The following is a 72,089-nucleotide window of genomic DNA, read 5'->3' on the forward strand; positions in this document are numbered from 1 at the left end:
AGCCTCTCCCCCTGCAGATCCAGCAGCTTGCTTGTTCTTCTTCTTCTGCGGACAATTTGTGGCATAGTGTCCATGCTGGTGACAGTGAAAACACTTCACTTTGGACATATCCTACTCCTTGCCTTTCGCACCAGACTGAGAAGCTTTCTTGCTCTTCCCTTTCTTTGCTTTGGCAGCCAAAGCACAATTCTCTTCATCAGCTCCCTTTGACGAAGATCCGTCCCTGGTACTCCACCTGATCTCCTCCTGCACAAGATCTGACCATAGTCTTTCCCATCCTGGCAACTTCTCCCGACCATTGACAGAGTCCTGATAGGAATGCCAACTCTTCGGAAGACCAAGGAGAGCCAAGCTCACCAAGTCCTCATCATCGACAGTAACCCCCACACTTCCCAACTCATCTCGACACTGAGTGAACTTCGTGAGATACTTGGGAATACTGTCTCCCTTCTCACATTTGATGTTTCTGAGTTTATCTTTGAGCGCCAGCTTCCTCTGATCACTCTTGCTTTGGAATAATTCTGTTAATGATTTCCACATCAAATATGGAGTAGCCTTTCCATGGAGGCTGGACACAATGTGATCCTTCACGCCCTCCAACAGAATTCTTCGACATTTTGCGATCTTCTTTTGCCAAGCATCAGCTTGAGTAGCATCAGTAGGCTTTGGGATATCCGTATCTATGAATTCCTTCAGCCCGTTATCATCCAATACTGCCTCCATCCTGTCCTTCCATGCAATATAGTTTGAGCTGCCCTCAAGAGCATACTCCAATCGCAATCCATTGAAAGACATTGTTGCGTTGTCACCAAGAAAACACTGCTGCAAATTCGAATTCCACCAGCAACCAACTCAACTGCTTCCAATCAACCCTCGCTTGATATCTTGTAAAAATCTCTTCTACAAATCAAGCTGCTCCGATACCATGTAGAAATTTTTTCTACAAATCATCTAGCTCTGATACCATGTAGAAATTTTGAATAATTTAACACATATTCAATGGAGATTATCCTGATCATGTACTAATGCGGAAAACATACACAATACATAAGCTCCTCTACGTTGATCAAGAATATAGCAGCATCAATAACAATAAAACATCAAGAGCATTCACACATTAACACAGTATGTATCACGGGGAAAGCATCTCGCTAAAAACCCCACACTATCTGTATATTAATGATTGAGTCATGTAACATTACACAGCATAATACTTCTCACAAGTATCTCCACCTCTGTTACACACAATACAGCTCAGATCTGATCTCCAAATCTCTTCCACTGCTTGCCTGCCTCCACTGCTCAATACCTGCTCAAGAACTGATGAGAATAGCTTCCCAAACTCGATTTTCACCTGCAAAATAGTCACTCACTCTTTGTGGACGTGAGCAAAGGCTAAAATGTGGGCCAAATATGTGAGCAAACTCATTGGCATACTCAATCCCTTGATTGTGCAAGATCTGGTGCACAACTATAGTCACAACTGATAGCAATCTGATTCTCTACCACCTGTCCCTGTTGAACTGAACATGCACTGACATGCAACTGAGTTAACTGATGTATTCTTTAGTTGTATTATGAGTTAATAATTAGTTTAACAACTCATCATTAGTCTATCTGCAGTTAGACTAACTACAACCAGTTTAACTAAGTTAAACTGAACACAACTCCATCAACTATACCTCCAGTCCACTAAACTCAACTCACTTGAGTTCTAACTGAAGTCATGCATGCAACAACTCAACTGACTCATAAGAAAAACGAATTTCCTTCTGACAGCTGCATGTGCCACTTCCGTAGCTCAAACTGAAGTGCTCCAAGAGAATAAGATTAAGTTTATAGTCCAAATATTATTGTGAGATAATAATATTTGACTTTTCTATTTTGACAGCCAGTCTAAAAATAGACTTGATCACTCACACTGTGATCACTCACACTTTCATCAAAAATAGAAGTCCATCTATTTTTCCCAACTTGATCAATCATCCATAAACATAGACATGATCCATATGTCTAAAAATAGACATAGTCTAAAAATAGACTTGCGCCAAAAATAGCCTGCGGGCCCACTTAGTGAAGGCGACTCTTTTCACTAAGCTCCATCATCTTGTTGCAATCTCAACATTTTCTAGGTATAACCATGCTAGGCCACCTAGGGAATCACTTTCCCAATAAATTAGCCATAGAAAAAGTTTGATCTCTTAGCCTCTACTGTGCTGGTGTGTCCTCAACGTCTCCTCCAAATTTGAAGAAATTTTGATGGTGGGATTGTAAGATATCCCAAGACCTAGCTCTGTGATTAAACTCTGTCCTGGTGTTCCCTAGGCTAGTACTTCATAGGATCAATTTGAGACCTTTAAGCATAAATTCTTGTTTTGATCCTTTCCCCTTCCTTTTTTAAGTTAATTTTGTCATCAGTTGCTAAACTCCCTCCCCTTAACCTAACCTGGGTCCACTTGTTTCTGTGTGGTCCCATACCTTTGAAAAGTCAATTCTTTAAGAACCACTTGGGAAATCAAGTTCAATAAGGATTTTAGGGATTGGGAAACTCCTTTACAAGGAATATTCCTTAAAATTAGCCCTTAAATCCTCACCTCCTTCTCCTAGAAAGCTTTGTACCTTGCTTGAAGTGTAAGAAAACTTTATTCTTAACCTCCTTCTAGGAAAGGGATCATTAAGGCTACTTCACATCCATTTGTTGATTCATCCTTCACAAGTGACTTTCTATATACCATGTCGCCTCCCATTTGTGAAAGTCCTTAAAGAGTAGGGAGTCATTTTTGAGGTGAAAATGGGCAAAGTATCCATTGTTCCCTTAATCTAGCAGCTGTCCGTTTAGGAGTCCCTTTTAGGCCCCCTGCTAGTTTGAGCAGTAACAGTCATCAATGTTAACTACTTGCCAAAATCACCATTCAAAAATCTTAGAATCAAAGGCATTGTTGGCATTTACACCTCCTAATGTCATCATCAAATTGGCCCAGTGGGCCATTCAAGTCTCTTGAACATTTTCTACGATGAGTGATACCTATGGTCATTGGCTAGAATTAACTTGAAGAAGAAATGACATATGTGTAATGCCACCTCCCACATTTACCCTCTTTTACCCACTTTTACCATCCTTTCGAGGTAAACATGAGTGGAGGGCTACTATGACATGCCTCAAATACCTAAGTATAGTTAAAGAAGTGTAATCGACCAATCAAAACTTTACTGACATTCCTCTGGAGCTATAGGACCCTCAGGAGCTGATACACCCCTCCAGGTGCCCAAACCCTGAGTCAAATTGACTTTTTAGTGACCTAGACTCCTAGTTGCTTGCATTAAAAGGCAAGATAGTGACTGTAAGCTTCAAGTCACATGGATAAGCCTGCCTCCCAACAACTGTAGTCGAAATTACCCAGTTATTTGCATGCAACCCCGAGATCTGAGCCATTTTTCAGGGCTATGACCCATACCTCTGCCCAAAACTTGATAGAAATTTTAGAAATGATAAATGACACAAGGAAAAATCCCTTAACATAAAAACTAGACAAGGACTTGAACTAACCAGGTCTAACCATGATCATCATTCCGTTGAACACATAGTGAACATGAAATATACAGGTCATGAATTCATATATAAAGAAAGAGATCTGAAACTTATCTAAGAATCATCAAGAAGGTGTAACACCTGGTGGGCTCCAGTATTGTAGCAATAATGCTACAACTCCTAGAGCTTCCTTCTTTAGTTTTATCAACCCGGTAGTTCGTAACAAACTTGGAAGTGACGGTGTTGTATGCACAAGTACTAGCTCTTGCCGCAACTATCACCTGGTCAGCTGGCACAAGTCTACTAGGGGCTCAAGCCAACTTCTATGAGCTTTCAGAAGAAGCTTTTTAACTGATGGACGAAAGCTAACTCAAAGGAAGCTAATCTATTTGCAGAAAGGAACTAAAGGCCAACAAGAAACACAAACCCTAGCAAACCCTAATTCTACCAGCTAGTCTTACTGATGTAGAGATGGGAATGCAAACTACTGAAAGGGATGCCATTACTTCTATGAGGGTGAAGTGCATGTGTCTAGACTATCTCTATCTGAAGAAAACATCTTTTGTATTTTTGTTTCAATTATTAGAATTATCATGCATGTGCTTTTAACTAGCTTTTTACTGTGCAGAGGTGGGTCAAGGAGGAGGAAGGCTTGAAAAAGGTTGGGAAAGTTTAGAGAGGGTCTAAGGGGTCCCTAACACCCTTCCAGAGAGTTTCACAAAGTTTGGCTACCAAGAGGCCGCGTTTATGAGCTTCTACAGGAAGTCTGCAGGGGTTCTACAGGATGTTTCAGAACTTCTACAGGATGTTCAGTAATTCCTACAGGATGTTCTACAATCGGATTTTTGGGTGATGGGTGAGTGGAAGAGGCTGCATGGGTGGATAGGGAGGTAGGAGAGGGGTTTGTAATGACGTAGTGACAGAGAGATGAGATGATGAGGGGGTGTGCTAAGCTGGGTTGTCTAAAGGAGGGTAGAGGGAATGGAAGGCCGAAAAGGTGGGATAACGTGGGTGGTAGAGTAGCTGAGAGACAAGGGGTCTAATTGGAAGATGAGTAGTTGGCCTGGGCACGGCTTAGAAGGATGAGAGAGTGAGGGAGTAGCACTGCACAGTGCAAACCAAATCAAATTATTCCACGTCCTGCATATAATCAAAACATTCTTAACTGTTTAATGGAACCAATGAACAGCAACGTTATTCTTAAGGAAAAACATGTATGGTACTGAAGCAAGGAAATATTCCAAGAGGTCTGAACGCATGGACAACTTCTACAAACAAAAATATTGCACCACAGATTGCATGTATTCGTAAGCCAATGTTTTTGGTGGGTAGCACTGTCTGCAATTCCAGTCCCTAGACAAAGGTGAAAATGAGTGTGCAAGCATCCCTTTTCTGGAACTTTTATCAACTCCAATCTCTTCAATTTATTCTAAATAGCTGAAGCAACTCTATCTTCTAACAATGACCTACTTGACCACACCAAGAAATCTAATTCAACAAACTGCGTTTCAAATGCATGTAAATAAAAATCATAGTGCTGAAAGAAAAGATAACAATACAGAAGAAGGAGGCCTTAGGCTCTCAGGCTGGGCCCAACCTCGAGAGCTATGGCTCCTTTAAAAGCTCAGAACTGAGATCAAATCCGACTGCTTTCCATTAAAAAATAATAATCATAAGTCAAATAGCATGCCAATAAGGGCTACAAAAGAGCAACACTAAGCTAGCAGCTCGTAATGCAGGATGTGCAACAATGTTTCAAAAGTCCTTTTCGAAAGCTAAAGCCCTATCATTTATACATCTTGAGGCCCCAAGCTGGCCTCCTAAATCAGTGGGGCTTGGCTGACCAAACTAGGAGTGAACTGCTGCTTCCTCAAAATCCATTTGGCTATCTTTTAATCCGGTTGTGGTGGCTACTAGAGCTCGGAGTTGGGGGTGAAGATCCCGAGGAAGGCCATTTAATGCTGTGGACAACCCTCCTACGAATCCTCAACCCCATCTTGGCTATTTCCTGTCCTTATCTGCTCAGTTTTGTTCCAATCATGTGTCAAAAAAACCTGAAATGAGCACGTGTTAGCCACCTAGGAATAGTGACTGCCCTTATTCGTACAAATGACATAAACATACTAAAAAATGATGCATAAGTTATGAAAAATGAAGGATTGAGCAAAGGTATTTAGGCCAAATGAGCCCAAAATGTTACCAAATTTGGGGCTCATCATCAGCCCCCAGCTAAAATGATTGCTCATCCCTGAGCAACTAATCCAACTCCTCGTCCTTCATTGCTTTCACCGCCACCCTCACATCCCAGGATTCTAAAGTGGTCTCCTCCTCACTGGCATGGAACCCAACCTTCCTTTCCACATCTTCCCACTGCTTATGCTCTTCTTTTTCTGTGTTGCCTTCCATCAATCCTAACAGCAGAGGTGGGCTTAGCTTGAGGCCAATCCAGTTGGCTTGGAGGTTTTGTATGGCCTTCTTGTAGAGGGGCACCCGTGCTAGAGCTTCCCTCATTCGAGTTGGAGTATGATATTCTCTGATTTTAAGGCTGTGGGACAATGTGTTCCATCGGCGGGTGCAAGCATGAACACAGTTGTCCCCTAATAGTCGCTCCATATCCTCGAAATGTGCTATGGCCTGTGCCTGCTGATCCATGTATTTCAATAAAGTTTGAGGGTTGGTGGCTAAGTGTTGGTGGGCCGATATCAATGCAGTGGGATCCCCTGGCTCTGCTCTGATCAGCAGTGGCTCATGTAATTCTCGGTCCATGACCTCTTTGACTTCTGCTGCCCTCTTTTCTTCATGGTTCAACCATGAGGCAAATGCCATCAACTGCATATCCCCTACAATTGTGTTGGGATCCCATGTAGTCACATTAGGAAGGGCCAAATTATGGAGATAGAACTCCGAGAGTTCGGCCTTATCCTCTGATGAACTGCGATTGCATAACGCTGTGAACTGTTGGGGGTCTTGGAGTTGGGAGATACCCCTCTGTGCCAATGCATTAATCTGATATTGCAGCGACTGGTCTTGTAGGTACAGGCCATAGGATTTGGCCGGTTGTCTGTATTGTAGAGCATCCATGGCCCAACTGGCCATGCAAGCCAGTTGTGCCTCTTTTTGATGCAACTGTTGTTTGAGAGCTTGTATCTCGATTTTTGCTTGCAGTTCCCTTTCCTGTAGATGCGAGGTTGGCTCCCCAAGACCAACTTGCAGTCCTTCTCTGCCTTGATGTTCTGCTGTAATGTCCCCTGAGGATGTGCCCTTTTCCTTCTTCAGTTCCTGTAGCTGCAGTTTAAGTTTCTCGTTCTCTCCCTGTAGGAATACCTGCTGGCAGTTTTCCACATGTTTAGCCATAGCTAATTCCTTTCTTGCCTCCTTGAGTTGTTCCTCCAAGGGGCCTATATCTGCCACACCTTTTGATTTAGCTATTTTCATCCACGTGTGGGTTCTCACCCTTTCTTCCTCCAATGCAAAGAAAAGCGGCACTGTGAATTTTTGTGGGATAATTTTCCCAGCCTCCAAAAAGTTATAGTACGAGCTCAAGCTTGGCTGGGGACTCGGTTCCGGAATATGCTCTTTCTCTTCTTCCCTTGGTGGCTCTACTTCGTCTTCCCTAAGTGGTGATGAGGGTGCCTCTCCCTCCATCCTCTCTGTCTCCTTAAGCCGGGCCAAGGTTTCCTGTAGAGCGGCCTCAGCATCCTGTAGCCGGTCTTTTGAAGCCAACCTGTCCATTCTTTCCTTCCAAGTAGTTGTCTTCGGGCTCCCCTGCTCATAAGTGACTGATATTTTTGACGAGGACCTCTCCCTTGGCGAGGTAGGAGTATCTTCTATAGTAATTGGGCTGTTGGATGGAGGTTGTGGCCTGCCTTTTTTGATTCTCACACTTCTCCTGGCTTTGAAATACAGAGGGATCTCCCTCTTTCGTTTTTCCTTCGGCTTAGGAGGTGTACTAAGGGCGGCCAGCACGACTGCTGCCTCCCTTGCAAGAATTTTGGCTCTCTTTTCCTTTGGTTTTCCTTTCTCAGAGCTTCCTGTAGAAGGCCCTGTATCAGCTGATTTCTAGCTTCCTGTAGAAGCCGTTTTTGGTTTTCCTGTAGAAACAGGTGGCACCATTTTAGCTTGTTTGATTGAGGGTGCTTTGCCTTTTGACTTGGTTGAGGCTGCTTCCGAGGTGCCTTTACTGACGGGGACGGGTTCAGTTCTTTCCATCCTATTCTGTAGCCTTTTCTCTCTGGGTGTCAATGTGGATTTGTCACCCTCCTTTTCGGCAACCTGGGGTTTCTCTTGCCTCCCCTTTTGTTCTTTCTTTGGTGCCTTGGCCACGGGTTCTTGGCCTTTCCCTTTCTTCTCTGTGTGTACTGGCTCCTTCTCCTCGCTGCTGGAGGTGGTGAGCTCCTCGGTCAACATCTTGATATCGCCATCCTTAGTCAGATTTCGGAAGGCTTCCCACGAGAGCGGGACTGTGTAGGTGTGGAGTGCATCCTCCACGAGGAGCTTAATGAGCCCATGATGGGCTACCTGGTCTGGCGTGCCCTCTTTTAACTTGGTGGCACATTCAGTCATAGATTGCAGGAGGAAGTAAGGAATACTTAGCTTGTTTTCTGAAGGTAGGTCCATTTGGTGCCTCAATTCTGTGAGTAGCCGGAAATGGTACCCATATACAATGATGAATCGTCCTTCACACATGATGTATTTCATAATTTGGAGGCTGACCTCACTCCAAAGTGGCTGTAAGCTAGCTCTGCGAACCCCGTCCTTATCCTCTGAGAATTGCTCCTCTGTTGGGAAGAACTCCTTTTTAGCCTTTTGGCCTAATTTACTCTCCTCCTTGTCCCACGGTACCCCCATTGGGAGGTCAGTGACTCTGCTGATGAACTGTGGGGTGAGTCTGAGATTCAAACCCCTGAAATTAACAATGGCCAGCATTTTTGATTTTGGTTTCAAATCTCGCAGGAACTCCTTTGCCACCTCATCATCATAACCTTGAAGTTTGTCGCAGAACGACATCCATCGCGCCCGAGTGGACAATTCTACCACCTCCGGGTTCTCCCGTAGTTTCTTTGAGTCTGTCGGTTCTTTTCTGATGAATCCACCTGGCATGGTGAAGGCCTGCTATGTTAGCCGGAGGTGGCGGGTGCGTATCAAAAGATGGCCTTTCAGATTTCTTTGGGACAGAGCGTAGAACTATGCCTATGTCACGCACACAATTCGTGAATTCTGGGCTATCTACAGATGAGCCTTGACAGGAGCTCGATTACAAACCACATCCTGTAGAAAACCCCGCATATGCTTCGACGACAACTTTCATGCAAACAGAAGACTGTAGTTTTACATTTTTTAGGACGTCGACTTCGCCACCCTTTAAACCAATTGCATGGGAGGAACAAGTTCAGGCTTACCTTTTCCAATTCGCCACCTTTGACGTGAATAGACCAACTTTCCTTCGTAGCGGCGAGATTCCTGTAGCGCAGCTTCCTGTAGAAGTCGCGCACAGGTTCCGGAGAGCACGTTAGTGGTTATGCTCCTTTTGTGCCACCACTAGACGTTTGAACGAGTCGAGGACTTGGAGTAACGAGCTTCAGAGAAATTCGGACGCTACTCGACTGCAAAACGGCTGGTGATAAATGAGTGGAGTGACGATCTAGCTGGTGGATTTGAATCCCGGCTGAACTCATGGCGCGGGGGTGAGCTGTCCCTGCCGGACCATTGGACGACGTCACCTACTCATTTCACTGCAAATCTCCCTGACTGCCGCATCATTCCCTGCAGATCTGCCGCCGCCATTTCCGTTAAAGCGCCACTTCTCCCCGACTGGACGCTTCTCACGTGTCCATTACCCATTTTGCTTTCCACGACCACCACTTTCCAAATCTGACTAGACCATCTGACTGGTCGTGGTGGCCATTTGAATGGCTACCCAACTGCTCAACCCGTTCATTTCCACACTTGCAAACATTCTAGAGTATTATTCATGTAATTTGACGAAAAAAGGGTGAGGCACTTACCTGTGCGACCGCGACGTTGTTTTCAGGTTTTGGGACAAGGGTAATTGGATTTACTGGTTGCTGCTTCATACACAGGCATGGAGGTCCCTCCTTACAGACTGCTGTTGATGACGAAGCTTGTGACTCGGCTGCGGGTGGTTCATGTGCCCACTCTATGTGTTGCAGGCGCCTTGATGGTGTACACTCTAGCTGGATGAACTGCTACGGGATTCCTGTAGGATGTCCTGTAGCAGTTTTTCCTCCTCGGGTGCATGCTAAGGCAGTGGAGACGGTGGCATCACAGTCACGATCGCAGGGCCCTCAGATGGCTTTGATAAGTAGTGCATGGTGTCTCTGCATCTTTTTTCCATTTGAGAATCGCTTCCTCTGATAATTCAATGTTCTGTTTTGACTGTGCAGGTATTTCCATTGCATGGCAACTGGGGTGGTAGAAGGAGGCAACAGCAGTGCGTGATGGAGAAAATATTAGCTTGCATGCCTCTGTGTCGGACCTCGGGCGTTAGATCTCCCCACACAATTAGTTCGGGGCCGTCCATAACTTCTACAAGAAGTTTCCTGTAGAAATATAGAACTTCCTGTAGAAAGTCCTGTAGCTTCCTGTAGAAGGCTAAACTGTGATCAAATCATGCCCAGACCTTGGAAGAGATGAGTGTTTCTGGAGGGAGTGCTGGTGAGGTCACGTGGTAGCATAGTAGGGACCCTTGTCTTTGAGTTGAGGGGCCTCTTTTCTTGCATAGAATACCTACAACCTGCATGCATTGCCACATTGTGAACTTGGTTTCCCTGTTTTTTTGTTTGTTTGTTTTTCTTTTCTTCTTTTTTTTTTTTCGAAAGACAGCAGGGGCGCCTCCATGAGGTTTTCACCCTTACCGTCTGCCTTGAGCGCCTCAAAGAGGTTTTCACTCAAGGGTCTTTTTCAAACATTTTCAGAAAGACAGTAGGGACGCCTCAATGAGGTTTTCACCCCTACCATCTGCCTTGGGAGCCTCAGAAAGGTTTTCACCCAAGGATCTTTATTTTTATTTTGATTTTATTTATTTATTTATTTATTTATTTTTTTTTTTTATAAGATCTTCAGGGTATGCCCAAAACAGAGGCAGAACCCTTCTCTATGACCAACACTAATTTTTCCACAGTTTCGATGAATTCTTGCCTTGACAGAGGTTTTCTGTAGATCTTTAGGCGATGCCCATTGACAAGCATAGGGATGGCCTCCTCATCAATGGTCCGAATAAGAACAGATCCATTTCCATTACATTTTTCCACTGCATATGGTCCCAGCCATCTGGTTCTCAGCTTCCCCTTGAAATCCTTATGCCTGGAATCATACAACAGCGCCCAATCTCCCGGCTGAAATTGCTTGTCATTGAGGTGTTGGTCATGCCACACCTTCCTCTGAAGTTGAACCACTTCTGAGTGGAGAAGGGCCTGCATTCGGTGCTCTTCCAATCCATTCAGCTGCAATAACCTTTCTTTTTGGGCATGGCTGAGATCCAGGTCCAGCTGAGCTGCCATCCTCAAAGTGTTGTATTCAAACTCAATTGACAACAAAGCTTTCTTCCCATAGACTAGCTCATAAGGTGTGAAGCCGGTTGTGGTCTTCCAAGTGGTGTTGTAAGCCCATGTGGCCTCAACCAGGCGATCTGCCCAATCTTTCCTGCTGTTGCTCACCACCTTAGTCAAGATCCCCTCCAATGCTCTATTGGTGACTTCCACTTGCCCATTTGCTTGAGGATGATAGGGGGTGGAAGTCGTATGCTTGATTTTGTGATGAGCGAGTAGGTCTTCAATTAAGTTGGAGGTGAACTGGCTTCCTTGATCGGTGACTAACTCTCTTGGGTAGCCAAATTTGTAGAAGATGTTTTCTCTTAAGAACTCGGCCAACTTTTCTTCTGTCGTTGCTTTGATTGCCTTGGTTTCTGCCCACTTTGTCAGGTAGTCAGTGCACACAATGATGTAAGACCTTTGCCTCGAAGGAGGATTGATTGGACCCACAAAATCCATACCCCACTTCTCAAATGGCTCAAGAGTCACTTGAGATTGGAGAGGCATTTCGTCCCTTGGAGTCGGTTTCCCCATCCTTTGGCATCGGTCACATTGGCTGATATATCTTCTGACATCTTGATGAAGCGTGGGCCAATAGTAGCATGCCTGCAGGATTTTTAAGGCAGTCCTTTTGACTGCAAAATGTCCTCCACAAGGCCCGTCATGACAGGTTAGGAGGATATCAAAGACTTCCTCCTCCCTTACACAACGCCTTAAGATCTGATCAGGGCCAAGCTTGAACAGGTTGCCCTCGATCCAAGTGAATGAGGCACTCTTCCGTACGATCCTGCTCTTCTCTCTTGAGGATAGGTGCGGAGGAAACTATGTTGAGACAAGGTAGTTTGCTATATCAGCAAACCATGGAGTATTGAGATAGCAAACAGATGTTCATCTGGCATCTGGTCATCCACTGTTCCATCCTCTCCTGCAGGTAAATCCAATCTAGATAAAAAGTCAGCAACAACATTTTCTTTACCTGGTTTGTCAACGATAGTCAAATCAAACTGCTGCAACAAAAGTAACCATCTAATAATACGAGCATTCACATCTGGTTTATTCATTAAATATCTAAGTGCAGCATGATCAGTATGTACAAATGTTTGATATCCAGTGATATAATGTCAGAATTTGTTCAGTGCATGGACCACGGCCAAGAATTCTTTCTCAGTTATAGTGTAATTCAGTTCTGCCTTGGATAAGTTTTTGCTGACAAAGTAGATGGCATATGGAAGTTTTTGTTCAACTTGTCCTAAGGCTGCCCCTATGGCTTTGTTCGAGGCATCAATGTGGATGTGGAAAGGTAGGGCCTAGTTTGGACCTCTCAAGATTGGGGCAGACACCAACTTGTCCTTTAATTCATTCAGAGCCTTCTAACAATCGTCAGTCCATTTAAACTCAACATCCTTTGCCAAGAGGCTAAACAATGGCGAGGCTAGCTTGCTGAAGTCTTTAATGAATCTCCTATAATACCCTGCCAATCCCAAGAAACTTCGAACATCTCTTACCTTCTGAGGAGGTGGAACCTTCTTGATGAGAGAAATTTTGTTAGGATCCACCTGTAACCCTTGGCAAGAAATGGTATGGCCTAGCACGGTCCCTTCAGTCATCAAGAATTCACACTTTTCAGGACTAAGGGACAGGTTCATCTCAATGCACTTGGTTAGGACTTTTCCCAGATTTGACAATGCTTCCTGGAAGTTGGACCCATAAGGAGTGAAGTCATCCATATAGATTTCCACCGAATCATGGACCAGCTCAGAAAAGATGCTCAAGACGGCTCTCTGGAAGGTGGCAGGAGCATTGCATAGTCCAAAGGGAAGAACTCGGTAAGCAAAGGTACCCCAAGGACAAGTGAAGGTGGTCTTATCTTGGTCTTCCGGGCTGATTTGGATCTGGTTATACCCGCTAAACCCATCCAGGAAAGAGAAAAACTTCTTTCCTGCCAGTCCATCCAACACTTGATCTATGAAAGGTAGAGGAAAATGGTCTTTCTTGGTGGCCTTGTTCAGTTCTCGGTAGTCCACACAGATTCTCCACTTCCCATTTTTCTTGGGAACCAACACCAAAGGGGACACCCATTCGTTATCCAAGATGGGGTAAATGAATCTGGCATCCAACAGTTTTTGTAATTCCTCCTTGACGATGTCCTTAAGGGCTGGATTCATTCTCCTTTTGGGGTTGCCTAACCGGTTTATAGTCTTTTTTGATGTAGATGTGATGGGTACAGACCGAAGGATGGACTCCTTTCATCTCCTTATAGTTCCAAGCAAAAGCATCTAGATGACTGGCCAACAGACTACACAGCTCCTTTTCCTGGGAAGGAGATAGGGAGGAGCTGATCTTTAACGTTCTCTCAGGACCGAACTCCACATTTTTGACTCTTGGAGTGACAGAGTCGGTCACACAAAGGTCCACTAAGGTGTTGGCTTGGGCATCCTCCACCAATTCCTCTAAGGACAATGCACTGGGAGGTGGAGTCTGGATCAAGGTCTCAATCAAATCATCCTCTGTTGGGAGGCCTCCCCTAGTGGTGTCTAGGGTGCACAAAGGTGTTGAGTACACCTCATCCTCTTCTCCTTCCTCCGACCAAAGTGGTAAGTCATGCTCTAATAAGGGTTGGGCAGGAGGGTACAAGACTAACTGCTTGGACATAGGACCATTTTTGATGGTCATGTTTCCTGCACGGCAGCTTATGTAAGCATCTGTAGTGGCTAACCAAGGCCTTCCCAAAATGAGAGGGTATCCAGTAAGCTTTTCCTTTGGTTGCAGAACCAAAAAGTCTGCAGGGTACTCCCAAGAGTCGACAGAGACCAAGACATCCTCTACAATCCCTTCGGGAGTAACAGTGGAGCGAGCTGCTAGTTGTAGGACTGTCGAGGTCTTTCTCAGGGAACCCTAAAGGTTGAGTTTGAGCATGGTATCTCTGGTCATCACATTAATGGCAGCCCCTAGATCAATCAATGTGTGAGGTATGATGGTTCCATTAATGTGGACATCCACTACAGGACTCCCAGGATCCAGATACTTTGGGCAGATGGCCTGCCCCAACATAAGATCAGAAAGTTGTCCTATGACATTGATGGTTGAAGCATCTCTTTTTCGCCTGCCTGGGTGTCTGAAACACTTTTCCTTAACCAGTTTGTTGTATATCGGTACATCTTTGATGGCTTGGAGAAGTGGTATTCTCACACACAACTGTTTAAGTTCTCCCAGAAGCTCATCCTCCTCTGGGTTGGGTTGTGTGGTGGTCGTTAGTCTCTCAGGAAAGGGTGGAATGGCCTTTGGTTCACTTTCCTGTTTATCTTCGTCGTCCTCTGGGGGAGGAGGTTAGTGATCTGGAAGATTCTTTCCAGATCGCAGATTGATTTCCTGGATCTCCACAGCATAAGTAGGGCATGATGTTTCCCCAGTATATACCTGCTGGGCCTATCTGTTGTTGGGGTTCGGGTTCGGTTGAGCAGGCATTTGGGGTTGCCTTGGAGGAGCAGGAGGTAATGGTTGTGGTTGAGCCAGTGGTGGAGGCAAAATGGCAGGAGGAGTATTGTACTGGGGCCTCCACCCCGATTGAGGTGCATTCCACTGAGGCTATGGCTGGGCATGTGAGTGAAACGAAGGAGTAGTGGGCTGAGTATGGTACTGAGGTGGGTAAGACCATGGAGGAGGTATAGACCAGGAAGGATGAACAGGGTGTCCCTAGGAAGGCATAGGAGCGGGTTGGTTGGGGCTCTAATAGGCTTGGGGTGTCCCTTGCATCCCCTGTTGGTAAGGTCTAGGTCCATGTGGCCTTCTTTGGTTGAGGAAATAGAGAGGTTCAGTGGGCGCTTCTGTCCCTTGATACATGGCTTTAAGCCCAGGTAAGGTTGGACATTGGTTTGTGGGGTGGTCCTCCTCACAAACAAAACATACCTCAACCGAATGTAATGGGCACTCATTCTTAGGGTGTTTCCTTGTACACCTAGGGTAGAAGATAGCCAAAGCCCTCTCGGCTTCCTCTTTCTTCTGCTGGATTCAGAATGTATCAAGTTGCATGGCGATGGTCTGTTTCACCTCACTCTTGAGGTCCTCTAATTGATTTGCAAACTCATGTTTGGAGAAAGGAATACCAGCTGAGAGGGGGTTTCCTCTACCTCTTTTCCGGGCTGCCCTAGAGTGGTTTCTAAACACAGTCTTTATGTCCTCATAAGGCAGTTGGTAAATATCTCCTCTAGCTAGCATGTGAAGGGTATCTAAGAGGTCTTCCGGGACTCCTCGGAGCAGGACCAACTTAAATGATTCAGAGTCAAGTGTGCACCTGGCTAATTTATAGCTAAGTTGGAACCTTTCCTCATAATCTTCTAAAGGCTTATCATTCCCCATGGTCATCCGAAAGATTTCTCCCTTGGTTTCCTTGGACCTACAGTGGTCCCGGTATTTGGTATTGAAAGCTTGCTGCATCTGGGCCCAAGTGGTGATACTGTTCCCAGGGAAGCCCATGAACCAGCGTAATGCTGCATCCTTAAGGGTAGAGGGGAAGAGTTTCAGTTTTTTCTCATCTTCGGTATAGTCATAGGTTCGGCACAGGACGGAAAACTCAAATAGGAAGGTATCAGGTTCTTCAGTAGTCAGTCCTTGGAAGTGAGGTAAAGCGGAGGGGCTGATGTTCTTCATTTTCATGTCTCCATTGGTCTCTCAGATGGGGAAGGCACCTTCAATTCTCTCATTTTCTCCCCTATTGTCAGCCATAGCTTCAGATGGAGTGTTCTCTAACTCTTCTTCTGCTATAGGATCTTCGTATATCTCAGGAGGTTCACCTATAGGTTCTTCTGGATCACTGTCACCAAAGAAGAGAGAAGGGTGACTTAGTGATGTGGTGGGGGTGTTCGGTAATAATTTGCCTGTTTTATCTCGGTTTCTATGAGGCATGAAATGAAAAGACTTTTGATTGCTTTTGTTTTTTCTGGTACCTGCAAAACTAAAACAGATTGAACTGCACCTAACTATCTTGCTGAAATGGAAATGCGGAATTGAAATGAAAGCATGAAAGAACTAATCTACTTTGCTCAAATGAAATTGCAGAAATGAAATGCTAAGCTATGCTTGCAGAATTGAAATGCTAGTCTACGCTTGCAAAAAGGAAATTGCGGAATTGAAATGTTAATCTATGAAAGCAGGAAATGTCTATGCTACTCTTTCAGAAAGGAAATTGCAGAATGGAAATGAAATACTACTTAGCAGAAGGCGAGAGTAGGAAAGTAGAAGAAAAGCAACAATCACCAATACTCTGACGCTTCCCCGGCAACGGCGCCAAAAAGATGGTGGGCTCCAGTATTGTAGCAATAATGCTACAACTCCTGGAGCTTCCTTCTTTAGTTTTATCAACTCGGTAGTTCGTAACAAACTTGGAAAAGACGGTGTTGTATGCACAAGTACTAGCTCTTGCCGTAGCTGTCACCTGGTCAGCTGGCACAAGTCTGCTAGGGGCTCAAGCCAACTTCTATGAGCTCTCAGAAGAAGCTTTTTAACTGATGGAAGAAAGCTAACTCAAAGGAAGCTAATATATTTGCAGAAAGGAACTGAAGGCCAACAAGAAACGCAAACCCTAGCAAACCCTAATTCTACCAGCTAGTCTTACTGATGCAGAGATGGGAATGCAAACTACTGAAAGGGATGCCATTACTTCTATGAGGGTGAAATGCATGTGTCTAGACTATCTCTATCTGAAGAAAACATCTTTTGTATTTTTGTTTCAATTATTAGAATTATCATGCATGTGCTTTTAACTAGCTTTTTACTGTGCAGAGGTGGATCAAGGAGGAGGAAGGCTTGAAAAAGGTTGGGAAAGTTCAGAGAGGGTCTAAGGGGTCCCTAACACCCTTCCAGAGAGTTTCACAAAGTTTGGCTACCAAGAGGCCGCGTTTATGAGCTTCTACAGGAAGTCTGCAGGGGTTCTACAGGATGTTTCAGAACTTCTACAGGATGTTCAGTAATTCCTACAGGATGTTCTACAATCGGATTTTTGGGTGATGGGTGAGTGGAAGAGGCTGCATGGGTGGATAGGGAGGTAGGAGAGGGGTTTGTAATGACTTAGTGACAGAGAGATGAGATGATGAGGGGGTGTGCTAAGCTGGTTTGTCTAAAGGAGGGTAGAGGGAATGGAAGGCCGAAAAGGTGGGATAACGTGGGTGGTAGAGTAGCTGAGAGACAAGGGGTCTAATTGGAAGATGAGTAGTTGGCCTGGGCACGGCTTAGAAGGATGAGAGAGTGAGGGAGTAACACTGCACAGTGCAAGCTGAATCAAATTCTTCCACGTCCTGCATATAATCAAAACATTCTTAACTTTTTAATGGAACCAATGAACAACAATGTTATTCTTAAGGAAAACCATGTATGGTACTGAAGCAAGGAAATATTCCAAGAGGTCTAAACGCATGGACAACTTCTACAAACAAAAATATTGCACCACAGATTGCATGTATTCGTAAACCAATGTTTTTGGTGGGTAGCACTGTCTGCAATTCCAGTCCCTAGACAGAGGTGAAAATGAGTGTGCAAGCAACCCTTTTCTGGAACTTTTATCAACTCCAATCTCTTCAATTTATTCTAAATAGCTGAAGCAACTCTATCTTCTAACAATGACCTACTTGACCACACCAAGAAATCTAATTCAACAAACTGCGTTTCAAATGCATGTAAATAAAAACCATAGTGCTGAAAGAAAAGATAACAATACAAAAGAAGGAAGCTTTAGGCTCTTAGGTTGGGCCCAACCCCGAGAGCTATGGATCCTTTAAAAGCTCAGAACTGAGATCAAATCCGACTGCTTTCCATTAAAAAATAATAATCATAAGTCAAATAGCATGCCAATAAGGGCTACAAAAGAGCAACACTAAGCTAGCAGCTCGTAATGCAGGATGTGCAACAATGTTTCAAAAGTCCTTTTCGAAGGCTAAAGCCCTATCATTTATACATCTTGAGGCCCCAAGTTGGCCTCCTAAATTAGTGGGGCTTGGCTGACCAAACTAGGAGTGAACTGTTGCTTCCTCAAAATCCGTTTGGCTGTCTTTTAATCTAGCTGTGGTGGCTGATGGAGCTCGGAGTTGGGGGTGAAGATCCCGATGAAGGCCATTTAATGCTGTGGACAACCCTCCTACGAATCCTCAACCCCATCTTGGTTGTTTCCTGTCCTTATCTGCTCAGTTTTGTTCCAATCATGTGTCAAAAAACCTGAAATGAGCACGTGTTAGCCACCTAGGAATAGTGACTACCCTTATTCGTACAAATGACATAAACATACTAAAAAATGATGCATAAGTTATGAAAAATGAAGGATTGAGCAAAGGTAGTTAGGCCAAATGAGCCCAAAATGTTACCAACTTTGGGGCTCATCAACACCCTCTCACAATAACTGCCATAGAATCTATGAGGACATGCATTCAATAACCATTCATTTACCAATCAAAACATGATAAGAGCCATGACTTGAATCTATCATAAAACCATGCTTATAATAACCATATTACTAGAGTAATAACAATGATAGAACAACCATCAAAGCCACATCATAAAAAATACATTTACTCAAAAAATAAAAGAGGAACTTAGCTCTTAGTAATATACACAAAATTCATCCAAGTCAGGGGCTTCCACATACCACCCAACCATAGATTGGGCTGAACCAAACCTTTTTCTCAACCAAGTACCCTCGTGCCATATTCCAAGCATGAATGTGGGATATCATGGGATAAACTAATCCATAACCAACCAAGGGAATCCAGAGGTTAATCCACCTCCACCCTCACCCTATTGTGATCTCACCTAAACCGGTCTTGAGATCACAAAACCAAACCAAGCTTGGATGCCCCAGAATTCCTTCACCATCCCATGAGGAATTTTCCTATCTCCGCCCACCTGTTGAGGGCTTCCCAAAGAAAACCATCTCTACCCCCAAACCTTGGTATTTTCCTAAGACCACCTCACCCGAATCTAAAACCTTCCGACAATCTAAAGTTCAACCAAGAATGAATCCCATCACACCACGACTATCTAGAAATGGAAAGGCAAGGATGAAACCACTATCAAACCTGAAAAAGCCCATGTCACTGACAACAAGTGAATGAAATACACACATGCATGTACCATGCATGCTAAAACCATCTAGGAAACCATACATGCAACTTGTTACCTATAAGTTTTCCTGCTAAAGATCCTTGATCCATCTTTCCCTTGCTTGATCCTTGCTTTCCTTTGCTTGCTCCTTGATTTACTTTGTTTTCTTATCCTTCCTTTGATTTCCTTGTCCTTCCTTTGCTTACTTGCTTTCTTTATCCTCTTGGTGCTCTTCTCCTCTCTTAAACCAATTCCAAAACTCAACTAACAAAATGCCCCAAACTGATGCTTTAATGCCTTTTCATTATTGTTGCCTCTGATTTCTTAATTTTTCCTCCATTTTCCTTCAATTTCCTCCTCACATGCAACCTGTGACCTTTCACCTCCCTTTTCTCCTAAGTTCCTTTATTTTCATAAATAAAATTCCAATAATGCCTTTCTGCCTTACCAATGCCTTTGCCAATTTCCCCTTAGCCATAATAAACAACATGTGGTGCCCACTAGGATACTTTTCCCAACATTCATCTTGGAATACGTGTCCCATGACCTTAGTCTTGTTTTTCCTTTATTAACTTTATTACATGAACATTTAACCCAGGGCTCTTGAACATTTTCTATGTTGAGTGATACCTATGGTCATTTGCTAGAATTAACTTGAAGAAGAAATGACATATGATTCTCCCATACAAAGTTTTTCATCTTACCAAGCTTGCATTCTATTAATTTAGTCTTTGTAGTTGTTAAAATCATAGTGCACTAGTTAAACATGGTGGGATGTAAGCACTTCACCCCATAGTACATTTGTGGGCACAAGGCCTAGTGTAGTGATGTCAAGCTGACCACTGGTGTGATTGTGAATAAGATAGACTCAAGACCCAAACTCTAAATGTTTTGGATTGGTATCTAGGAACCAAATTTTGAGTCCAAACAAAGAAATAAATGTTGATGTACTTATCAATGGTCATGCCACTTCCACCTCGACTCTTCAAGTTTAATAATTCTCCACATTATGAGAGGCCTATAATGAAGTAAATGTCTTCCACCTCTATCTTTTGAGGTTATTCATATAGTATGAAGGTGCCACGATCAAGGCTTTAATACTCAATTCATGTCTAGAATATATATTTTTAGCATGCATATTATGCATTCAAAAAAATTTCAATAAGCCATTATTCCTGAGTGCATTCAATGCCTCCAAGTTATTAAGTAATTCACTATCAACTTCTTCATACCCTATCTCTCCCTATGTGATGATTAATCTACAAGAGAGATCAAAACTTGGAGTTATAATTTGATTTTGAGAGTGTTGAGTGAAAATACATGCATTTTCGTAGGGATACATGTGTATGTATTCTCATTTTTCCTAAACAAAGGCATGTATAGGGCCTTTCATGCATTCTCCATGAATGGGGGAAGTGCATATGCACACCTCATATTCTAAAATAATTTTAAACTTCAAAATTTTAACCAAAATAAAAAAATAAACAATTAAAATTAAAGAGAAAAGAGTCAAGAATCACTTGGCCCTAATGGAACTCAAATATGTTGTTCGTAGCTTTGATAATCATTCATTGAATTTTGAGGGTTTTTCACCACATGGCATAAGTTGGGGTTAAAATGCAAGTGAAATGTTAAAAATCATGTTTTTCATCCATATTAAGTTATTTTCACATACTTATCGACTATTGGAAACCCTTTTAATATTTTTCTAATGGACTCATCCTAATCAATTCTTTTTAATTGGCATTTTGAATTTTCAAATGTGATAATGAACTTAGGTGATATTTTTCATCACTATTGTCCACATTTGATCTATAGTGGAAAATAATGTTTTTGAAAACTAGCATATAGGGTAGTATTTCCTACCTTGCATTCTATATTAACTATTTCGATAGTGTTGTTGCCATAATTTTAACCCCATTAACTTGCGATACAACATTCCTTGCTGCTTTTAAATTGTTGTCATTTCTTAGTAGAGCCTACCTTCCATGGGTGCCCTAGTTAGTACATAGCTAGCCATTTGGTGCCCATGCTACAAGTCTTTTGTAGGCTCAAGAGCCCTTTTTAGTTTGAAGGAACATTTTTCGGAAGTAATCACATTAAGAGCTTCTTTTTCGACGTGTTTTGAACCATCCAATGTGGTTCTTCATCAGGACAAGATGCAGAGTCAGATCATGGCCACAGATTAAATAGTGATAGCGATCAAGAGAGTCAATTTTTTTTACCATTAGAGCTTAACGACTAGATTTGACTCAAAATTAAAATAATAATAATATAAGACTGAAGACCTTACCATATTTTTGACTAAAAATGAATAAACAATATTAAGCCATAATGATACCCTACAGAGATTCAAACCAATAAATGTCTAGAATTGACTCCCTAAAAAAATATTCAACTAACTTAACTAAACCAAGAAAAATAATTTATAAGTTATGATTAATTAATAAATATGCTATGCTAACTAAATTAATTAATTAAATACAAGGAATCTAATAGTAAATTTTTTATCTTAATTAAATAATGTTGCTTCTAGAATAAATAAATATTGTTTAAATATTTCAAGGAGAGGATGAAACCAAATGTTTTTAATTTAATAAATCAAAAATATTTAGAAATGAATAAAAGAGGAAATAAATCATTTAACATAAAAGGTTAAGAGACTCAAAATCAAAATCTACCCAAAGAGTATAGTAAAACTAATCTAATAATACTAAAATTACTCATAAATTAAATATAACTGAGAATATTAAGGCTAATAAAGAATAAATAAACCAAAAAAATATGAATAAATAAGAAAATGGAAAGATAAATAGTTAAACAAAAAATAGGAGGATAAGGCAGGGACCCAACAACTACTAATCTTCCAACCATCATCTCGGTTCAGATTACTAGGCCTCCTTTCAATTTCTATAGCTTCCCTAAACTTATGGTGATGGAAATGGTTAATTAAAGTAATGAATCGAGTGTCCTCAATGCAGATATGATGTTTAGTCTTTTCCGCATGTTCTTCCATAGCTGAAGAACGCGTACTCCCATGTTTTATGCTTTCCACATGCTCATGAATTCTTTGATTTATAGAGCGGCAAGTTTCACTAATATAGGGAGTCCCACATGAACAGGGGATGAGATAAACACCTTTCATATTCTTGGGGTCCACATAGTCCTTCACCAACCTTAGAGAGCTCCTAATCATATTTAGGGGCCTAAAGTTCGAGGTGACATTATGCTTCCTTAAAATCCTAGCAATTCTATCAGTGGTCCCTTGGATAAACGGAAGATGAACCCCTGAGAACCTATCCCTAGGTTATTTCTTAATTGTAGGACCTTTTTCTTCTTTTTGGAAATATTTAAGACACTAGAGTCCCATCATGACTCAATGAAGCCTCATAAATCCCTCTGAATATTTTTCTAGCCTTCTTGGATGGGGCTCCCACTATTGAGTTGTAATATTGCCTTACATTATCCTACTTGTGCTTTTGACCCTCATGGCAGCTTCAACTTTCTATTCGATAGCTTATTTATTATGCATTCCCTTAAGTTTCTAGTCATTGCATGTATTTCCTTCACAAATTGACACCCATATTCCTAGAGGAAATTATTGGGCGCAAATAAGGTGTCTTTTAGAACTCTTAAATGCCTCACATTAATTATCAACTTGGGTATGTATTTTTGTTTCAAGAGTGTACACAATATGTGCAAGTGGTGTTCCCAGATGTGGGTGTATGCCAAGACCGATCTGATGGCAGAGGAATGGGACGGCAAGTGGCATAGCCACATGGCCACCCATAAGCCTGCAGGTAATATTCAACCCACCTCCTTTGTTTCAACTCCTCTGCCTCTGAGTTGCAAGTGCCCCTTGGCTGTAGTGGAACCAAGTACACGCACTGCAACAGGTAGGCGATGCAACATTCTCTGCTGCATAGAGTTTGGGCAGGGCAACCATTACTCTCAGAGCTTGATCTGCAACCTGACTTTCGATTCTAAGCTTTCTGAGCCTTCCACCTTAGAGCTCCACTCAGTGCCGACCTCTCACAGGTAGCCTCTTCATCCCCAAACCATCATGCCCAAACTGCACCAACGAATGTGAAGAAGGAGGGGTAGTAGCAGAGGTAGACTGCCCCGTTTTACGCCCTCAATAGTCTCAAACTCCTCTTCCCCCTCGGCAAATTACGCCTCAGCCCATTATCTTGATTCTCGCAGTGATAGAGGCCGCATATGCGTTATCCACTCCCAAAAACATCAATACTCAGTCTTAATTGAAATCACAATCCAATCTTAATTGAAAGTTCTAATTGCAATTACATCAACCGAGTGCATCGTAATGATAACATAGCTCTTTTAGCTAAATCTAGGCTTATGCATAAAAGTAATACATCTGATATAATCAATAAAACTCTAGCATTCAATTAACAAGAAATGATTCTTAACTATCAATCAAATCAATCCACGATATTAGATAAATGAAATAATCAACAGGAATAAGAACCAATGAAATGAACATACAAACTCAACACTAGTGAAAGTAAATCAATCATAAAACTATAAAACAAAGTAATTAAACTACCGAAAGGTAAACTATAAAACAGGGAACAACAGTGAAATCCACCAGTGATCGGGCCCAAGATGCCAGCGGTTACTGATTGATTACTTCATAATCTCATAAATGAACAACAATGTGAATTATATATTATTCATTAAATCCAAATTGTTATAGACATTTTTGTGCCTTACAACCTCGAGCATGAAATGTCCATAATCTAAGGGATCCAAAGTCCCTAAACATGTTGTTCCTACCCCTAGAGGAACAAGGCAAACCAACCACAGCAATTCACAGAAGTTCTCCACCTGAAAACACTCAAAAACAAGCCAATTCTGGATCATGTCAACTGCTCCACTGAGCATCTGCGTTGAATGTCAACTGCTCCACTGTCTACCTGCGTTGAATTTCAACTCCAACAAAGGCTACCTGCGCTGAGCGTAATTGGACAAGTGGCAGGCTCATTCCTCAATGTGTCAATGCCCAGGAAGCTTCCAAAATGACACTTGCATCAAGGAATTCGACTGGTGATGAGTAAGAGGTTCCAAATCTCCAAGTGGAAGCAAGAACCTCCAAGTGGACTCAAGAACTGAGAGAGAAAGAGGACACTAGTCGGATCTCAAGCTGACTCATCCTCTCTCCAAAATAACTATATATAGGTCTCTCCTCCATGAGATCTAAAGGCTGGAATTTTGTTATTGCAAAGAATTGTTGTTGGTTTGTGACTGGAAGCATTGGGTGCTTAATGCTTTGAAGGGAGCTGAAGAAGGAATTCCATTCTGCTGGGAAGGAGATGCTAGATTGGAGCCCTATGGGTTGTATCTCTTCCTGAACCTTGTTATCAATCAATAAAGCTATCTTGATTCTTTCCTATATGCTGGTGTATTTTGTATAATTGCATTAGTATATTTGATTTGTTTCTAATCCTGAATCATTTATGAATATGTATATTTTCCTTTGTGTTGTGTTCTTCTCTTGTCACAGGTAGTTGTTCTCTTGTGATCTCGTGGGATTCAAGTAGTTGTTCTCTTGAGCAAGCGAGGAGACAAGTAGCTGTGGACACCCAAAGAGAAGAGGATCTAGATCGAGGGTCAACCGGAAAACAACGGTAAGTCTACCGATCTCCCCTCTTTCCCATTTCATAAAGGAAGAAATCATAATAGCTGTATTCGTTTGTTGCTAAGGCACTGTCACACCTTAGGTGGATAGGATCGTCCTGCATAGGCATTTTTCCCCACAACAAATTGGCGACCATACTGGGGAAGAACTTGTTTATTCATTTCATTTGTGTTTCCGTCATTTTAGTTTACTTCATAGACTTGACAGCAACAATCGAACTCCATCTTTCCCAGATGCAAAGTAGAAAGTTGCTGCTTTGATCCAGTTGTTGGACTTGTCTATGATCTAAACAATAGATCCCCAGATGATTTGATGATCCTTGTTATAGTCTTTAGTACCCTCTCAAAGCATCCCTCTGTTTATACCTTGCTTGTGTTTCTGATTTGGCCTGAAACAGTTGATTTTTGAGCATTTTGTGACCCAGAACCCAGGGGAAATGAGAGTTTCTCCTTCAGCGCAGGCACTGTGAAGGCAGTCTACATTTCAACGCAGGTCCCGTGAAGGCTACCTGCGCTGAATGTCAACTCCACAGTGTTGGGCTTGCGTTGAACCAGTTTAGCCTTGTGCAGTTGGGGTTCTTTGCTGTCTATTGCCCTGTTTTGATCTCTGTTTTTTGTAGCCTTTAACCAGCATAGGTACCAGTCTGATAGCTCCTTTTCTTTGCCTAGATTCCGCCTCCTTTTGTAAAAAAAGACTGTGAATGTTTTTATGTGTTTATGGCGTCATTTACAGTTTTCCTTTGCATGAGTAAAGTAGTCATCCTATAGCCTTTGATTCAGATCTGATTGATAGTGATCTTAGAAGAGAGTTCATTGGTTGTTTTCAGATTGATTATAGATTCACTTTTGCTTATTGGTTTGAATTTGTCTCTTTCAAAGTGTCAAAACAAGTCTTTATTTCGAAAATCGCAAAGTGATTGTAATCTCTTCTACCCTTGTTGATTTCGAAGAAAGTGAACTTGTTTGTATTGATCTTTTTAAAAGCAAATTCAAAGTTGTGCAAAAAGCTTTCATTGTAGGCATTTATACTAAGAAAGTGGAAAACAAACACCTGCATTATGCATTTTGCATTTGATAGTTTGCATGTTGGATTTAGGGAAAGTGCATTAGAGTGTGTTGATTGCTCTTTGAGAAAAGATAGTATCTTTCTTTTCCCTTAGTAGCTAGGATTTTCAAAGTTCAAAAGATAATAAAGCTTGCTTATCATCTTAGACTGCATTTAGGAATTTGTATCATACATCTCGTGGTGAACCTTGAAAGGCAAACTTTAAAAAGATCAACCTAAAATAAACTGAATGAACCTAACAACGCTTTGTAACATAACGCACAACATAGAGGTCTAGGCTAGAGACGTGTTCCAACGTCGTTAAGCCTAGTGACTGTCGATCTCGTGGAAGGTGGGTGATTCCTCCTGAGGGACGATAGCGCTAGTACGGATTGTGCTCCCACGTACCGTCGCGTATATATTGGGAGACCCCTATAGGCATATATCTTTTATCCTTAGGAAGCCATGTCGGCCGCCCTACTAATCGCAATGCAGTGAACACAGCATTCACGAAGATCGACCGCCCGTACCCTAAAAAGTATTCTGCGGTTTTGTGAAAAGTTTGGCACACCCTCTGCCTAGAACTCCAGAGCAGTTTCTTTTGGCCTTTTTCAGACTCTATAACAGAAAAAGTCCATCCGAGCATTTGTCACTTCGGGCTCATTAAAACATCGAAGGAGACTAGAGTCATATTTAGCTTTTTCTCGACTCTTTAAAACTAAAAAATCAAGTTGTGTCTAAAGCGTCGTTAACAATTTATTTTAAACGGAACAATCACCCTTTAATTCCTGCGTTGATCTTTAGGTTGAAAAGATGGAGCACACCAACCAAGGAATTCCTCTTGGTGGAAATCCTAGTCCCTTCTCCTCTTGGGGAGATGTTGGTGCGCCCCACATGGCCACATTGTCGCTTCCAGGACTGACAATTGGCCTACCAGTTTGGCTCTTTTCAACCAGTGTCGTTCAGAACACCGCCATTCCTGAACAGTCGAGTCAACAGTTAGATCAGACAAGAGTTGCTTCCCAGCCTTCAACTTCATCTTCCTCCCCTCCTTCCTCTTCGCTTGACGGAACCGGTCGAATTAAAAACCAGGTTCCTAAGGAGAAGAAGGAGAAGAAGAAGAAAGAGAAGAAGAAGAAGGAGCCTAAGGCGACTGGGGGCAAACAAATGTCATCTAACAAAAATCCACACACAGCACTCTTAAGGACTAAATCGCCATGCGTCATATGCAAGGGAGACCACTTCCATAGAGATTGTCCCTGTATCCCCCGGATACTAAGAGACTGGTCCCCCCATTTGCACAATTCAGTAGCATCAACCTCTGATAGCCATGCCGATTGCTCACTGTCAACTAGTGGGAGTTAAACCCCAGGACAGAGCCGGAAAGCTAAATTTCCCTGCAGACTGTGTGAAGGCGATCACGCCATCCACCGTTGTCCCTTCTTAGATGAGGCAAAAAGAGTTCTGGAAGATCGCCCGATTTTACGAGCGCATCTCCCTCCTGGATATCAAAGACTCCTGCCAAGTCCCTCACTAGTTGAGAACCCGGCTAACCCGCCCAGGTGGTCAGCCGAAGCACCTGTCATTGAAGATGAACCGTCTGGATCCTTGCCTGACGAAATTCAAAAGGTTGATATGGCAGTTGACCCAGTTTTTCCTTCAGAGGCTCCATCTTCGAATGACACCATCACAGAGGAGAATAAGGACGACACCGTCCAGATTCTCTTCATCAGCACTGACTCTGATGATCAAGGGGGAAATGCCACCATTCCTTTATTGCAGGAAGGAAGTTCATCGGAGCGATATCCGGCCGTCTATTCGGTCCCACCACCAAGCAACCTGGTTGTGTCCTTTGATTGGAACCAACTAGGCAGACCCCGGTTGCCAGCCAGTATACCATTCAGAATTATTTGTCAAATATACAGAATGGTAATGGTTGGCACTATCATTGACGAGGGGGCATATGTGAGTATCCTTTCCTCTATTTCTTGGAAAGCGCTTGGTTCGCCAACGCTTTTACCTGAGATGAGAAATCTATCAGGTTTTGATAAAGGAACCAGTCGACCTTTAGGGATCCTCCCCAATGTGCCTATAACATTGAAAGGGAAGACCGTTCAAATGAACATGATGGTCGTTCAAGGACCCTTGGATTATAACCTACTCCTTGGACGAGACTATATATATTGCATGGGAGCTGTAGTCTCCTCACTCTTTAGAGTAATGTGTTTTCCACATGAAGGAAGAATGGTCAAGCTCGTGGACCAACTTTCGTTTCCCGGATCACACATCGCAAATAGTCATGTACCATCCCTAAATGGTCTATTCATGCAAGAAGTGTCTCAACCCACGGTCCATCCTCCTGATGAGCGCGAGTAATCTGGGAGGATATGACTGGAACCCAGGGGGCATGCGTCCTGGCCTGCTTCGGCAGGAAAAATTTGGGTATAAGGTAGGTTTCCGCGGGAGAATATGACTAGTCCGTACCCCGTCCGTGGATGGAAGAGGGGTTGATCTAGAATAGGATTCTTTTGTCAAAGTTACGTGTTTGGCACCAAAGTCATTCACCCTTGTCTATTTCGGTAGACATTGCCGAGGAAGTGTTTTGTTTGGAAGATTAACAAGACAGTCTTTGGGTAACCTGAAAGAGGTAAGCCTCTCCCGGTGAAACGAAAGTTTCGATGGAAGAAAAGTAGAGGTAACCTTGAAACTCTGTTTTATACCTGGGGGCATGCAAACCTTTTGGAGTGCAAGCAAGGGGCGACTATTTATTTTTTAAATTTTTAGGTCCTCCCTTTAAACCTGTAGGTCTAACCCTTTAAACTCGTAGGATTAACCGTTTCCTAACTTGCATGAAGAAAGGATGGGGAGCAAAGCTTAGTGAGAAGAAGCTCCATAAAAAATAAAATCTTGATGAGACACTCTTATCAAATGACTGGGTAATCGAGCAGTTTTAGCATAAAGTTCATGCTCGTTAAAAAATAAATGCAAGATCTGAGCAGTTTTAACACGGTCTTCATGCTCGTTAAAAAATAAATATAAGCAGTGAGCAGAGTTTGCTCCAGTGTTTAAGCTCATTTTTAACTAAAAAATGAACTTACCCCGGTAAATAACCACTGTGAATGTAATATCATCAGTCGTTAAAGCCTTGGTCGTGTTTGCACCTGCCACCTCCACTTTTCATTTGGCCGATCGTTCACCTCCATATGATTGTTTACCCATTTTGAGGAACAGCTGCGAAGAGTGATTTCACCTAGCCATCCTTGTGACGCTGCCGTGATTGGAAAATTCCAACCTGTACCTGGAATCTGCTGCTATCCCTGTTTATCACTCGTTCCTCAAAAGACGAGTCTTCTTTAAGCTCTTTTCAATTGACTCATAAAATATGAAAAGATTGTCGAGTTTTGGCCTTCCAGCTCGTTAAAGGACAGGAAGAGCTATCCCTCCTCTAGATTTTAATCTTTTTGGACCTGAGGGATTATTGCACAAAAAGGTCGAGCGCTTGTTTTATTCGGCTCGTTAAAATTATCAAAAACTCATCCCTTCTGTATTGTTTTATACTTTTTCGGACTTAAGGGATTAGATGACGAAAAAGGAATTTTGGAGTTAACTTTATGTTCCTTTTCAGACTCTCTAAAAATGAAAAGGATCGAGTTATCCTTGTCGTTAGACTCGTTAAAATTGTTAAATAGCGACAAACTTGTCTTTAGACGAGAACGAGTTTCACTATCGCTAGGCTCGTTAAAACATAGCGATGGGCTTGCCCGAAGGGCAGGTTATAGAACAAGCATATGTTATCCTCCTCAAGCTTGACAAAAATAAAGAGGTATTGGTCAGCAATGACTGGGGAAAAATTGGGAGAAAATCAAGAAAAATTTGATGGTAGCAGGTCGCTCTTGAACATGACACTTTTCCTCCGTACCACATTCGGGTTGGGTTGTTTCATTCATCGGTCACATCACCATGGTCTCGCCATACCATCCATATTTGGGGTAATTCTACCGATCCATCACATCATTGTCGCCATATGTTCAAGAGAAGTCGTTCAGAAAGAGTCAACCGGGTCCCATCCACTGCCATACATTATCCTTCATCCATTCATGACCGCCACCCTGAATCATATGTCACAGATCATTTTCATCTCCATTAAAATCATTAGCTCCGTCCGTGTCACTGATGTGGGATTCATTAAGGCCCTCCTGCGACGGATCGCTTCTTGTCTACATCAGCTCATTATCGAAGAAGTTGATCTAGGAACAACCCCTTCAGTACTTTGAAGCTTGCATGCCTCAATGGCAAGTTTCTCACTTCCGGCGACAGGTATACATCAATGACCTTCGACCAGAAGATTTTGCGTGGTGTTCGACGCCAAGTCCTTTATTCACGCCATGTGAATTGTACTGCAGTACCTTGAGGGTCATTATCATTATCGGTGATTCCTCTCCGCTTGTTAACGGTTTACATCATTGACCGGTAATCAAGCGATGTCTTTCCATGTTCGACTTCAACGCAATTCTCACATGGATCGACTTGTACTTAGAGTGAATATCGAACGAGTTTGAAGACCCCGGATCTAGTTTCATCCATCCGGGCTGCGATATATATTCAGGAAAAATAAAGACATTTGACATGTACATCATTGCAGCAGATGATCATCCTACTCAAAGGATGATAATTTCACCAAAATTATCAGTCTACCATCAGACGATCGTCTGTTCTATGTACAAAAATGAATTTATAAAGCTAAGCATGGGAATGCCCGCCTCAGCTAGATCATGAAAGCAGTATGAATCATAATGTATTGTATTGTATTTTATTACAGGTATCCTCCCAGCAGATGGATGAACTTCGGACCCTCCTGGATAAAGCATTTCACCCGATAAACGGCCTCATACTTTAGGGGGCAACTGTTATAGACATTTTTGTGCCTTACAACCTCGAGCATGAAATGTCCATAATCTAAGGGATCCAAAGTCCCTAAACATGTTGTTCCTACCCTTAGAGGAACAAGGAAAACCAACCACAGCAATTCACAGAAGTTCTCCACCTGAAAACACTCAAAAACAAGCCAATTCTGGATCATGTCAACTGCTCCACTGAGCATCTACGTTGAATGTCAACTACTCCACTGTCTACCTGCGTTGAATGTCAACTCCAACAAAGGCTACCTGCGCTGAGCGTAATTGGACAAGTGGCAGGCTCATTCCTCAATGTGTCAATGCCCAGGAAGCTTCCAAAATGACACTTGCATCAAGGAATTCGACTGGTGATGAGTAAGAGGTTCCAAATCTCCAAGTGGAAGCAAGAACCTCCAAGTGGACTCAAGAACTGAGAGAGAAAGAGGACACTAGTCAGATCTCAAGCTGACTCATCCTCTCTCCAAAATAACTATATATAGGTCTCTCCTCCATGAGATCTAAAGGCTGGAATTTTGTTATTGCAAAGAATTGTTGTTGGTTTGTGACTGGAAGCATTGGATGCTTAATGCTTTGAAGGGAGCTGAAGAAGGAATTCCATTCTGCTGGGAAGGAGATGCTGGATTGGAGCCCTATGGGTTGTATCTCTTCCTGAACCTTGTTATCAATCAATAAAGCTATCTTGATTCTTTCCTATATGTTGGTGTATTTTGTATAATTGCATTAGTATATTTGATTTGTTTCTAATCCTGAATCATTTATGAATATGTATATTTGCCTTTGGGTTGTGTTCTTCTCTTGTCACAGGTAGCTGTTCTCTTGTGATCTCGTGGGATTCAAGTAATTGTTCTCTTGAGCAAGCGAGGAGACAAGTAGCTGTGGACACCCAAAGAGAAGAGGATCTAGATCGAGGGACAGCCGGAAAACAACGGTAAGTCTACTGATCTCCCCTCTTTCCAATTTCATAAAGGAAGAAATCATAATAGCTGTATTCGTTTGTTGCTAAGGCACTGTCACACCTTAGGTGGATAGGATCGTCCTGCATAAGCATTTTTCCCCACAACACAAATGTCATTACAACACAATGTCTTTCAGAATAACACTCTGTATATTAAAATTACACCTAAAGTAAACAATGAAAAATTTCTTTCTTATTCTATGCATCTTTCCCTTCTTATAGCCAAAGAGAAAAGAGATAAATGAAATTCCTAAACGCTATTAATAGACAGTCTTTCTATCTTGCGCTGATCCTCCTGATCTACTTCTCATTTTGACCACACAAGGCACGTGATGTTTCCTCTGTTTAGCCTTTGCTGTTCAATATTTTGAACATCAGTTGTTCCCTTCGCCAATTTCTACATAATAAACAACAAAAGTTAGTTTTGTCAGTCAAATCGCCTCAAAAGTAGTTGCATTCATTTTTTATCAAAATATTATCAAAACCTTATTATGTCATGGCACAAAAAGCATAAAAAGGAGGAAAAAGATAGTGTAATTAAGGGTAAATTTATACCTGTTGCACGACCCAACATTCTCCCCTGCTTACCTTGTTTCACATTCTCGTGAACATAGATAGTTATTATGTAATGCAGTTAAAGATTAAGCAAGAAATACTTTTTCTTTTTCTGACCTAAAACCGTGCTTTTGTATTAGATCTGCAAAAGTTGTCCCTTCATGACCTTTAGGCAACTCATAATCATAATGGTATCCTTCAGGTGGGTACCAAATAATAGGACTCCTAAATCAACATCCCAACCAATATGGTCCTTCCCTTAAGATAATATGGCTGTAAGTGACAAAATGGCCTGTGGCAGCTTTAAAATTCCTGTAATTAAATGGTTCTCTGTTCTTGACACTACTGGTTAAGACTGTCCATCTCTGCTTGGATGTAATCAAGGATCTTTCTTGAATGGATAAGAAACACTCCCTTCCCGTTTGCATGATTTCTTTATGTATAGGCCCCAGAATCTTAGTTACACCCTCCTGTGTCATGAGCCTTTTGGGTTTAATAAAAAGTTGCAAGGGTGCGTAGGTTCACTCCTTACCCACAAATTCAGTCCATGTTCTTTTCTTTGAAAGGTGTTATAGGCCTTAGACCACTTGAGTTGGTTTACTGCAAAAGAAATAAAGGCCTAGAACTGAATATCCCCAACAAAAGGACTAGGATTATTATCCACCTCCCATTCTAATACAAAATTGTGCAAATAGAATTCACAGAGGAGACGTTGGACTTATCCCATGCTCCTTAAAAAAATTTATAAATTCATTAGTTGTCTTCAATTCAACTGACTTTCTAGCCTTAACAGCTTTAATATTCAACATAAAATATCTTTCTAATAAAAACAAAGCATAATTCATGGCAAGAGACCTACAAGATAAGACATCAGAGTATAAAGAGCAAATAACATCGACCTGGCCCACGACCTTATCTAGCTTGGATTTCATTTTCCTCTGATTTTCTTCCGCCTGTCTGAACTTATCAAAAGTTTCACTCTCAATTATGGTCAATTCTTTGCATTGCTTCTGCAACTCTAGCTCCTCTTGTAAATCTGAAAGAATATGATCACTGCATGATGGAGCGTTATTGATTATTTCTTCTGTCTGGGTGCCTGTGCTGTGAGAGGGTACACTCTCGGTCTGAGTTCTTTTATTATGGGAGGACCAACACTCCATCTGAGTTCTTTTATTATGGGAGTACCAACCCTTTGTTTGAATTCTTTTATTGTGGGAGGACCAACCCTCCATCTGAACAGTTGTATCTATTAAGTCTGCATGCAAATTTGTTTGGGTGGCTACTGTTTGAGTAGAAATAGGTTCGGTCTGAATTCCTGCTGCCCTGCCCTAACATATTTTTGTTTGTGTGGCCACAATGACTACTTCAAGAGTAGTCCTCTAGGCCTCTCTATTTGCAGTTTCTTTCAATTCCCGACGTAGCCTTCTAACTGCCTTTTGAAATTTCTTCCTCAGCTTCTTTAGTTATGTTTTAGCTACTCGCTTTTTCTGAGGAGAATCCTTTATAGAAATAGGTTTATCACTACCCTCTGTATCTAAGGGTTCTTGGTGCTTTTCTTGGCTATGTTCCAATATAACCATGTCACCTGATTGGTTATCAGATTCATGCATTACTTCTATGTCCATTTCCTCTTCCCGATGTACAGCTTCTGGGGAAGGAAAAATTTCTGTGTGACCAAAATCTTCTGAGGATTGGGCTTCAATGAGGTTTGGATCAAGTGATCCTCCAGGTTGCATGTATGCATTTAAATTTTCTAGGACCTGGGCCATCCCTTCCTCAAATCCTTGCAAGAAATCATCTTGGGGGCTCATCGGTGGTGTTTGAGGAGGCCCTGCTTCATTTTTTGGTTCAACATCAAAATGTTGTGCTTCCTCTTGTTCTAAGTCCGAATTATGTTCTTCCTCAGGTTATTGTTTTGAATTTCCTTCTTCCTTGGGTTCAGATTCAGAATTACCTTCTTTCCCCTATTCAAGTTCAACATTGCATTCTTCCTCCGAATCTGGCTCTGAATTACCTTCTTTCTCTAGTTCTAGCTCAGAATTGCATTGTTCCTCTGGTTCTGGATCAAAATTACATTCTTCCTCTGGTTTTGACTTAGAGTCCTGTACATTAATTGGACTGGATGGCTCTGCCAGTTGTTTGGCACTACCCTGAGAATCTACAAACGTTCTCTAGACTGGGTTCAACCTTGCAGACCGCCTACACTTATGAGGTCCAATTTTTTAATGAGCGGTCCTCTTCCTCTTCGGAATAGTGTTTTGTTGTTCAATTTCCATGGTTGCAGGGGGTTGGACTACAGGGTTTATCCTTACCTCTAGTGGTGGTACAAAATTATCCCAAATTAAATTTTGCTGGGCTAGACTATGACTAGCAATTAGTTTGATCAAACCATGATGACTAACTACAGTCTGAGGATGTCTAGCCTGCTTTATTCTATCTGTTGTGTCATCTAATAGAAAATTCAAGAAAAATGGTATATTGACAATGAGATTCTGCTTTAAAACATCTAAGATTTTAAGTTATCGTAGTTTTACCACATCCTGGCAACCATCACAGGTGATGTACTTCTGAATGAAACTTCCTAATTCACACCATGGTTCTCCCAGAGAGGACAGTTTAATGCCCTTGCCTTTTCGTGCTAATTCCTCACTTGCGTCTCTGAAAATATCCACCGTGTCATGCAACATTATGTGCTTTTTAGGCCATACTGCTCCTTCTACTGGCAGCCAAGAAGCTTCAACTATCACAACTTCTGATACTGTTACTCTTATTCCTTTTACAATGCACTATCCATTCTGTAGGTGTTGTAAAAACTCGATAGCTATTTCTTCGTTGGGGGCCTGAAGTCTGGTGAATATGATATCCATCCTGCACGCTCTAGAATTTCCTTGGCTCTATCAGAAATCTCCAACACTAAGGGTTCTCGGCGAATTGATTTTCCACCCATAATGCTTGAATTCTTCCAATGTTCGTCTTACAATTTAAATGATTAACACAACAGAAAAGAAACAGTAGAGAACAACAATTTCTTTGGTGAAATAGAACAACAAGTAGATGTAACAACTAAATTCCATGATATTAAGCAGAATTTCCATGAGAATTAATAATATTAATTCAAGGACTAGCATATTGCCACATGTCATTTGATCATGGGATATTACAGCAACATATCAAGTCAAATAAGAGGAATAAATATAGCACATGCAAAGGCATAATGGAAATCCTTCCCCCTCCTTAAAAGAGAGGTTGCATACGATTGAGTAGACAGGAAAAGTGTTGTTCTGACGACAAGGCAAGGGAATGAACAGTACGACAGTAAATGAAGCAGAGTATGCATATCAATGATAGGACGGCAGGGGTATGGTTATAATGAGAGCGGAGTGTGTAATGATAGTTATGAATAAAAGATAGGATGCTTTGGGTTGATGATAAGTTATGCGAAAAAGAAAAGGACAACAATATGCCAAAAAGGTACTCTACTGATGGTATTCTAGCCAAAAATGATACGATTGCTTGAAAGACATTATCTCATGCATAACGGTTCAAAACAGGGGAAAATTAAGGAAATATTTTATCCGATAAAAAGAAAGAATAAGAAGAGGGTATTATAGTAGTAATTGACAATAAGATATAACTTCAATACCATAAGCAGAGCCTCTACTACCAGTAGGCATCCACAACCTCGACAGGGTTGCTTTTTAACCCATATGAGTCAAGATCCTCAATTTATAAATGGAGAGTTTCAATGTTGTTCTATAGAAGAGATCAGTGTGCTGGCATGGTAACTAGATAACCACACGACCATTCACTGGTAAGTAGAAAAAGTGTTCAGGTCGGCTCATAATGAGACCTCCAATTCCAAGGATATTTTGGCTATCCAATGGATCATAATCCTGGTGTGGTAGCCATAGTGGGAATGTCACTTTTCTACAGCCTTATGAACATGGTAGGCTGGCTCATAATGAGACCCCCTATCCTCCATCTGAAAACAAAATTTTGTTGTTATTACACATTTTTGTGATAAATAGAGGGAGGCTCAATACTCCTTAAGAGCAGGGATGGTGGAAGAAGTTGAACATGTCAACAAAAAAGTATACCCATAGTCTTATTTGTTATAGAAAGAGAAGATTATAACCAGGAAAGGTGGAACCAACATGGTTTTTAAGATGATCAATCAATATCATGTACAACAAAAAACAATACAGTAAAGTAGTGTATAAATAATTGTGTCCCTTTTTTGAAAAGAATCTATCATCAACAAGTTGTCCTATTAAAGATCATAGCGTTAAGGGTATTAAATCCTTTCAATAGAATCCATAAATCCTTTGTCCTCATAAAATTAGTGTACTTCATGCCATGAAAAGAAAACAAAAGAAAAATGGCGCTGAGATAAACGAATCACAATCACACAAAATAAAATTTTTGTTGTTCAATTGGATTGGACTACGGCTGTTCAAAAGATTGAACAATAATTGTTCAATTAAATTAACAGCAAAAAAACACAAAAGAAAAAAGTGATGTTCAATAGATTGAACAACAACTGTTCAATTAAATGAACAACAATTGTTCAATAGTTTGAACAAAAAAACAATTGAAAAGAAAAAAAGTGTTGTTCAATAGATTGAACAACAAAACGATGGAAAGAAAGAAAGTGTTGTTCAATAGATTGAACGATAGTTGTTCAATAAATTGAACAACAACTCAGCGCAAAGGAAAGAAAGTGTTGTTCAATAGATTGAACGACAGCTGTTCAATATATTGAACAACAGTTGTTCAGTTATTTGAATAGCAAAACAACGCAAGGAAAGAAAGTGTTGTTCAATAGATTGAACAACAACTATTCAATAGATTGAACAACAACTATTCAATAAATTGAACAACAAAACGATAAAAACAAGAAAGTGTTGTTCAATAAATTGAACAACAAAACAACGCAAAAGAAAAGAAAGTGGTGTTGAATAGTTTGAACAATATTTGTTCAATAGATTGAAAAATAAAACGACAAAAAGCAAGAAAGTGATGTTCAATAAATATAACAATAAAACAAGCAGAGAGAAAGAAAAAAGAAAAGAAATCAAATCAGCAATCATATTTACATATTTTACAAAGAAGAAATAAAATTTATCAAGATGGAGCTGCCGAAGGATTTCCTTCTACAGCTAAAACTTGCATGGTGGGGTCCTCACGTATCTGTTGATAGAAAGATTCTTTGGTAAGTGGCTTTTGGTAGAGGTGCACCCAATGCCCATTTGCTTTAAAAGAAGAACCAGACCCATCAATGGTGGCCAACGTAAGAGTACCATTGTCGTGTACTTGCTTTATTTCATAGGGGCCTAACCATCTAGTCTGCAGTTTGCCAGGGAAGTCTTGGAACCTGGAATCATAAAGAAGTGCCCATTCACCCTCAGGAAAAGTCTTTTTATTAATCAAGGCATCATGTCATTTGGCTCTTTGCTGTTGAATAAGTGCCATATGATGTAGAGCTAGTAGCCAAATTTCATCTAATTCATTCATCTACTGTAACCTATTAACCTGGGCTTCAGTTAAATCCAATCCTATTTCCTGGGCTGTCTTTAGTGTTTGTATCTCAAATTCTATGGGAAAAATGGGTTCCTTACCAAATACCAATTGATATGGTGAGTATCCAGTAGTGTTTCTCCAAGTTGTGCGATACACCCACAAGGCCTCTGGTAATTGAGTAGTCCAGTCTCGCCGATGTGATGAGATAGTCTTTGTTAGAATAACTTTGATAACTTTGTTGGTGCTCTCCACTTGCCCGGTAGCCTGCAGGTGATACGGAGAGGTAATTCAATGTGTGATGTGATGATTTTTCAGTGCAGCAGCAATCTTGTGACCCACGAATTGTGGCCCACCATTAGTAATTACTTCTCTGGGTAAGCCATACTGCACAAAAATTTCAAAAAGAAAATTAATAACAGTTTCCTCTGTTGCTCTTGGTAACACTACTACTTCCACCCACTTAGTTACGTAATCCGTTGCAACCAATATATAATTTTTCTAGTTGGATGGTGGTTTGAAAGGCCCAATGAAATATAATGCCCAATGCTCAAAGGGTTCTATCACCAGATGTGGATGGAGGGGCATCTCATCAGATTGGCCAGGGCGGCCCATCTTTTGGAAACTATCGCATGCCTGGAAAAATTTCTTAGCATCTTTAAAAAGAGTGGGCCAATAGTAGCCCATTTGTAGAATTTGATGTCCCATTCTACGATCTGCAAAGTGTCCACCGCAAGTTCCATCATGGCAGGCTTTTAAAATATCATAAATTCTGTCCTCCCTGATGCACCTGCGGATGTGCATATCAGCTCCCGTGTGGAAAAGGTATCCTCTGATCCAGGAGAAACAAGTGCTACATTGCACAATCAATTTCCTTTATCTGGATGTCAGATGTTTGGGAAATTTTCTCACTGCTAAGTAATTCGATACATCTACATACCATGGCGTTTTTACAGCCACAAAAAATAAATGTTCATCTGGGAATTGATCTTCGACTGTCGTTGTATCGTCTGTTCTTGGCACTCGGAAGAGGAATTCTACCACAAGGTTATCCTTCCTTGGTCGATCCTTTATATTTATGTCAAATTCCTGCAAAAGTAGTAACCAACGAGTCACTCTTCCATTTTTAATGGGTTTATTGGCTAAATATTTGATAACAGAGTGATCAGTATACAGAACTACAGGGTATCCAGTTATATAGTGTCTAAATTTGTTGATAGCATAAATAATAGATACAAACTCTTTTCTGTTACCATGTGATTCAACTCAGCAGGAGTTAAATTTTTGCTGATGTAATATATAGCATAGGGTTTCTTGTCTTCTTCTTGGCTAAGAACAACTCTGATAGCCGTATCTGATGCATCTGATGAAATCTGAAAAGGTATATCCCAATTCGGGCCTCGTAATACTGGTGTTGTCGATACTAACCGTTTCAGATCTGTAAAGGCAGTGTCACATCTATCAGTCCATATAAAGTAAACATTTCCTGTCAAGGCATATAAAGGTGTAGCAATCTATGAAAAGTTATTTATAAATCTACGATAATATCCAGCAAATCCTAAAAAAATACGTACCTCTGTTTGAGTGCAAGGAGTAGCTAATAAGAGGATTACCTGTATCTTTGCTAGATCTACCTAAATTCCAGCTACTGAAACGTAATGACCCAGAATCAGGCCTTCTGTCATCATCATATGACATTTCTCATGGCTTAAGCATAGCCTAGTAGCAATACACTGATCTAGGACTTTCTCCAATGTTTGTAATGCCTCATCAAAGTCATCTCCATAGGGTGTGAAATCATCCATGTACACCTCCAATCCTTCATTTATCAAGACTGCAAAGATACTGAGTATGGTTCTTTTGAATGTAGCAGGTGCCTTGCACAATCCAAAAGGCGATACCCTGTAAGCAAATGTTCCCCAAGGGTAGGTGAAAGTAGTTTTATCCTGGTCTTCAGGGGCATTTTGGATTTTGTTGTAGCCACTGAAGCCATCTAGGAAAGAGAATAATTTCTTTCCTTCTAGTGTATATAAGACCTGGTTGATAAATGGAAGGGGAAAATGGTCTTTTTGCATTACTTTGTTGAGTTCTCTATAGTCAATGCATATCCGCCATTTTCCATTCTTTTTAGGGACAAATACTAATGGAGAAACCCATTTACTATCAGATATAGGATAGATAAAATTCACATCGTATAGTTTTTGAAGCTCTTCTTTCACAATATCCTTTAGATGAGGATTTAATCTATGTTGTGGTTGTCGAATGGGTCTTGCATCTTTTTCAGTGTAGATGTGGTGCATGCATAACTGAGGGTCAATGCCTTTCATGTCTAGGTAATCCCATGCAAAAGCCCCTTTATATTTCCTAAGGACTTGGATAAGTTTATGTTGTTGGTCATTACTCAGATTAGTGTTAATGTTCAGGATTTTCCCTTGCTCGATTTCAATAGGTTTGTTATTATAGACAGTGGTTGTTGGTATTGGTTGGTCATTAATGTCTCTCAAGGAATCTTCTTTAATCTCATTATCAATGACTGCTTCAATCATGTGACATCTCAAATTAGACACTGCAGCAGGGTGATTAATAAAAGTGTTAATGACATCATCTTCTGTTTATTTTTTAATTCAAGGGCATCTGCCACAGTCAATGGTGAATGAATATTCTCTTTTAAATATGCTACTGGTTGTTTCCTAGTTTTTACAATGGTTAGGCTTGGTTGAGCAGGAGGGTATAAAGTTGAATTCTTTACATCATTTCCTCTGGTTATGGTCATATTGCCTGTTTGGAAACCTATATAAGCATCGGCTATTGCTAGCCAAGGCCTTACTAGTATTAAGGGGTGTCCTGTTATCACCCCAAGAAACTCTCCTAGGTTGTAGCTCGGAGATGCTCGAGAACATACAAATTCAACTTTTGTTGCAAATGGATGAATGGAAGGAATGATGCTTGCTCAAGCCAGATAACCACTTCTACTTTGTTTAACTCTAGACATGCGTGAACCCCCCCAGACTACAAGGCTTTAGACCACCAATTACTCACAGTTTAAGGATTGGATGAAGGTGGAGAATATTGACCACACTAGCAGATGCATAAGACCATATGATGGCCAGCTGCAACCAGTAAAGAAGTCTGCAAATCTAATTCCCTAATGCACAGACAAAGTGATAGCTTTCTGGCATTAGGTAAAAAGAAACTTGAATATCTTATTCACTGATACATACAAGACTTTAACACAGAGATAGGATGACAGCTCCTCTAACACCAAACATCAAGAGCTCAGACATACAACATATCGGGCACAACTTAGAACATAAGAAGAATGAAAAGTGAGAAATCAATAGTAAAAGAAGCTTGTATTAGCTGAAAATGAAGATGAGACCCTGCAAGTATCAAAATAGTTACAGTCTCCAGAAGTTAAACCTTACATCGAAACAACAACCATCAACCCTGATTACATATTGTTTCTGGGTATATATAGAGTTTCAATACAAAGGCACTCGGCCATTCTAAGTATGGAGGGGTCATAATTGACCACCAACTACATTTAGTTGCATGATGGAGCTTCTGAATGCGCTTGCTTTCTATAGTGGATGAATCTGATCTTTTTCCTGCGCTCTGTTGTCCTTTCGGGTAGTTGGAGTGTTGTATAGGATGAAGCTCCATAACTGTTACATGCAGTTATTTTCTCAAGCTCTGTCCTTTTCCTCCTCAGCCATACTGTTGGTTAAATATGGTGGTTGAGAAGCAATTGCAAATAGTACTGAAAACTGGTCACCTTCGTCCTTCGGGTGCTCGAAACAATCAAGGTATGTGGACTGCATAATGGGTGGAATAGTTAGATAAAAGAGTAATATCCGCCATCGGATTGGGCGAATAGACGGCGGAGATGAGTCAACAGGGATATCAAAGGAGGTGGGAGCGGGATGATCGTGGGCCGTTGGATCTCGAGTGGGTAGATCCAACGGTTGTCGGACAACAGAAACATGTGAACGTTAGCGGGCGGGGATGAAGGACGAGTGGTAAGTGGTATTGATTGCACCAGAGTTTGGCGTTAGGCAGTAAAATGGTGTGGCGTGCGATCCCATTCAGCACACGACGCGTGGCAGCGAGGAGAGAGAAAAAACCACCCTCCATCGTGCGTTAACGCGACTTTAATTCGTGGGCATGGGGAGAGCGGACACCGTCTGATCATGGTGGAAATGATCGGACGGTGGGGATTTGATCGCGTGGATTTTTGTCAGGCACGATGGAGGACCGTTGGATCGGGGTGCGCATTCGACGACCAAGATTAAAAGGCGACGATGGGTTATGGAAGTGCGAGGTCATGTGGATGTGGTGTTATGGGGGTTTATGCTGTGTGCTCGGGGCTTGAAGAAACAAGGGTTTATGTCGGGTTTTGGAGGAAAAACAGAGGTATCGAGGTTAAGAGAGAGTAAGAGGACTAAAGGAGAAGAAGGGAGATGACTGCCATGAGCTTCTTTTGAGCATAATCAATATGACCAGGCTTATATTCGACCTTTAAAAGACCATAGTTATAGCAGAGCTAACATGTCCATCTAGCCGATTTCTGGGGTTAATAATAAAAACATCCGCTGGATATTCCCATGAGTCCACAGAAACCATCACATCTTGTAATGTTCCTTCTGGCCTAATTATTGAACGATCAGCTAATTCTAGCAAGGTAGTGGTTGGTTCTAAGGCTGTGATGCCAAGCACTTCGCAAGTTTCTATTGTAAGAATATTAATGGCTGCCCCTAAATCAACTAAAGCATTGGGAAAAGAGTGGCCATTTATTTGTACTGTGATAATGGGATTTCCCAGGTCTTCATATTTTACAGGTGTCTCTTTGCCTAGTAATAAGTCAGACAAAGTTCCGATGACATGTACAGTTGGTGTTATTTTTGTTTTCCTCACAGACTTCTTTGCACACAATTATTTAATGGTTTTAGCATATATTGGAATGTCTTGAATGGCTTGGAGGAGGGGTATTTTTATACAGATATTTTTGAGTTCACCCAGAAGATCAAAGTTAGGATATTCAATTGGTCGAGGTATTATCAATCTTTTTGGGAACGGGGGAGAAGTAATTATAATTTGCTCGGGATCTTTTTGCCTGACTGTATCTCCTCCCTATTTTATTTGTTGGTCATCTACAGTCGAAGGCTTATTCAGATGTGTTTCTTTAACCTAAGGTTGTAGATTTTTGTCCTCATCTGGAGCAATTACGCGATCGGATCTTAACTTAAGTTCATTACATTCTCTCATCTCAATTTCAGGGTTCAGACTTTCAATAATTTGGACTGAATGGATTGGTTTATTGTTAGGATTTGGGTTGGGTTGAGCTGGGAGTTGCGGTCGTATATTAGGTTGAGGATTTTGCTGTAATGTATAAGGTTCTGGTAAGGTTGGTTGAGTCAGAGGAACTGTTCCCATAGGCTGGTTTGCAGATCGTTGCCAATTTGGTTGCCAATTCTGATTTTGTGAGGTAGAAGGAGACCATTGAGAGGAATAGGGGGTGTTCTACTAGAAAGGTGGAGGGTAAGAGGAACTTGGCCAATTATTATTTGATTAGCTTGGCCATGGTGGCATAGAAAATTCTCGAGGTTTCCATGTAGAGAAAGGTGGCTAGTTTTGCCATGCTGCTCCTGAATACTACTGAGAATTAAATTGCAAAGAAGGAAAGAACGAAGATGGTTCTGTAGGAATACCTGTTGGATGTGTTTGCCATTGATGGTGCTGGTTCATTAGATATCCTGGTTCCACTTCCTCTTTTGCTTCCTCGAAGACCTCCTTTAATCCAGGAAGCGATGGGCAGCTTTCCGTAGTGTGATCCTTAGTGAAAATGACGCATGGTTGAATCGTATCTAACATACATTCTCTATGATTGTGTTTCTTTTTGCAGCTTGGACAAAAAATAGCCAGATTATGTTCTTCTTCGGCTTGCTTTTGTTTGGCTTGCATGATATCCAATTGTGTGGTCAGGTTCCCCAGGATATCAGTCTTGAAATCATCCAGTAGATTGCCGATTTCGACTCATGTAATGCTTCCTCCTAAGGCTTTGTTGTCTCTAGTGATCGCATCACGCTCGGTTGGTTTCAGGCTTGTACTGCCTCTAGAACACCTGATACACAATTGTATTATTATCATAATCCTCTTGATAATTATCACCCTTCCCCATTGAATTTAATGTTTCTACCCATTGGTCTTTCATACCTTTGATCATCGCAGTTTTAAGAACATTAGGAGGTAAATTTGGATAAGGAGATCTTTGCAGATTATATTGAAAATTTTCTACATATTCTTCAAGAGTCTCATTAGTCTTAGCTACCATTTGAAAGATTTCATCCTTCAGTTCTCTAGTTCGGCAATAATCTTGGTATTTATTTATAAAGGTCGTTTTCATTTGGTCCCAATCATTAATAGTACTGTTGTGCTTTACAACAACCCCCCATTTCTTATCATTATTTCTTTTGAAAAATTACCATATGAAATGGGTCCCTTTTAGTTTTGATTGGTATCAATATTCTATTGTTCAAAAAGGTCCGAAAACCAAAAGAAAAACATTATGAAAACCTTTTTGATAAACCCATTTTGATCATAATAATCAATCTTTTATCATTGCGATAAAGTGATCGCAAGATTTCATATCGCAATGACATAAGGAGCATAAGTTAATGGCCCATTGGTTTTCGCCGATGCGATATCGCGATTGGCTATCGGCAATGTTCTATGCATGTTCTTAAAGCGCCCCAGGCCATTCACCCCGATGCAATGTGATTTCGCTATCGGCGATCGGCGATATGCTATCCATATGTTTATAGAGCGCCCATACTCTGATGCGGTGCGATATCGCTATTGACGATCGGGGATTTCAAAAAGTGTCAACATAAGGAGTTAAGTTTCCCCGATGCCCGATTGCGATAAAGCCAAAAGTGCAGATTTCAAAAAAGCTGTTAAGACAGAGGGATATTACGATCAATTCATATTAAAAGCTCGATCTGTCGAATAGTGATTTACCTGCGCTTAACCGCCAAAACATCCAAGGCACGCTTAAACGAATCATTCGGCCGATTAATGATATGATGGGCATTTAAAGGATTGGCAGGTTTAAACGGCCATTTAATGTAATAATAAGTCCTGAAATCTTCCCATAGATTGTATTCGCGGCCATTTTAAAAGCTAATTCCTCATCACGCATTGATCAATTTATCTTTCTCATATTGGGTTTTCATTGCCAATTCTTTGTGTTACGTTCATTTTCACTTCTGTGCAGAATTCATCCAAAGAAGAAAATTCAATCAGGATGGGGAAGAAATCTAAGAAAACCACAGTCGCTTCCGTTGCGCCAGCCACAGGACAAGTTGTCGCTGATCCAACAAACAAAAAGAAAGGATTGATATCTGATACTACATGTTCTAGTCTCGGCAAAACTACTTGGCAAAGTACCTACAATCTGATTGAAGTCGAAGAACCCAAAGTGACAACAGTACAAGCTTCTGCAGATTCAACTCGGAAATCTGATGGTACTTTAAAAGACCTGGTTGACTCCTTCCTTCATCGGATAGCAGCTAGGGAGCAAATTCTCCCATATACAGATGTAGTGCGATGGGCAATTGAGGAAATCCCGATCATGGACAGAACCTTCTGCACCAGAGACGGGAGAATTTTCGGGTCATTCAAGGCTGATGATTTAAGGCAAATGTATCATTTGCCTGAGCCAGAGAAGAAGTATAACAAGTCATTTTTGGATAAATTCTGAAAAGAGAATGAAGTGGAATCCGAGCCCATCCGGGATTGGAGACAAAATCCAGCAAAACACAAACATGAGTCTTCCGGTAAGTACTCGGTTGATTCCCTATGTTCTCCTTATTGTTATGCTGGAATAATGATGTGTAGATTGTGGGGGTTGCATGACTCTTCTAATTTCACTATAGAAATGGTTCCCTTGATGGAAGCAGCATGCAACAGTGAAATAATGGATTGGGCCACTATTCTCTCAGATAAACTAGCTACAGTTGTTCTTGAGTTTAGGAATAAGACCCGCATTACTGAAAGGCTAATTCCCCCATTCTATTACAGTGCCTATATTTTAGATACCTTGTGTTTTAATTCTGAATTTCCTGTGCTTGGCTGGAGGTGGACGCCACAAGACCCCATGCCTATTCACATATACCATCAGAAATTATGGAAATCCTCTTATAAGCACCATTTATACCAAGTCTGCAATGGCTTTATGTTGCCTATTCATTATTCTATTTTTGATAAACCTGCTCCCAAGATTTCCTACCAAGCTGGCATTGATTTAACATCAATAGGGAGATGGTTCGGGGAGGAAAAGTTCACTTATATAAGAGTTTTCGGAAGCCAAGCCGAACCTCACGTCCTTCCTTTTCTACATACCTGATAAACTGCTGGCGAGGGAAATTGATTACCAGATTATTGCTGAGAGTGTTACACAAACTCTCAAGAAAAATAATAAGCAGGGCTGGCCCTCTTTTCCTTTGAGATGCAGTGTCTATACCTTGCATGATCTCAAACATGCAGAGAAAAAAGCTACAAAGATGAAATCATTAACTCTAGAAACTCTCCCTAATAGGCAATTTCACCCCATCAAAGTCGCCTATAATGCACTCGAACAGGCCAAATTGTCAAAATTTGATCATAAAGAAGATATGTTTGATGACCTGTTCTCCTCAGCTGAGTCAATAATGCAGGTTAAGGCATTTTCCAGAATGAAATATCAAGATGAAGGGTTGGTTGAATTTAACAGACTTAGAGAACAGAGGTTGCAAACTCTGCCTCTAGATCTATTAGCAACAACCCCAACAACATCGACAAGCGAGCCTGAATGGAAACAGTCAAAGGAGCCTCCGGTTACAATAATAGAACCAGAAAAGCCACAGGAGGAAACTCAGACTAAAGAGCAGGAGAAAGTGCGGGAGGAGACCCAGATGAAAGAGCAGAAACAGACCAACATTGAAGTAAACGTGGATACTCATATTGACCCCAAATTTCTCCAAGAATGGCAGCAATTTGATTCTATTATTAGTGGTCTGGAATGTTCAAAAGACACCGAAACTTCAAAAGCAGCAGACACACAGGAAACCACTTCACAACAGGTTCAAAGCGGAACCAGCGGCCCACCCATTTCAAAAGAAGTAGAGATAATACCAAAGGACCCCTCTGATCAAATCATTTTGCAGGTAGAAGAGATTCCTCCCTTGGATATCTTCTACAGCCCAAGGCATAAAGCTGTAGTAAAATGACAAAGGAAAAGAAGAAGGACTGATTAACCTTCCCTTTTCCCAGAACAGATGTTCACGGGCAATGTGTTTTGGAAGGAGGAATTTGACCCCTCTGATGACCTAACAAAACTGTCACAATATGTTGGAGCCTATCCGGCAGCAACAATTGATAAGGCGTCGGAGGTGAGTCTTTTACTGAAAACAAAAGACCAGGAAATTTTATTATTACAGGCACAGCTGACTGAAGCAAAGGAGAAAGCGGAGCAGGCAGAGCAGCAATTGTTGACACGACAGCAATTAAACAATCAACTAACTCAACAATTGCAGGCAGAAAAACAAAGGATTGACCACAGTGCAATCCAAAAGTAGAAAGAATTGTCAGAGGCCTTGGCGCAATTGAAGGCAGCGAATGAGAAAATGTTGAAGTCAAAAGATGAGCAAATCGCTCAACTATTAGCACAGCTTGAAAAGACAAGGGGCGTTCCACAAGTAGTTGAATTCAGAGTAGAAGCATTACAGATAAATACTGCATTGATAGCCCAAATTAAGCTTCTATGTCAACAAATCGCCCAGGCAGAGCCACTATGTGAATTAACGGCATCCATAAGTAATAAAGTAGATAAGGCTAGGACTGAATTGGATCAAGCTGAAGAAATGATAGCTGCATTTCTTGACTGGCAAGATACTGATCAAGGACAAGCGGCGAATTTACCAAGGATTTTAGAGTCACATAAATATATACTCTTTACAAAATGGCAGCACCAGTTAATGAAAGCAGAGAGGGCAGTTTCAAGATGCAAATCAACTTCAGGCAATTTAGTTGAATTAGTCAATAACACTCTCTACTTATCAAACATGATTTCCCAATGCACACCAAGAAAATTGACAGCGATGAAAACATTGGAGCAATCATGTTATCCAGATCTAGAGGAAAAGGGGAGATTAATTGCTGGAATTAACAGTTTAACCTGGGACACCTATTGGTTCTTCTTGGTAAAACCACACACACAAAGAGCCGCCCTCAAGTGCCTTACGGATGCAATCGGGTATATTATCCCCGATATTCAGGATGCCACCTATGCCACCCAGCTCAGCTCTTGCCTCAACAGACCACCCGAAGTGGAGCCGATGCTTGCGATAAGTCAGCTCAGATTTAAAGGCAAACAACCTACTTGATGATTCATGCCGCTGACTGCCAGATAAATCAATTGATACCAATTAAGTAGGATTTTAGTTTCGTAGATAGTTAGATTAATTAAGTATTTATAGACCCTTTCATTGTTTTGGAAAGGGTCGTAAAGTTTTGTACTTGACTTAAAGACTGAAGTTGCACTATTGTGCTTCAGCCATATTCTTTTATGAAACTGGACCAGTTATTCTAATTTTGACAAGGAAGCTTTTATGCAATTGTGCACTACTGTCTTTGTTTGAAAGTATTTCTGCGTTGAAGGAAGAATCTCAAGTAGCGATTGATATTGGGAGTGTCTAGCAGCTCATATGGTACTATTATCTATGTCTGAATTCATTCTTTTCATATGAATTGTTATTTGATTACATTTGCTATTATCGCATATATGTATGTGTTTTAACAGCATTTCTTTATTCTTTCCACTATTGGATGTTTATGGGATGCCTTTCCTTTGATCATATATGTATCGATGATATATAAAGTGTAGCAATATTGCGCAGATCCCTTTGTTTAACTATTTAAGCAAAGTAATTCTTGAATGAATAAAAGTCCATATTTATTGAATAGAGTCATCTACATGCCTGTTTATAAATATAGATCATCAAGCGCTACACTTTAAGAGTACAATAGTTCCCGGGATTAGTAGTAGTTCTTTTATTTCACCAATAGATCAAGTTATTCACCTATCATTAGATTAGTCAACCAATCATTCATTCCGTTTATCCATTTCTGGGAAACTGGTCCCATTATCCCCAGTCGGAGCCACCATTCCAAACGGAAAAGGAGCTGTACTAAGGTCCGGACCGGGTGGTTATCCCCCAATGTTGATACAATGATTTTCGGGGCATCAACATTTTTGGCGCTAGAAGGAGGGCCTCAACTGTGAATGGCAAGCAAACCTAAATCTGCAGGCCATTCTAAGAGTAATTCTCCCTCCGTATCTCCTCGTACTTCCCAATTGCATGTTGGTTCTCCAGTATCCAAGCAAGAAGAAGAGGAATCAACTACCACTGCTCAAATCCATCATACTCCAGAACAATTAAGTCTTGAATCCCCTGAAGTTCAGTCCCTTTTCCACAAACTTCAGAGCTTCTCAATTTCACCACAGAAATCTGAGGTATCACAAAGCAGTGCGACTTCACAGTTTAATCTACCTCATCCTCTCACCAGACTTCAGAGCGAAAAGCTCGGTATTGAACCTACTGAGTTCCCTTTACCCAAAAGGAAAAAGGGGAAGAAATATACTGAAGGATCTGACAGTGAAGAGCTTTCATCCACATCCTCCATCTCACCTTCCCCTGTGCGAAGTCAACCATACACTCCCCCATTACATATTGTTGTCCATCAGGGACTAGGAGCTTTAACATCCCCATCTGCTCACTCCGCAACATTATTTCCTTCCCAGACATTTGGAATTTCAACAGTAGCAACATCTGCTATTGCTGTTATAATGACAGATCCATGGACCAAGCCTGGTGCGGTCAACATGCCTGCACCATTGTATCGATTACCTGATGCTCCTGAAAAATGGCTACCCAAGTTTAACCCAGATGATGGGACCCAAGCTGAGGAACACATAAATAACTCTATGTTAGCAGTCAACTTGAAAGGAGTGACAGAACAAGATGTTGTTGTTAGACTTTTACCCTATACTTTGCAAGGATCAGCAGGATCTTGGTATTTTTCTTTACCCTCTGGTTCCATTACCAGTTGGAACACTTGCCAAGAATAGTTTCTTACCAAGTATGGAGATGATAGGTCTTTGGCTACACTAATAAACGATCTCTCCAATCTTAGGATAGAGCATAGGGAACCAATTAAGGAATTTAATGCCCGATTCAATAAACTCTTGAATAAAATCCCAACGGCCTCCAAACCAAGTGAGCAAATCCGAAGCGAATGGTACATAATCGCCCTACCTGCCAATATAGCTATTTTTGTAGACAGGGCTGGAAAACCTACTTTAGCTGAAAACATGAAAGAAGCACTTGCTGTGGAGAAACGCATTAATGCTCTAGAAAAGAAAGCTGCTCTGGAAGACAGAAAAGCCAAAAAAGTTTCTTTTAAAGATGATTCAAGGAAGAAAACCCCAAAAGATCCATATGACATGGAGGGTCTGCAAAAGGTCCTCAAAAATTTGTCAAACGAAATGGTTGAAATAAATAAATAGGTAGTCGAAACCTCAACCAAAAGACCCTTTAGAAATTATAAGAAAACTGAATCAAAACCACCAAATGTTATATCGAATGCAGATTCAGATCTTGAAGAAGGAGAAGAAGAAACAGCTACACCTGCTGATGAAGAAGAAGAGATTGTTGAATGTCACGGAATGTGGGATTTCATACTGCCTAACTCCGATACCGATAATGAAGAAGAAGTGTTCCCTGCCACTACTAGGAGTAAAAGTACCTCCGAACATGTTCAGGCCACATCAAAGAAAAGGAGTGCAGGTGCTGCTACAACAAAGGAAAAGGTATCTACAAAGAAGCCACCTGCAGCAGTTCCCCAAAACCAACCTTCAACCTCAAACACTCCTTCAACATCTAAAACTTTGGTTGTATCTGATTCAATGGATTACAATATTGTTGATGATATGAAGAAAACTAAGGCAAACATTACCATGTTTGAACTTAGCAAATTAAAACATCAGCAGAAATTGCTCCTCAAAGAATTAAATGATGTTCCCACTTCACCTCTTCCCAGTGCTAAAGCTGCTAACGATACAGGTCAACCACCTTCTGGTATGGTTGAAGCTACTGATGCAGTCCTAACTGGAGATAGATCAAACTCTCATACTCCACCTTTCCTTCTAACCTATGAGATCTACAATAGAAACCTACACAACTGTTTGATTGACTCAGGGGCATCTTCTAACATAATGCCAGCTTCAGTTTGTTCCAAACTGAACATTGAACCCCAGAAGTCTACTATTCATAGTTTACAGTTAGATAGGACTAAAGTACAGGTTTTGGGATAGATTAACTCCGTAACTATCAGGTTATCTGCTGATCCTAGAGTTGTACAAAGAATTGATATCCTAATAGCCGATATACCTGAATTTTACGGTTTGATCTTGAGCAGGGATTGGTCTGAAAAACTACATGGGTATATTTCCACTTATTGGTCACATATGTGGCTTCCCTATAAGGGTAAGCCAAATCAAATAAGGATTGATCGAGAAAAACATATGACCCATACAGTTACTGAGTTTGAGCAAGAAAACCAACCTGTAGCATTTAATAACAACATTTTGGGGAATTATTCATCAGAGTCATTCTTTGGCAACTTCGCTGCCCAGCCATCCCCTTTCTCAGTAAATCATTTTGCATCTCAGATTGAGAATTTTTCACAAACAGATAGGTCTAGATGTTTCAATGATACTGAGAAAACTGTAAATAAAATTGTTAATACTTCTTTATTTTGGTCGTTATATTTCGATGGGTCCAAATCTAGTGAGGGCTTAGGAGCAGGATGTATTTTGATCAGCCCACAAGGGGAAAAAACAATGTTGTCATGTAGGTTAGAATTTGAATGCACAAATAACATAGCAGAGTATGAAGCCTTAGTCCAACGGCTATATAAAGCCATCGGCCTAAAGGTCCAATATTTGAAAGTATTCGGAGATTCTGAAATTATTATCAAACAAGTAAGGAATACAATTCATTGTCTTTCCACCCATCTCAAGCATTATCAATCGCTGACACAAGAACATACCTCCCACTTTTTGGCATTCAATATTTCTCCTATTCCCAGATCTCAAAATTCGGCAGCTGACTTGCTAGCAAATGTTTCCTCAAAGCTTCTACCTTCCGAAGACTACAGCCGAGATAGATTTTCAATAGAATTGCTTTTTAGGCCGTCAATTCCTGACAATGTCACAAATTGGAGAGTATTCAACCATGATGAAGACATTTTGAAGTTCTTAACTTCCGAAAAGTCCTATGATGATCAAATCATCAAGGAAAGTGAGCATGACCTTCAAATGAGAGGTAAAACTAAGGAAAATTCAATCCCTAAGCCTGTAGTAAAGCTAGAGGATCTTTATGATATTAAAAAACAGGTTTAAACTTGTGACTAATGCAAAGCTTCATAGTTCTACCCTTAGGTTTGAGTTGATAAACCTTGGCACTGAGCAAATTCCTCAAAACATTAATTAGGATTAGGACTTTCCTTGGAAGAGAAGGAGGCATTCATTAGACTGTTCAGGAAAAATAAACATGTTTTTGCTTGGAAATATGATGATTTAAAGACATATGACACGTCCATCATCCAGCATACCATTCCAATGCTTCCCGATCAGAAACCAATTCAGCAGAAGTTGAGAAAAATACATCCGAACTTAGAGAGTCAAATAAAATCTGAACTTAACAAACTCTTGAAAGCTAAGATTATTTTTCCCGTCCGGCACTCAAACTGGGTCTCCAATATGGTGCCAGTCAGAAAGAAAAATGGCGACATTAGGATTTGTATTGATTTCAGAAATTTGAACAAGGCGAGATTAAAAGACAATTTCCCATTACCTACCATGGAGCAAATACTCCAATCAGTAGCAGGCTCTGAGTTAATGTCTTTTCTAGATGGTTTCTCAGGATATAACCAAGTTCTGGTCCATCCTGATGACCAGCTTAAAACCACATTCAGAACAAAATGGGGAACATATGCATATCAGAAAATGCCTTTCGGACTTATTAATGCAGGAGCGACGTTCCAAAGAGCGATGGATATTGCTTTTAAAGGGTTGAATAATAGAACAGTAGTCGTCTATCTAGATGATATTACTGTATTTTCTAAAGAGAGGTCAAATCATTTGCATGATCTAAATCAAATCTTTCAACGCTACAAAAGATATGGTATTTCTCTTAACCCTAAAAAATCTTTCTTTGCTCTTGACCAAGGAAAACTCTTAGGCTTTATTGTGTCTAAAGATGGCATTTATATTGATCCTGACCGGATCAAAGAAATTTCTGAAATCCCTTTTCCTCATAATAAGAAATCCATGCAGTCATTTTTAGGCCAAATCAATTTTGTCAAAAGATTTGTTCCAGATTTTTCTCAAATTATTTTGCCACTTCAAACTATGATTAAGAAAAATTCAGTCTTTAAGTGGGGATCAGCAGAAAAGGAAGCGTTTGATTTAATCAAGCAATCAATAATCAATGCCCCAGCCTTAAATACTCCTAATTTTTCTAATCATTTTACATTGTACACTATCGCATCCACCTCGTCTTATGCAGCAGTACTCACGCAGCTCAATGATCACAATTTGGAAGCACCCATTTCATTCTATAGTTCAAATCTTCAGGGTGCTGAATTAAATTACTCCGAAGTAGAAAAACAAGCCTTTGTTGTATATAAAGCTGTCAAACATTACAGACCCTTCCTTTTAAAAACCCACACAAAAGTAATAGTTCCCTTTCCGGCGGTAAGGCAACTATTGATCCAAAAGGAGCTAGGTGAAAAAAGGGCAAATTGGGTCACAGCACTTCAAGAATATGACTTAGAAATTAAACCAGCAAAGATTTTTAGAGGTCAAGGTTTTTGTAGGTTATTGGCAGGAGCATCCAACATTCCAGAATCAAGTGATACAGATCAAATCGAAGAAATTAACCAGATAAGTATTACTGATTCTGAGTCACAATATGCAGACTTAATCTTTTATTTAAAAAATGGATATGCACCTCCTAACCTGTCTTACAAAAACAAAAGGGCCATTAGATTGAAAGCGAAAAGTTTTACAATTATTGATGATGTGCTTTTTAGGCAAAATTATGATTCAATCTTATTAAGATGCCTAGAAAAACCTGAAGCACAAAAGGTTTCGCAGGAATTACATGATGGACCAGCAGGAGGACACTTTTGAGCTGATACAACAGCTCATAAGATCATTCATGCTGGCTATTATTGGCCCACTTTATTTAGAGATGCTCATGAATACGTAAGGAAATGCCAAAATTGTCAAACTTCTAGTGGAAGACAAAGAAAATCAGCTTTTCCTTTGCAGCCGGTCAACATTGAACAGCCATTTGAGCAATGAGGATTGGATATCATTGGGGAAATTACTCCACATTCTTCCAAACATCATAAGTATATCCTTACCGCTACCGATTATTTTACTAAGTGGGTTGAAGCAATTCCTTTGAAGACAACAAACTCTGAGGCAATCATTGAATTCATAGATCAATTCATCATTACCAGGTTTGGTGTCCCAAATGCTCTTGTTTTTTATAACGCATCTTACTTCTCAGGTAATGCCATGTTTGATTTCGCTATTAAAAGAGGATTTAAATTAAAATATTTTGCTAATTACTATCCTCAGGGTAATGGTTTAGCAGAGTCTACAAATAAAAATCTGATTAAAATTATTAAGCGAACTATCGAGCAGAACCATAAAACATGGCACAAATCCTTAATATTCGCACTATGGGCTGATAGGATAACACAGAAGGCTTCTATAGGATCTTCTCCGTTTAACCTTGTGTATGGAAAAGAAGCAGTGATACCAACAAATCTTGTCCTTCCTTCATTAGCCCTAGTTCAGTTTATTGAGGAAAGCCCTTCTTCTTCCATTCAACTTAGACATGACCAAATTCTAAAATTAGAAGAAGAAAGGGAAAAAGCCAAGGTTGTTCATGCGAAACATCAGCAAATCATCAAGTCATCCTTTGATTCAGTCTCATCCGGTTCAAAACAATTTCAAGTCGGTGATTTAGTTCTGAAATGGGACAAAGCCCATGAGGACAAGGGAAAACACACCAAGTTCCAGAAAATGTGGCTTGGGCCATTTCAGATCTGTGAGAAGATAGGCCATTCGACCTTCATATTACAAGATTTATCAGGTTTGAGAGATTCTCTCCCTGTTAATGGCCTTATCTTAAAGAAATTCTTTAATTGAGAAGGTAACCCCTTCTCCTTTTTAGTTTAATAGAGTTTTGTAATTTGTAGGACCATTAGAAAATAAAGTTGTAAGGTATCCTCCATTGACATTTGTTGTATTTAAAAGTTGCTCAACAGAGATAGTATGGATATTTACTTTTAAATAATAGAAGTCTTACATAAAAGAGATAATTTCTAGGAAACTAGGTATACTTGCATTCCAAAATCACAATTCAATTTTTGTGAACCCTTCTCGAAGTTTAGAAGTATTGTAAATCATTTTATGTTTTCAGATTGGCCACAAAAGGGTTATCAATATCAAAACAAAAACTAATCCAACTTCAGCATATTTAACTCTTAACTTGTCATCCATTTACTCTTAAGGAGAAAATTGTCCATCCCATTCACCAAAGATTATGGTTACTCAGAGTGTAATTCTAAAATATCTGATATTAAAGATAAGAGGTCTTATTACAAGCTTGCTTACCATGTTCATAGGGAAATAGTTTAACCGACATTACCAATACTGAATACCAAAACAGGGTAATGGCTTAGAATTATAAGACAAGGGGTCTCATCACGAGCCAGCTTGTTCGGTTAGATTACTACCAGTGAATGGCATTGTCAATAGCTGGCCACCAAACCAGGACAATGGCTTTTTATCTGAGCAATAACAAAAAATGAAAGGAAATACAAAATATGAAAACATGTTTTGAATTCATTCTGTTAATCACACTCTTAAGTGGAGGGGACCATGGACAATAGTATGGTTTAAAGGTATCCCTGTCGAAACTATGAATGTTTGCTGGCAGTAGAGGCTCTACCTATGGCAAAGGAGCCAATTCTAAAAGATGATTTGGAAAGGTTCCCTGTTTTAACATTATAAACCAATAAATACCAATTTAGAACTTAGAATGTATCTAATTTTAAACAAGAGGGGAAATTAACAAAGATAGTTTTATTTTATTTAGAATGCAAATATACCTAGTTATATTAGAATTTTTCCTTTAATGAGAATTCTATTTTGAAAGAGTTTAAGTATTTCCATACTTTTCAGAGATAATTGTTTCTTCCAGTGAATCGCCAATTGTTGTGCTTTACAACAACCCCCCATTTCTTATCATTATTTCTTTTGAAAAATTACCATATGAAATGGGTCCCTTTTAGTTTTGATTGGTATCAATATTCTATTGTTCAAAAAGGTCCGAAAACCAAAAGAAAAACATTATGAAAACCTTTTTGATAAACCCATTTTGATCATAATAATCAATCTTTTATCATTGCGATAAAGCGATCGCAAGATCGCATATCGCAATGACATAAGGAGCATAAGTTAATGGCCCATTGGTTTTCGCCGATGCGATATCGCTATCGGCTATCGGCAATGTTCTATGCATGTTCTTAAAGCGCCCCAGGCCATTCACCCCGATGCGATGCGATTTCGCTATCGGCGATCGGCGATATGCTATCCATATGTTTATAGAGCGCCCATACTCCCGATGCGATGCGATATCGCTATCGGCGATCGGGGATTTCAAAAAGTGTCAACATAAGGAGTTAAGTTTCCCCGACGCCCGATTGCGATAAAGCCAAAAGCGCAGATTTCAAAAAAGCCGTTAAGACAGAGGGATATTACGATCAATTCATATTAAAAGCTCGATCTGTCGAACAGTGATTTACCTGTGCTTAACCGCCAAAACATCCAAGGCACGCTTAAACGAATCATTCGGCCGATTAATGATATGATGGGCATTTAAAGGATTGGCAGGTTTAAACGGCCATTTAATGTAATAATAAGTCCTGAAATCTTCCCATAGATTGTATTCGCGGCCATTTTAAAAGCTAATTCCTCATCACGCATTGATCAATTTATCTTTCTCATATTGGGTTTTCATTGCCAATTCTCTGTGTTACGTTCATTTTCACTTCTGTGCAGAATTCATCCAAAGAAGAAAATTCAATCAGGATGGGGAAGAAATCTAATAAAACCACAGTCGCTTCCGTTGCGCCAGCCACAGGACAAGTTGTCGCTGATCCAATAAACAAAAAGAAAGGATTGATATCTGATACTACATGTTCTGGTCTCGGCAAAACTACTTGGAAAAGTACCTACAATCTGATTGAAGTCGAAGAACCCAAAGTGACAACAGTACACGCTTCTGCAGATTCAACTCGGAAATCTGATGGTACTTTAAAAGACCTGGCTGACTCCTTCCTTCATCGGATAGCAGCTAGGGAGCAAATTCTCCCATATACAGATGTAGTGCGATGGGCAATTGAGGAAATCCCGATCATGGACAGAACCTTCTGCACCAGAGACGGGAGAATTTTCGGGTCATTCAAGGCTGATGATTTAAGGCAAATGTATCATTTGCCTGAGACAGAGAAGAAGTATAACAAGGCATTTTTGGAGAAATTCCAAAAAGAGAATGAAGTGGAATCCGAGCCCATCCGGGGTTGGAGACAAAATCCAGCAAAACACAAACATGAGTCTTTCGGTAAGTACTCGGTTGATTCCCTATGATCTCCTTATTGTTATGCTGGAATAATGATGTGTAGATTGTGGGGATTGCATGACTCTTCTAATTTCACTATAGAAGTGGTTCCCTTGATGGAAGCAGCATGCAACAGTGAAATAATGGATTGGGCCACTATTCTCTCAGATAAACTAGCTACAACTGTTCTTGAGTTTAGGAATAAGACCCGCATTACTGAAAGGCTAATTCCCCCATTCTATTACAGTGCCTATATTTTAGATACCTTGTGTTTTAATTCTGAATTTCCTGTGCTCGGCTGGAGGTGGACGCCACAAGACCCCATGCCTATTCAGATATACCATCAGAAATTATGGAAATCCTCTTATAAGCACCATTTATACCAAGTCTGCAATGGCTTTATGTTGCCTATTCATTATTCTATTTTTGATAAACCTGCTCCCAAGATTTCCTACCAAGCTGGCATTGATTTAACATCAATAGGGAGATGGTTCGGGGAGGAAAAGTTCACTTATATAAGAGTTTTCGGAAGCCAAGCCGAACCTCACGTCCTTCCTTTGTACATACCTGATAAACTGCTGGCGAGGGAAATTGCTTACCAGATTATTGTTGAGAGTGTTACACAGACTCTCAAGAAAAATAAGAAGCAGGGTTGGCCCTCTTTTCCTTTGAGATGCGGTGTCTATACCTTGCATGATCTTAAAGATGCAGAGAAAGAAGCTACAAAGATGAAATCATTAACTCTAGCAACTCTCCCTAATAGGCAATTTGACCCCAACAAAGTCGCCTATAATGCACTCGAACAGGCCAAATTGTCAAAATTTGATCATAAAGAAGATATGTTTGATGACCTGTTCTCCTCAGCTGAGTCAATAATGCAGGTTAAGGCATTTGCCAGAATGAAATATCAAGATGAAGGGTTGGTTGAATTTAACAGACTTAGAGAACAGAGGTTGCAAACTCTGCCTCTAGATCTATTAGCAACAACCCCAACAACATCGACAAGCGAGCCTGAACGGCAACAGTCAAAGGAGCCTCCGGTTACAATAATAGAACCAGAAAAGCCACAGGAGGAAACTCAGACTAAAGAGCAGGAGAAAGTGCGGGAGGAGACCCAGATGAAAGAGCAGAAACAGACCAACATTGAAGTAAACGTGGATACTCATATTGACCCCAAATTGCTCCAAGAATGGCAGCAATTTGATTCTATTATTAGTGGTCTGGAATGTTCAAAAGACATCGAAACTTCAAAAGCAGCAGACACACAGGAAACTACTTCACAGCAGGTTCAAAGCGGAACCAGCGGCCCACCCATTTCAAAAGAAGTAGAGATAATACCAAAGGACCCCTCCGATCAAATCATTTTGCAGGTAGAAGAGATTCCTCCCATGGATGTCTTCTATAGCCCAAGGTATAAAGCTGTAGTAAAACGACAAAGGAAAAGAAGAAGGACTGATTAACCTTCCCTTTTCCCAGAACAGACGGTCACGGGCAATGTGGTTTGGAAGGAGGAATTTTACCCCTCTGATGACCTGACAAAATTGTCACAATATGCTAGAGCCTATTCGGCAGCAACAATTGATAAGGCATCGGAGGTGAGTCTTTTACTGAAAACAAAAGACCAGGAAATTTTCTTATTACAGGCATAGCTGACTGAAGCAAAGTAGAAAGCGGAGCAGGCAGAGCAGCAATTGTTGACACAACAGCAATTAAACAATCAACTAACTCAACAATTGCAGGCAGAAAAACAAAGGATTGACCACAATGCAATCCAAAAGCAGAAAGAATTGTCAGAGGCCTTGGTGCAATTGAAGGCAGCGAATGAGAAAATGTTGAAGTCAAAAGATGAGAAAATCGCTCAACTATCAGCACAGCTTGAAAAGACAAAGGGCGTTCCACAAGTAGTTGAATTCAGAGTAGAAGCATTATAGATAAACATTGCATTGATAGCCCAAATTAAGCTTCTATGTCAACAAATCGCCCAGGCAGAGCCACTATGTGAATTAACGGCATCCATAAGTAATAAAGTAGATAAGGCTAGGACTGAATTGGATCAAGCTGAAGAAACGATAGCTGCATTTCTTGACTGGCAAGATACTGATCAAGGACAAGCGGCGAATTTACCAAGGATTTTAGAGTCACATAAAGATATACTCTTTACAGAATGGCAGTCCCAGTTAATGAAAGCAGAGAGGGCAGTTTCAAGATGCAAATCAACTTCAGGCAATTTAGTTGAATTAGTCAATAACACTCTCTACTTATCAAACATGATTTCCCAATGCACACCAGGAAAATTGACAGCGATGAAAACATTGGAGCAATCATGTTATCCAGATCTAGAGGAAAAGGGGAGATTAATTGTTGGAATTAACAGTTTAACCTGGGACACCTATTGGTTCTTCTTGGTAAAACCACACACACAAAGAGCCGCCCTCAAGTGCCTTACGGATGCAATCGGGTATATTATCCCCGATATTCAAGATGCCACCTATGCCGCCCAGCTCAGCTCTCGCCTCAACAGACCACCCGAAGTGGAGCCGATGCTTGCGATAAGTCAGCTCAGATTTAAAGGCAAACAGCCTACTTGATGATTCATGCCGCCGACTGCCAGATTGCTGAAGAAAATAGGATCAAAATCAATTGATACCAATTAAGTAGGATTTCAGTTTCGTAGATAGTTAGATTAATTAAGTATTTATAGACCCTTTCATTGTTTTGGAAAGGGTCGTAAAGTTTTGTACTTGACTTAAAGACTGAAGTTGCACTATTGTGCTTCAGCCATATTCTTTTATGAAACTAGACCAGTTATTCTAATTTTGACAAGGAAGCTTTTATGCAATTGTGCACTGCTGTCTTTGTTTGAAAGTATTTCTGCGTTGAAGGAAGAATCTCAAGTAGTGATTGATATTGGGAGTGTCTAGCAGCTCATATGGTACTATTATCTATGTCTGAATTCATTCTTTGCATATGAATTGTTATTTGATTACATTTGCTATTATCGCATATATGTATGTGTTTTAACAGCATTTCTTTATTCTTTTCCACTATTGGATGTTTATGGGATGCCTTTCCTTTGATCATATATATATCGATGATATATAAAGTGTAGCAATATTGCGCAGATTCCTTTTTTTAACTATTTAAGCAAAGTAATTCTTGAATGAATAAAAGTCCATATTTATTGAATAAAGTCATCTACATGCCTGTTTATAAATATAGATCATCAAGCGCTACACTTTAAGAGTTCAATAGTTCCCGGGATTAGTAGTAGTTCTTTTATTTCACCAATAGATCAAGTTATCCACCTATCATTAGATTAGTCAACCAATCATTCATTCTGTTTATCCATTTCTGGGAAACTGGTCCCATTATCCCCAGTCGGAGCCACCATTCCAAACGGAAAAGGAGCTATACTAAGGTCCGGACCGGGTGGTTATCCCCCAATGTTGATACAACGATTTTCGGGGCATCAACAAGTACCTCCACCAAGCCCCATAAACCAATGCAGAGCTGCTCCCTTGAGAGTAGAGGGGAACAACTTCAGTTTTTGGGGGTCAATAGTGTAATCATATCCCCTACATAAAACATCAAATTCAAAAAGGAATGCATCAAGATCCTCTGAAGTTAACCCATGGTAGGTAGGAATATTGTGTAATGGTATAGCTTTCATGGGGGCATTGATAGCTGTATCAACAATAGGGTATTGCAATGTGTTGCGGATTATTGGCCATTTGGTAAAAAATATGCCAATATTATTCAGGGGTTTCTAGAGCCGGAGCTCTATTTCTGGGGGAGTTAGAAGAGACTTTTAAAATGATTTTAAGAGTACCACCTTGGTCCGGGATACTGGGTGTCCTCTGTTCAACTACTACTTCAGGAGATTTGGGTTCTGATGAATTAATCTTTTCAGCACTACCTATTTCTCCTTCTCCTTCACAGAGGTTGCAAGAATTCCCTTCTTGTAAAGGGCTAAACTACAAATTTTCAGTGTTCTAAAAGCTTTATTCAGACCCTTTAGTTTCGCTGTGAATCTAAGCGTCAGCTGTAGATGGTGATCCTGTGGCCTGAAGGGTTACAGTAGGATTTCTTGTAGAAACAATTCAATGTCCTACTGATGACTGAGACTCAGCTTCCCTTATGATTTCGTCGATAAAGGTCGATCATCCAAGGGGCACTGATCCCTTATATTTTTCAGATCTGGGTGGGGGAATTAAATCTTTTTCTACTCTTTTCTTCTTAGTCATTCACTCAGAAATTCAAACATTTATTTCTACTTTAATTCCTACGCAATTTTGCTGAAAAGTGGGCGAGGGAGCAAGCACTTTACTTACTCGTATGCAGGTTCTTACCTTCCGTTTTTAATACCCAGTTCTTTCACAACAAACACACATCAAACATGTATTCCTACGAAATTGTACTGAAAAGTAGGCAAGGGAGCAAGCACTTTACTTACTCGTACGTAGGTTCTTACCTTCTATTTTTAATACCCAGTTCTTTCGTAGCACACAAACATAAAACACACATCACCTTCTGTGAAATGGAAACACTCTCCCCGGCAATGGCGCCAAAATGTTGGGCGCAAATAAGGTGTCTTTTAGAACTCTTAAATGCCTCACATTAATTATCAACCTGGGTAAGTCTTTTTGTTTCAAGAGTGTACACAATATGTGCAAGTGATGTAAATCGTTGAATCTATAGAGAGTAATGCTTTAAAATAACTTATTGATTTCAATACAAGAGTAAACGGATCAAACCATAAACTACCAACTTTTAACTTCAAGGAAATTAACTTATTCAAACATCAAAACTCAGTCTTAATCGAAATCACAATCCAATCTTAATTGAAAGTTATAACTACAATTACATAAACTGAGTGCACTGTAAAGATAACAGATCTCTTTCAGCTGAATCTAGGCTTATGCATAAAAGTAATACATTTGAACCATGCATACCCCAAACCCAGCTTCTTGAAACAAATCCTGATCTTGAATCCTTACAACAATTTGACAAATTACAAGGTCTAGTTTCAGTTTTGGACCAAACTATTGAAGAAGCTTTTATTCAACAATCTGTTGAATTTTCTTCTTTAACAGTTGCAGCAGCCTCTTTTTCTTCCCAATCTTCCTAGTCAGTTCATCTACATCCTCCCAATTCTACTCATTCCATAGTTTCAACTTCCTCACCTGTGATATCTCAAATTGTTATTCCTACTATCCCTATAGTTATCAAAACTACACCTACATCAGGTCCATCTTCTAGTCAATCTTCCAAACCAATTATGGCAGGTAGGTATCCACCTTTGGTGTTACCAGGCCAGATAAATGCTATGCCTAGAGATTACCAATCTAAAATTGTGACCTTTGATAACATTGGTTCTTATACTGCTCAGCAGCATGTGGATAGAATGAATGATGTGTTTGACCTTCAAGAAGTAGATGAAGCCAATTTTAAAATGAGATTGTTTGCTCAGAGCTTAGGAGGTGATGTCAAGAAATGGTTTATGGGTTTACTTGTAGGAAGTATAACCAACCTTGATGCTTTCCATCAAAATTTCTTAGCTAGATGGGAGATCAAGAAAAATCCACTTCAAATCCTAAATGAATATAAAAGACTGAAAAGAAAACCAAATGAGAGTGTGGAAGAATATTGTGAACAGTTTAATATTGTTTACAATGCTATTCCACAAGACATCAAGCCCTCCCCTAGCCTAGCTTTAATTGATTTTCCATATGGTTTCGATGTAGACATGGAATATCAACTTAGAGAGGGAGAGACCCGGCAACTTTGGAAGAAATGGAAGCAAATGCTATCAAAGTTGAAGCAAACATCCTAGCCAAGAAGGCCAAATTAAAATCTGAACGCGTGGTTACCATAAAAGAAGAACCTTCTACCTCTATTGTTGATCATAAAATTGGTAACCTAGTGAGAGTAGTGAATCATATGATGCAAAGAGTAAACTTAAATAACCAAACTCAAGTGAGAGAGAACCAAAATTCTCCTCAAAATAGAAACCAAAACTTTAGAAGGAATGTTCCCCAAATTAAACAAAGAAAACAAAAGGGTCCAGACCAGCAGGTTTGGCCTCATTTTCAAGAAAATTACACAGATGATGAGGGGAATATTGTTGAATATTTGGATGATAATCATTAAATCTGATGGGGATACACGATGATGAAACGGTTTTCCTCACTCAAGAGGAGCAAGAGTTTTTTCTCTTAGCTCAAATCGAACTAGATTCTAAAGAATCAGATGAATATAAACAAGGGTTTGAAAATGCCATAATGGAAGTCCATATAAAGTATAACCTTAGGATAAAAAAGAACCCAGACTCTCTCAACACCAAAAACTCAGATAATACTGCTATGAAATCATCTGAAATTGATCCTAGGAAAACCACAAACAGACTTCCTAAGAAACTGTGGATAATTCTGGTAAGAAAAAAGTAGAAATGCCTATCAAGAAGATAGTTGATAGTGTTTCTAAAACTACTTAAACAAATATCCCAACCACCAGTCAACAAAAATATCCTATAAAAAAGAAAAACATAGATCAATCTGAACTTCTCAACTTGATTAAGATTCAAACATCGTTCAACATTGATAATCAATTAGCAAAATTGAAAATCCTTATTCCTCTCACAGAGTTAATGAACAAAAACATGTATAGACCCCAAGTAATGAAAGTTTTAAACATAGGGGAAAACACTCTATAAATCTGAATGATGACCAACCTGAACTCTTATTTGGACCAGAAGTTGAAGGCAAACCACAGGAAGGGGGTGTTCCTCCATTCTATGTTAGCCTAAATATTCATGACAAAATTCTCCATAATGTTATTCTATATTTAGGTGCCTCCCACAATTTAATGCCTAAATTTGTTATGGAAAAATTAGGACTTGACATTACTAGACCTTATAAATACTTGTATTCCTTTGATTCCAACAAAGTTAGATACCTAGGTCTTATCAAAGACCTATGTGTTACTTTAGCTCAAATCCCTGCAAAAAGTGTAGTAATGTACACAGTGGTTGCCCATATTCCCCCCAAGTATGGCATGTTGTTGTCACGCTCATGGGGAGAAAAATTACAAGGTACCCTACAGATGGATATGACCTTTGCTACCATACCAGTCTTTGGGCAGCAAAGAAGACTATATAGGGAAACCTTGATGAAATTCATGGTGAGTAGTCAAGACAAGCCTTGCAACTATCCACTTTACTCTGTCCACTCATATTTGGATTCTTTCATTCTTTACAATGATGGAGATATAAATGCTCAGGTGATCAACGCTAAAACTGAAATTTATAAAACAGACCCAACCCAATCACAAATAACATAACTGAATACTCCTCCTGAACTTCTTTGGAACACGAGTTTTGATGGCTCTTCTAGCAAAGATGGTTTTGGAGCAGGAATTTGGGTGGTTAATACAGGAAATAATCATGCTAAGGGTCACTCATATAGGCTTAATTTTCAATGTACCAATAATATAGCAGAGTATGAAGCCCTTATTTTAGGATTGCAATTGCTTAAAAAGTTAGGTGCCAAAAGAATCTCCATTCAAGGGATGTTGAATTAATTATCAAACAAATTAAAGGAGAGTATCTAGCCAAACATCCTAGGATGAGAGCATACAAAAATGTTGTGCTTGACTTTCTAGAAAGTTTTCTTGAATATGACCTTTCTGCAATTCCTAGAAAACAAAATATCATTCCAAACAATCTAGCTTTTTTAGCTAGCTCTTGTAAAATGCCTTATCCTAATCAAGAATATGTACTAGAGGTGAAACATCGACCAGTTGTACCAAATAACATGAGGTAATAGCAGGTGTTTGGGAATGATAAACAGATTGAAATTTTTCTGCAATCCAAAAATGAAGTTCAAGATGATAATATTGATTTGGAATCTAAAGTAGATAGTCAAATTGTTGTGCATTCTAATCTAGAAAGGCAATTAGATAATTCAGATGTAAATACACCCATAGATAAAGTTGTAAATAAACTAGGATTGATTGAGATAGACCCTGAAAAAGAAGAATTTGAAACATTCCAACTCAAAGATAATGTTTTTCCCAAAGGTCTAGCTTCATTAGAAGAATTATTTGATTTCAATGATGTGACTAAAAAGCCTAGGATTGAGCCCACGGGAACAGCAGTTGAAGAAAGTAATTTAGGTATTGAAAAAGACCCCAAAATCATAAAATTGTCTAAATCAATCCCAGCTGCTAAAAAACAAAAATATATTCCTTTATTCAAGGAATTTAGTGATGCTTTGGCCTAGACCTATGAAGATCTTAAAACATGTGATAAAGAAATTATACGACACAAAATTTCAATTAAGGAATATCAGAAACCATTTAAACAAAAACTTTGCAGAATAAATCTTGTTCTGATGTCTTTAATTGAGAAGGAAATTAAAAGAATGTATGATTCTAAAATCATAGTTCCTCTTAGGTACTCTAAATGGGTTTCCACTATTGTGCCAACTAGGAAGAAAATAGGTGAAATCAGATTATGCATAGACTTTAGAAATCTTAACAAAGTCTCCCTAAAGGAAAACTGTCATTTACCTAAAATGGATCATATTTTGCAAAAGGTAGTTGGATCTTCTAGGATTTCTTTGTTAGATGGTTTCTCAAGTTATAACCAGGTCTTAGTTCATCCAGAGAATCAAGATAAAACAACCTTTACTACTCCATGGGGTAACTTAATGTATGTGAAGATGTCTTTTGGATTAATGAATGTTGGAGACACATTTCAAAGAGCAATGGATATTGCTTTTGCTGATGAAATAGACAGATTTATTGTGATCTATCTAGATGACATCACTGTATATTCTAAAACTGATGAAGAACATGTGTTACATCTAAGAGTATTTAAAAAATGTAGAAGGTTTGGGATTTCACTAAATCCTAAGAAAACTGTGTTTGACCTTGAAGAGGGAAAACTTCATGGTCGCATCATATCTAAGGAAGGTATTAAAATTGATCCTAAGAGGATTGAAGCTATTCTGAAAATCAATCATCCAAGAAATATTAAGGAACTTCAATCATTTATTGGTAGAATAAACTTGCTGAGAAGATTTATCCCTAACCTTGCAGAATTTCTCAGAAACATAACAAACATGCTAAAACAAGATTCTGAAATCAAATGGAACATTGAAGCTACGCAATCATTTTACCAAGTTAAACAAGCATTGACAAAAGCACCAATCCTTATCAGGTCAGATTTTACTAAAGATTTTATAATTTTTTCATTTTCTTCTGAACATATTGTTGCAGTTGTCCTTTTGCAGAAAAATGATGATGGATATGAACATCCCATTACTTTCTTTAGCAAGGCTTTAAGGTATGTTGCACTCAAGTACAATATAATGGAAAAACAACCTTTCGTACTGATAAAAGAAATAAAAGATTTCAGAGTATATATCCTTCATTCTCAGATATTTGCTTATGTATTGAATGTTGTAGTTAAAGATATCTTGACATAGAATGGACCAGATGGAAAAAGAGGCAAATGAATTGCCATCATCCTGGAATATGATATGGAAATAAAGCCAACCAAGCTTATCAAAGGACAAGGATTAGCCAAACTGATGGCTGAATCTAATTTTAATGCTTTGGATATCAACTTTGTAGCTGAATTGGATGATCAAGAGGAACAGGCGACTCCACAACTAGATGAGGCTTTCATGACCTCGCCCTGGTATGCAGACCTTATTTATGTTTTATTTAATTTAAATGTTCTTCCTGATCTAACAAAGACAAAGGATAGATTTTTGAAGCTAAAAGCAGTTAAATTTGCATCATAGAAAATGTTTTATATTGGAAAGATGTTGGTGGTATTCTACTAAAGTTCCTATTGAGGGATGATGCAGAAAGAACAATGAAGGAATTCCATGAAGGTGACTGTGGTGGCCATCTGTATTGGAAAACCACTGCCAACAATATCCTTAGAGCTAGTTTTTATGGGCCTGCACTTTTCCCATATTTTCATAAGAAGGTAACCTCTTACCACAAATGTCAAATCTTTGAGGGGAAAAGAAAGCTTTTGCCTCTACCTTTGAAGCCCATATATGTTGAAAGCCCTTTCCAACAGTGGGGATTGGATTTCATTGGAGAAATCCATCCACCATCCTCTACTCAACATAAATGGATCCTTACCGCTATTGGCTACTTCACCAAGTGGATTGAGACCACTCCTTCTAGACTAGCCACGGATGTTGTTATCATCAAATTCTTAGAAATTGATATCCTGTCTAGATTTGGCTACCCAAACAAGATTATTACAGACAATGTTGTAGCCTTTAGGTCTAAGAAAATGATATATTTTTGCAACAAATACCATATCACTTTGGGGCATTCAACTTCTTATTACCCACAGGGTAATGGGTTGGTTGAATCTTCAAATAAAAGTCTGGTAAATTTTATTAAGAAAATGTTAGCATACAACAAAAAGTCATGGCACAACATGTTGATAAATGCACTTTGGGTTGGTAGGCTCACCACAAAGAAATCAATTGCCATCTCACCATACCAATCAGTTTATGGAATGGATGTTTTTTCCATCCTCTTTGGGAGTTCCAGTCATGAAGTTAATTCAGGAATTGCAGGTTGAGCCAAATGACATTCAAAGGAGAATTGATAAGACAATCCAGTTGCAGCAATCCAGGGAAGAAGTTTATAATAAGGCTTAGGTCATCCATGAGAATATCAAGAAAGTTTTTGACAGAAGGACTGATGCAGGAGCATAGACTCGGAAAAATACTTTGTATTTATTAAAACTAAGGGGTCGCATGTTTTTGAGAAAATATTAAATTTATGTAAATATTAATAGGCTTTTGAGTGATCAAATTATATTTTAATATGAGAGAATTTGGTTTGTTGAAGATGTAAAGGGATGAGAGATTTTTCTAAATATTAATTTAGAGATTAGTTTCATTAATTTTGGGTGAGAGAGGATCCTTAGGGATTCAAGAGTGATTTTAGGATTTTGTTGAGATATTTGAGGACGTTTTTGAGTGATTAAAGGGATTTGAACCCAAATTGGTTCAATTCAATTTGTATAGATTAATGAGCTTCAAAGGAAAAAATAGATCAGGTAGATTAGAATAGGCTTTGTGTGGAGCGAAAGCTCAGAATTGTAGGGAGGACTGTGTTTTGTGAAAAACAGAGATCATTCCTTATATGATTGTGGCAAAGGGCGAGACTCTGTTTTACTGTGGTTTATGAATAAATTTAATGTTTTGTGCCTCAATGTGTGATGGGTTCGTGAAGACTGATGCATTTATTTTTCTTGTGTATTGCTTGAATTGGTGGTAATCTGTGTATTTGTTTTAAATTGTAAAATTTCCCATGATTAAGGCAAACCTGGCATAATTGGATTGCAAGCTTAAACAGCCTTTAACACAAAAAATTGGTGTAAAACGACGTCACAGAACTTTTGAGTAGATTTGATTTAATGTACATTGATGTGTGATGAGCATAAGTTGGTGCGTTTGTTTCTTGGTAATTGCTGAATCGATTTCAATCTGTGTTTTTATTAAAATGATAAGAATTCGATGTTTATTGCAAATTGGGCGTTGTCGAAGTAGTGAATTGGGAAAGTTTTTAACACAGTGAAACAATCTAAAAGACTTTACAGACCTCTCAGAGCGGAGTTGAATTAAATACATCTCAGTTTTGAAGTGCATCGGGCCCGGAATATCGCATCGCACTGTGGCAATTTGTCCACAGTTGTAGCATTAAAATTATTGCAAGTTGAGAACTTCTGATAGTGTTATCACATCGGACAGAAAGAGATTTCCAGATCACACCTTATAACCATAATATCTGGACGTGAAATACTATAGATAGGTTTGGAATTAAATCGGGTCCAGAGATTTTGCATCGGCGCTGTGGAACTGGGCGATAGTTGAATGACATTCATCCTGGGAAACTGCGATTTCCGATTGAGATCGCACCGGAGCAGTTGTTAACCGATATATATCATAGCATTGTGGGAGTTGTCGACAATTGTGATAATAAAAGTCTTTCCGAATAGCTATCACCGATTGGCATCACATTGGCTGGATGAACGAATGTATTGAAATTGCAGTGTCAAAAGCCCAATTCGTTTGCAGAAGAATGAACGTAGGTGTGAGTAAATCATGAACTGAGGACGAAGAGAAGTGTTGTTGCAAATCGAGTGGAGGAATTCCATTTTATTGGTATTCGGCTTCTGGATAAAATCAGAGTTATATGAGTTGTCATAGCAAAACACTGGGCGCAGAGGCATTTGCATAAGTCAACATTGAAGCGAGTTGAATCAATACCAGAACGCGGGATGAATGATTCGATCTGAGGAGTCAAAACTCAAGGGCGACATTTATGTGAAGCTGGAGACAATGAATCGATTGATTATGGAAGCGCGCAGGTAGAAGAGTTATATTTTCTCTGAATGTAGATATTCAAAGCAGAGGTCGAGCACAGCACTGATATAGAGCAAAGTCGGGTTCGATAATGGAGAAGGTAAGTAATTGCCAGTTTTAATATCTGGTTTGTTGAGGATTGTCAAAATCAAATGTGTATTGGCATTCAGTCCAGTCCACATAGGGGCGCTGATGGTATTTAAATCAGAGTCTTGTCTGGGGATTTGCAGATGATGAATTTGTATATGCACGAGAGAGGAAAGAGTTTGGGTTATGCGGGTTTAACCTGCGTCATTTTTGTTATCAGAGCTGGAATAGCTCTGTGTGAAGGTTTAAGTTTTAAATTGAATTGAGTTAATTGCATGCGATGAATGAATATCTGATTTTGAAGCTAATGAAGATTGCAGCACAGATATGCAAGTGCAGTTGAAAAAGGGAAGCGAGATCAACAGGATCTTGAAGGTGAGTTGTCAGATGATATTTGACTCTGGTTTGAAAGTTGTTTGCAGAATTCAGGTTGCAAGCAGGTTAAAAAAAGTATCAGCGGGAAGAAGCAGATCACAGCTGAAGTGGAGTGATGAAGGAGTCCAGCAAGGGATTTTAGGTGAATGTGGCAGAACCAAAAGATTCAACAGAGGTTGAATGAAAAGGACAAGTGTGTTCTTGGAAGTTGCAGATGAGTGAAGCCTGAAGGAGCAATGGAGAAATGTTCGAAAGGTTCCAGTAGAGGACCGGTGATTACCAAAAGACCAGATCCGGAGGAAGGTATTGGTGAGGTAAGTGGAAGCAGGATAGCTTGTTGTTGTAGAGGCTTGGTGCAACTCGTGGGTGAGAAACTCATGGCGAATGAAATGACTACTAAAAGTCATAAAGGAGAGAGCAGAGGTTCAGAAAGAGGCCACAGTAGAATGAGGGAGAAAGATGCCAAGGCAAATGGCATATTGAAGCAGTGGACTGATGAAGAGTATGAGAAAGAGAAAGTTGAGATCGTGGTTCATCTTGAGTTGTTGATGGAATTGTTACGGGAAAATACGAAAGACCAGAGACATGGTTGGAATATGAGGAAGAGAGTGAAGTGGCAGAGGCTACAACAGAAAAGAGATCAATAGATAAACATGCAGTTAACAGAGGAGCTGAAGAAGCTCGAGCAGATGATGGATGTACAGTTGGGGTGTACGCAACTCAGAGCAGCTGAGTTGAAAGTGGAGGTTTCCATTGGTGAAACAGAGGAGGAGATCATTGATGATTTCTTGAGTTACTGGGCAGATCCAGATCAGCTGGATAATGTGAACTCTTGTATTTTTATAGCTGACAATTGTGATGTGATTACAGGTTTTACGGAGGAGGATGCACAATCTTGTGAAGCTGTCACAAGTATGGAAAAGACTCTTTCAGGAGATAAATACTCGGAAGAAGAAAGCAGCGATGCATTTGTACTTGAAGCTGTTACAGTACAAGAGGAAGTTCTTGTGAATAAAGAAGAGGATCAGCTTGAAGAGCTGGTACATAAACCAACAGTTGAGACTGTTGAACTTTGTGATTTTCAAACTGAAGATTTGTGTATGAATGCAGGGATGGTACATGATGATGATATACTTCAGCAATGCCACAAGGAAATTGCATTGTTGGAATTCTTGTTGGTAAATTCAGAGTATGAAGGAGAAATTGCAGCAGGAGGTAGAGTTCATTATAGTGAACAAGAGAAGAAAGACATCATGGAAACAGATGGTGTGAGCGGAAGACTGGTTGATAGTCTTGAGAGTTCTTCAAAGAATTCTTTGGGAAGAGAAAATCAGCATACTGATGTGCTGGTTGAGAGGGAGAATTCAAAACAACATACTGAAATGCTGGCAAAGGAGAAAAAGGCACTGATGCCTTATGATTTTCATTTTAATAAGTGTTTTGTGAATGCGGGTATTGTTGCAGGTACTGAAGAACATTTGACTCAGTTGAGCAGTCAAATGAAGAAGAAAGACGAGAATTCTGTGGAAACATCTAATCCATGGGATGAGGACGTTATGTTGCTGGAAAGGATGCTGAATAGTCAAAATTCAGTACAGGAAGAATCTC

This window comes from Pinus tabuliformis, chromosome Q (assembly GCF_031772625.1).
Source record: "Pinus tabuliformis cultivar Carrire ecotype Pingquan chromosome Q, CPIR1, whole genome shotgun sequence".
NCBI lineage: Eukaryota > Viridiplantae > Streptophyta > Pinopsida > Pinales > Pinaceae > Pinus > Pinus tabuliformis.